General features: G+C 39.2%; 2 protein-coding genes across 2 annotated transcripts; both read left to right on the top strand.

Annotated features, from left to right (window-relative positions):
- The first annotated feature begins 53,134 nt into the window (after positions 1-53,134).
- On the top strand, positions 53,135-54,295 carry LOC126235367 (uncharacterized). Its single transcript, XM_049944090.1, has one exon. The coding sequence runs from the start codon at positions 53,135-53,137 to the stop codon at positions 54,293-54,295; it is 1,161 nt and encodes a 386-aa protein (XP_049800047.1).
- Positions 54,296-63,710: 9,415 nt separating this feature from the next.
- Positions 63,711-64,439, top strand: LOC126235366 (uncharacterized). The gene has a single exon (XM_049944089.1). The coding sequence runs from the start codon at positions 63,711-63,713 to the stop codon at positions 64,437-64,439; it is 729 nt and encodes a 242-aa protein (XP_049800046.1).
- The last annotated feature ends 7,650 nt before the right edge of the window (positions 64,440-72,089 follow it).

Below are 72,089 nucleotides of genomic sequence, written 5' to 3'. Positions count from 1 at the left end.
CGGAACCGTGCGACTGCTACGGTCGCAGGTTCGAATCCTGCCTCGGGCATGGATGTGTGTGATGTCCTTAGGTTAGTTAGGTTTAAGTAGTTCTAAGTTCTAGGGGACTAATGACCACAGCAGTTGAGTCCCATAGTGCTCAGAGCCATTTTTGAAATTTAGCAAGAAGCAAGGCTTCGCGGAAAAAGTAAGGTAAAATAATCGGAAAATTGTTAAATTCTAATTATATCACATAAAAAATATACTTTTATCACAAGCACATACATCACATCCATCACCATCAGAAGTATAAGCGACGAACATTACCACATGCAAACATAAAATGTTGTAGCCATGTTTTTGTAAGCAAATGAACACATGTCATTAAATCTTGTATATCTACATATATTAACCGAAGTTCCCTGTTCACTACTTTTTGTATATCCAGGCTAGTCTGAGGAGCTACTGCAGAGATATTGACAAGGTCTTGGAATTCCTGGCACCAATATATTGCCAGTATCTACAACGAAAACAGGCAAAAAACGTTGAGATTCTCGATTCCCAGGATGGATGAACTATATATAGACACATAATTAAGTTTCCACAGACCCCTAGGTGCACGGGTCACACTCACACTTTGCCATTTTGTAGGATGTGTTTAGTTACATTACTCCTGATGTGGGACTGTTGCTGATGCTGTGAACACCACCATTTCCTTGTCCATTAGTAGCTCTGCTGGTGTTGTAATAGCAACGAAAACTATAGACAGATGAATACTCACTGTAATTGCTGCCAGTTCTTGTGTGATGGGAGACTGGATATACATTTTAAGAAGGGTATACAACTCCAGCATATTCGGCGCAGGAGGGGCGCATCAGATTCTCAGAGGTATGTGCAAAAGCGCATTTCAGCCCATCAGGTAACACATTTGTGGGGCTACATTCCACTCTCCCTCCCACAAAAGCGTAAATGTAGGAACATTTGCAAACGAATGCTACATGTGCGAACTACAGCCGACTCTCGCTCCCAAAAAAGCGCGAATGCAACATCAGCTGTGCACTAGATACACACGAAAGTGCAAACTCAGCAGCTACCTAGCATGTCATTGGCTACACATGAGAACAGCAGCGCAGGGGTGGGTACAGAGGGCGGGCTGGAGACCTTGATGATGAGAAAGTGCTTATTATGATGTCAGCGAAATATAACAAACACAATTGCCTGAGAAAAGGATGAGATGAGGTCTGGATTCTGGAAATGATAAGAAAATGCTGATGCTGATGTCATGGCTGTCGTGCATATGGCGAATTGTGATGATGGTAGGGTGGGGACTAGGAGTGTGGGGGTACAGGGGCTCTTTCTCTTCCTGTCCATGGCCTCAGCAGATGTCATCAGAATTGCATGTCAGCAAAATATAACAAGCACAATCACCTCAGCCCCATGGTGCTGGGACTGCTGTTCCTAAACATGACATGTGTCTTGTTTATGACACGTGCACTCGCATCAGCTGTAACTTGACAGCAGAGGTAAGAAAGCACCAATGCTTTTGTCAGAACATGTTGTACTGTATTAGCAGTGACCTATTACTGTGATGTAACACTCTACAGAATGATGTATGTTTGTGGGAACTCGTAATGACGTTAGAGAAATTAACTTCAGTAAGGTTAGAGAGATATATAAACGTACCACCCAGGTACAATGTGAATTACATTTTAACAAACAAGTTGTTTAAAATATAGAAGGACTTTATTTAACAGGCGAATTGTATCTCTTCATCATCCATGCATGTACCTGATCAACGATTTTTTATTGGTACTCAGTGCCTCTTTATACAAGAATAATTGTTTAAAATTTACATGTTTCTCTACTTCACCTCTGCTGTTTGGCCTATTGTATTTAATGTCCAAACAACTGAATGAACTACATAAATGGGTAACTACGTGAATCTCATAAACGAAATAGTAATTCAAAATTAACGCCTTTTCTCTCCTAGTAATGAATGTTACAAAGTGCAACTGCATTTCTCGTATAGATAACATACCAAATACTTTATTAACAATGACTATGTGTTGATGACATTTGTAGGCACTGCATATTGTTTCAGCGAGAATAATTTCGCTGAAGCGCCACGTCCAGTGAAGCTAAATGGACAACAGGGATTACTGACAACCACTTCCAACAGTAATTTGTTTGGGAGCGTTCATTTAAAATTCATGTCGTTCACAAGCATATTGCCCATTAGCAAATTAAATTAGTGAATGGATGGAACTCCTTCCAGAAAACGAAGTTAACATTAATGGTGTAACTTCCTATAAACGTTCACTCCGTGCTAACAAAGTTTTAGTGCTGAGAAACTCGTTTGTGGATTAAAATTATCTTACTCAAGACGTGGGCAACACCACCTGACAGCTCAATGTTTAAATTATCATTTATTGATACTTACTGGCAAAGGTACTGAACGAGTTTCTTGTAAACACAAATACGTCTGTCATGTGCATATTCAGCAAGAAAAAAGTGGCAAATTTTCATTTTGCCTTAGGCTTAATACAAAAACTGTGGTTAATATTGGGATTAATATCAGTAGAAGATGACGAAACTGGAACAACCTGCTGCAAGGAAAATCGAAGGAGTTTATGGAAAATTATAATATCCCCATCTGCTTTTTGGTGTTTCGTAACTGTGTTAAGAGCAATGATTTTTTGGTACTTGGACGTAAAACGGTTTATTAGTATTCCTGGTTTAACATTAGCCATCTATTTTTTGTTACTATTGTTAACAGACTTGAAACTCCTTCTTACATTTTCGGTGTGCACTGTAACTAGACTTGGGAATTTACGATCGTTCGTAAAACAATTGATTATTGTCGACAAGAACATACAAGTCGTGGGAACAGAATGCAACAAATGGTTACCTAGTATTCTCCTCATCATTCACATTGCACTTTTAATTGCAGTCGGATTAGTTGTACTGGATGGACAACTACTAGGTTTCTTTCACGCTTTGTTCCACTGCTTCATAGATTCAGTGGTGGTTCTACAATTCGTTGCACTGGTGCTGGAGCTGTGGATAAGGTTCTGCAAGATCAACACATGCCTCCTGGAGGAGCTGTACCATCCTGAAGTTGGCGTTGTGCAGCTCTTGCCACAGTCGCCTGCACCAGCATGTAGACTGCGCCAGCTGAGGGAGTCCTACGTGTCACTAGGACGCGCCGCCGACCTGTTGGGGGAACACTTTGGGCTGCCTGTGGCTCTGGATGTCGGTCTCTGTGTGCTCGGCACAACCTGCAGTGCGTACGAGTTGCTCGTTATGTTGGAAAGGCCGCACCTGATGGACTTCCTCCCATTCAGCCAGTCAGTGAGTTTGTCGGTGCTGTGGCTGGCTTATCAGACTCTGAAGCTGGTGGCTTTGACACTGTCCTGCGCTGCAGCTCAGGACGTGGCGGAACGCACTGGTATCCTGCTGCGGAGGTCGCCCGTGCTCCCTCCTGGAATTTGCGCAGAAATGGACGCCTTCCTGCGTGTGACGTCGCGGGACCCTCCGCTGCGTTTTACAGCGTGGGGGTTCGTCAACATCGACCGCAATTTGTTGGTCTCAGCCTTCGGAGTAGTCATTACGTATCTGGTCGTTATCAGCCAATCTCTTGTTAACTAACGCTAATATACATGTTCCATATTAGCAACCAAAATGTCAAGCTGCCATAAAACAACAAACATAACTTATTTTATCTGTTTCTGTAACTATTGCAACAACACTCTGAAATGGATATTGTGATATCTGCAGCCATTCATGTTCTGTTTGTCTTGCAGCCACACATGTTCTATTCGTTTATCAGGGTGCGGTTTCATAAACTTCATGGGTTGCTGTTTCCCTCTTTTTCTTTCTTTGAGAGTGAATCCTGGCAATTTATAGTATGAATGTGAATTTTACTGTCCGAAGATTAATCATATCTAAACTTGATATTATTATCTATATACTTTGCTGCACAGTTTTCACATATTGAAGGTAGGACATCACAGCACTGGCAAAAGCTGTAACATTTGTTCACAGAGAACTATTTTCAGTCAAGCGATCACCTTAAGGAATCAGTCTTAAACATGATGCGCTGTTAATGAGAGTTGAAGGTGATCACTTGACCAAAACAAGTTGTGATTGAATGAACATTCATTATAAAAGCTTTTTGTAGTTCCATAATGGTGTCCTTTAAAGGCAAATTTGGTTAAATGTAATTATGCTTTTGTCAGAGCCTTTAACAAACTTCTAGAGAAACGTGACAATTTTAGTATTTTTAGACTACCTAGTTTTGAACCAGTGCATGTTCTCAGTTTTTTCGAATTACTTACTTTTTATGTCATACATGCAACAAGCGCCATTCTCCAAAATTACACAACTTTTTTGTGGATATTGAAAATAATGTTTTGTTGTTTGTGTAGTACATAACCTGCAAATAGTAAGAAAGAGATTTTTTCACACTATGTAATTCTGACTCTCTCTTATTTCTTGGTAATGTTCCCACTCAGGATCAAATCAGTTTTTTCATTTACCTTCTGCTTCATTTCTTCCTACCAACTGTTCCTCGTTGGTTCCATTCAACATTATGAAAAACAATAACTGAGACCAGTTTCTAAATTGTTACTAAGTCATTAATTTCTAGTTTCTGTTACTTATCAATGTAGTCAAGCTGAAGCAGGATTGCGGTCTGACATCCGACTGACGCAGGTCGTTAGGGCACAAGCCCAGTTTTTTCTAAAAGATTATAAAAGTGAATCAGAAAAATTCCTAAATATTACCTGTTGTAAAGTTCATTTTGAGTATTCCTGGTATACTTTTGAGGTAGCTAATACCAAATGGTACATGACAACAAAATTTATGTAGTGCAGTTCATTTAATATTAAAAAGTTTAACTAATTTCTTATGTTTATGGTGAAATCTGATTTTTCACAAATACTACCATAGAAAATAATCTCTCCCTTCACCAGAATGCTTTAGTTATTTGCAGCACAAGATATTCCCTTCATAAAAAATCTTTGCAGTCTTCATTTTCTTCACTCTTGCCTTGATAAACAGTAAATAACAATATGTAGTCTTTCCAATTAGCTACACTCCATAATGTGCAGTCATGTTTTATGGATTTCATCGCATTGTGATGTTAGTGTGCTTTTGCCTTTGTAAAACCTTGTTAATTGATATCCAGTAAATTTCATGTTCCATTGGACAGCTCTGCAAATCTCCTGTTTAGTTTATCGTTCATAAGATGTAATTTATACAACTGATTTATGTTTTTTTTTTTTTTGTGAAACTGCACTGTAGTTATGTACATGCAAAAATCTTAAAATTTATATATTTCTGGACATTGCATTTGACACTGCATTCACACCTAAATCTGCATTTGTGTTTCAGTAGTGCTTCAATGGTGAAAGACCTTTATAGCCCAAGAGAAAATTTATTCCCCTAAAGGAAAGTAAATCTTCTTTTAGGTTTAAGTTTTTTTTCTTTCTGTGCATTGTAAATTTTTAAGTGTAAAGTCATGACTTGCATTATATTTTTTATCAATATAATAAAAAGTATGTTGGAAATTTGTAACTTCCAAGCAACTCATGGGCAACACCTGTCATCACACAGAGAAGACAGTAATTAATTTCAGAGCTGACTCCTTCAATACAAATAGGCTATAAATGAAGTCCTTGATTAAGATTTTGAAGTGTTTCTGTCTGTGTAATGTGATGAAAAATCTTTATTTACTCGCTACCATACATTACTGGTAAAGTTGATACGAGAAACTATCATCAAGAAAGATTCAAAAATCATATTTAATAATAACGAATGAAAACAACACAATGTGGTATGTTATATTAACTGCAGTTTTCCACAAAATATACAGTGAGGAGCATCCAGTTAAATATTATTTGTAGGTATGGAAGACACTGTGAACATTATTTAAGAATATTAAGGTTCTATCATTGAGCTGACACACTGTCTACAGTAAGGTGTTGGGTATTTGTGTCTCTAAAAGTTGAAATTTACATTTCATAAACGTTTTTTTATTAATACTGCAAAGTAATGATCCTTCCATTTTCTACATGCACAATATTAATCCAAAGACAATGTAAGAAGTGTAACAACTAACTCTGCAGTTTCATTAGACATGAAATGCTCATGAATTAGATGATGATTGCCTGGATCCACCTGCTTCTTGTTGCTAAAGAAACTGACTCAGATATTTTCTTTTATGCATTTTATAGGCCTTCATACTGTTATGCTTTCTCTTATGTAGCTATCATTGTTGCAACACTAAAGTCAATTATGTACTGCCAGTACTGCCTTTCTGGAATAAGAGTGATGGTGATATCTTTTCATACCATGTTAAAATCTATTGTTCCTCTGTACATCAATCATAAAATTAATATGCTATGTAATCTGTGTAAAAATTTCAGAACATGTGTGACACTCTTCTTTTAATACCAGTTTTATTTCCATTTAAGTTTTTTAAGTGAATTATATTGCATGTTGACAACAAAACTCAAATCTCTACTGGTAATGCACATATACTGAAAGTACAAGATACCACACATTTTCTAGTTATATGTGTACATCTGAAAGGATAAATGGCGATTGATCAACAGAGTATTTTTAATATATTGTGTTGCGTCTTCAGCTGTACCATGCAATCCTGTTTTCTCCACTACATATAGAAAGTGTTTGTGTGGTAGAGTAATGATGCTGTATGCGTATATAGAGACAGTATTTGTGCAGAAATCGCCGAGCTAGTGTAACTGAGGCAGAATAAGGGGAACCAGCCCGCATGGAAGATGGAAAACCGCTTTAAAAACCATCCACAGGCTAGCTGGCACTCAAGACCTGAAAACTAATCCGCCGTGCGGATTCGTCCCGGGGACTGGCATGCCTTCCCACTTGCGAAGCAGCACATTAGACCAAACGGCTAGCCGGGCGGCCACTTCAGACATTACTCGAGTCCACACCACATCGTGTTGCAGCGGTTCTGCATGTTCGCAGGGGCCCTATGCGATATTAGGCAGGTGTACCAGTTTATTTGGCTCTTCAGCGTAATTTATACTTTTTCATCGGTTTGCCTTGTCTTGAGGACTTATTTATCGTATATAGAACATATCAACATTGGTTATAGTTCTGTATTTTACCTGATGGATACATGTTTCTTTTTTTGTTTCCCATTTGCCGAATCTTTGAACACAAGAGTGCTAAGTCCTGACCAGAGATACTGGCTTCGCTTTATAACAATGAAATTAGAAAAATCTTTATCATTTTAATGGTTATGTTGTAAGGACAGCAGTGTACATTCCCTAAACAAATAGCATGTGATCCCGAAACTGTATCAAAGTGAATGTTCTCAAATACGGAAAAGACAAAACTTCATCATGAAGTTGTGTGTATATATATATATATATATATATATATATATATATATATGTGTGTGTGTGTGTGTGTGTGTGTGTGTGTGTGTGTGTGTGTGTGTGTGTGTGGGGCATAAGCAAAACCTACATGATTAAAAAGTGAAATGCAGTGCAAAGTAGATATCCATTTATACTTTACATGAATTCTACATTTATCTTTGCTCGAGTGATTCGAACTTAATACACTTTAACTACTGCATACATAAGAAATTTTAAAAAATGAAATCCATTTGAAAATAGTAAGAAAAACATGTATTTTGCATAAATCTGTTCCAGTAGCTATTATATCATCTACGACTACAAAATTTCCATTTTAAGATATACCTTATTCTGATTACAGTAAGTCGTTTCTGAAATCACGAATACATATTTAATTACTCAGGGCAGATGGTTAATTAACACTTACATGGTAAGTATAAAAATGTTCATAAGAAATGGCTTTACAAAGAAATTTATTTATACTGTTTACAGTTTAAAAAACTATTTTGCACATTTCTTTAAATGTTTGTAGTGGTACAATCCCTTAGTTTTCACATCAGCTAGTAGGTAACTACTTCCATGAGGTATGGCAGTTATTTTGTGTGGTCCTTCATACAGCAATAGCCACTTTTTATTTTTCCTTGCCGTTGGTGGGGAGGCTTGCGTGCCTCAGCGATACAGATAGCCATACCATAGGTACAACCACAACGGAGGGGTATATGTTGAGAGGCCAGACAAACGTGTGGTTCCTGAAGAGGGGCAGCAGCCTTTTCAGTAGTTGCAGGGGCAACAGTCTGGATGATTGACTGATCTGGCCTTGTAACAGTAACCAAACGGCCTTGCCGTGCTGGTACTGCGAACGGCTGAAAGCAAGGGGAAACTACAGCCGTAATTTTTCCCGAGGGCATGCAGCTTTAGTGTATGGACTTGGAAGAGCAGTTGAATGGAATGGACACTGTCTTGAAAGGAGGATATAAGATGAACATCAACAAAAGCAAAACGAGGATAATGGAATGTAGTCGAATTAAGTCGGGTGATGCTGAGGGAATTAGATTAGGAAATGAGACCCTTAAATTAGTAAAGGAGTTTTGCTATTTGGGGAGCAAAATAACTGATGATGGTCGAAGTAGAGAGGGTATAAAATGTAGACTGGCAATGGCAAGGAAAGCGTTTCTGAAGAAGAGAAATTTGTTAACATCGAGTATAGATTTAAGTGTCAGGAAGTCATTTCTGAAAGTATTTGTATGGAGTGTAGCCATGTATGGAAGTGAAATATAGATGATAAATAGTTTGGACAAGAAGAGAATAGAAGCTTTCGAAATGTGGTGCTACAGAAGAATGCTGAAGATTAGATGGGTAATCACATAACTAATGAGGAAGTATTGAATAGGATTGGGGAAAAGAGAAGTTTGTGGCACAACTTGACCAGAAGAAGGGATCGGTTGGTAGGACATGTTCTGAGGCATCAAGGGATCACCAATTTGGTATTGGAGGGCAGCGTGGAGGGTAAAAATCGTAGAGGGAGACCAAGAGATGAATACACTAAGCAGATTCAGAAGGATGTAGGTTGCAGTAGGTACTGGGGGATGAAGAAGCTTGCACAGGATAGAGTAGCATGGAGAGCTGCATCAAACCAGTCTCAGGACTGAAGACCACAACAACAACAACAACAACAACAGCAAAAAAGTTTGGGTGAGTTCTTACATGCACTAGATCATTTACATTAAATGATACTAGACTATATCCTCCTTTGTCATAATTACTTTTTCTAATATTGGCAGGCTTAGTCGAGTTAGCCAAAATTTGTCTCTGTTTCTCTGATTTGTTTTGTCGCCTTTTGGTAAAAATGCAAGTGGTTTTAACCATTCACATTCATTCTCTTCCTCTTTGCCAACGAACACTTCAGCTGGAGTATACGCAGTCATGTTAGGTGGTAAATTATTGTGAATTCTTTCAAATAGCGGTATGTAATCTGCCTACTTTGTGTGCTGATTATGTATATACGTTTGTAAAAACCTGTTCATAAATTTTTTTAGTTCTTTCCACGGGGCTGGATTCTAACTCCTTCAGGCACTGCCTCAATTTGTATCCAGTAAAATAGGCAGCAGTGTCTGATACTATCACCTCAGGTTTTACAATCTTGGTTACATAGTCCTGTACTATTTTACGGATTATTGCTGTAGCTGTAGATGCCTTTAAGCTATACAGCTTTACATACTTTGGAGAAAGTGTCGTATATGGTCAAAATATACTTCAGTTGGGGATATTGGTACATCTACCAGTACAAGTTGCAACGGTTTGGTAGGCACTACTGTATACAAAACGTTTTATTTGACATGCTATGTGGCTTCCCTTTTTCACATATCTCGCACACTCGTACAATTCTTTGCACTTGCTGTTTTAGGTCATTGGCGTATCAGTGCCTCTTTGTAACAGCTGCACACTTATTTATCCCAGCATGCTCCCATGTCAAGTGTACATACCAGGCAAAGTTTGTTACACACCACACTTCTGTGTCTGCTTCCCTGCTACGATACAAGATCGACTGCCTGAGCTTCTTGCTATTTTATGGATTATTGCTGTAGCTGTGTATGTCTCTAAGCTATACAGCTTTATATACTTGGAGAAAGTGTCATATATGGTTCAAATATACTTCAATTGGGGACATTGGTACGTCTACCGGTACGAGTTGCAACGGTTTGGTAGGCACTACTGTATGCAAAACGTTCTTATTTGACATATTATGTGGCTTCACAATTTAATAGCAGATCTGATAAAAACCTTTGGAAGAACAACACCATGTAAGTGAAAGCTTTTAATTGTTTCTTTGTCTGAGGTCTTGGAAATTCCCCAATCGCTTTTAGCTTCTTAGTATAAGGTACTTTACCTGTAGGTGAAATTATGTGTCCTAGAAACTTCATCTGCTATCGGCGGAATTTTTTTTTTCAAGATTTGGCATTACAACTGCTTCTGCGAGCTTTCACAATGCCTCATCTGGGACCTCAAGGTGTTCTTACCATCTCGATGTTGCAATTAGCGGATCGTCCACATGAAGTGTAACTTTATCAAGTAGTTCCAGGCCAAGCTCTGTATCAAGTGTCGTGATTAAGATTCCAGCACTTATGTTCAGTCCAAATGGTGAAACTCGAAACTGATAACTTTGCCCACAAAAAATAAACATGGTATACTTTCTAGATCCTTTTGCCAATAATATTTACCAGTATGAGGAGTTTAAGTCTATTGAGGTGAAGGAAGTGACACCAAATAACTTCTGAATTTTTCTTATAGAATGTCTGGTATAGTACAGATAGGCATAATTATTTTATTTATCTTCTGTCATTCAGAACTAAACGTAACTTTTCACCAGTCTCTGCAATTGTAACTAAATGATTACTATATAGTGATGTTTAAAGTTCGATGGTACCCTACTTAACAACCTTTCGGATTTCTTTTGTAACCTTCTCTTTCTTGGTCCACAAAACTGAATAACTAGAATAACAATATGTATCGTGTGGCCCCACCTCAGTCTGATACTCATACCCTTTGATGGTGCCAGGTTTGTCCAAAAACACATCAACATATTAATGCAGAAGGTGTTTCAGAACATCTTCTTGGATGGTGGTTAGGTATTCTGATTTACAAGTCTTTGAATTGATAGCTTCCTCAATCTGTGGTGCCTTGCATTCCCCATCGTCTGAATAGTAGAAATTTCCCTAGTGTCGCAAATATGGAATACACTAGTCCCCCTACTTACAATCTTAAAATTTCGATAGTATTTGCGATACTTTTCTTTTGTCCTAACTAATGCCTATGATACTCTTTTGCCTCTGTTGATTATATTGATCTCTCCTCGACAAAGATCAATTTTTGCCTTAGTTTCTCTGAGAAATTCACAGCTCGGTATACAAGCGACTGAGAGTCCCCAGACTACGACAAAGGTACATTGAGTAGATTCTTCTCCCACCTTAATTATAACTTGTATCTGATATTTAAACAACTGTGATAGGGCACCGATAGCATGCGTTACACAGTAATTCTTAAGTGGCACTGTTGGTAACTTTTGAATCTGGGACAACGATTTGTAGAATTCCACACACATTACATTTTTGGAAGTACCTGAGTCTATGATAACATTAACAGGTATTTTGCAGATATTATCTTCCACTATGGCTTGAACTAATTATTTCTCTGTCTTTTAACAGGATCATTGTTCACCTAATAACACTTTTTGTGTGTCAAGGCCGTCATTACACCTTAACATATGAACATCTTTGCTAATTTCGTGAGGTGTTTTGTTTTCACTATTCTGCACGACTAACAACAGAGAGCAAATTGCGGCCGATTCTTGTTTATCTGAGCAGATGTAGTAGGTTGCTGTATATCTGAAAATTCCACAGTTCGTATACTTTGATTGTTGTTGTTGTTGTTCCACTGGGGGGCCTGCGGATTTAATACATTTGCACTAGCCTGACTATTGAAGTCTGAAACTTGAATATTACTCTGCATAAGTCCTGGGTTACTACTCCAAGGTGCAGAATAAAATCCTTGCTTCGAGTTTTTTCATCTTAAGACAAATGTTGATGGTGTTGAGACAGCAACCAGCCACAAATTTATTTTCAGTTACTTTATTCAAAGGGTACCATTACCGGTTTCGAATCGTTATGATTCATCTTCAGACGGCTCTGAGTACTTAAACCTAACTAACCTAAGGACAGCACACACATCCATGCCCGAGGCAGGATTCTAACCTGCGGCCGTAGAAGTCGCGCGGTTCCAGACTGAAGCGCTTAGAACCGCTCGGCCACCGCGGCCGGCGCCATCATCACACTGTTTTCATGCTTTCATTACAACGTTTTTTTTACAGCTTCATTGTCCTAAAATATAAATAGTACATAATTATAAGCACGCCACACAGATGGATGCGTTACAGATTTTCGTTGGATGTGACTTACGTGAAATGTCGGTTTGGAGTGTTTGTTTTCATTAAATTCGTCCAACAGATGTGAATACATTCCCAGTGCATTCTTATCGTTGCACACATAAATTTTTCTCGCTGAACGCTTAAGATTTGTCACAGAAAAGATTTCTAGCACACACCACAAGTTTTGATACAATACAAAGTGCTTACAAACTTATGAGTGACAAAGATGCTATGGTATATCGTAACGACATGAAGATGTCCCATCTTTGGCAAAAGATCAAAAATTCACTTATGCAACTGAAACGCCTTTTACACCAGTACAGAGAGACATACTTTTGTGAGCTTTAGAGTGAATACCGCTGCATTAATTACAAAGTTGATCCATTTTCTTTGAGTACTGTATATGTAAGACAGTACATTATTTATTTACATTTAGCATCATGAGAATTGTAGTAACATATAACTTTGCCACTTGATCTGCAGATAGGCTTAGGAATATTATTTGCTTTTGAGGGTGGAAAATAATTTTTGGAAATTTTTCAGGAAAGGGGTGTTAGCCAACTCAGTTTGTTCATTGAGGATATAGTCTGGGGTGCTGTTTTTGTGTGTGTGTGTGTACTTCAATTTCTTCTAATATATTCATAGTGGCTCCTTTTTCTGTTAGATGTAAAATTTTTAAGTTGTTCTCAATGTTTCTCATTGAATGGTTTTCTTCAGCAATATGAGCTGCAAATGCAGATTTGTTCAAGTTGCCAAGCCTTAAAGCATCAATCTGTTCTTTGTATCTAACTATCTAACTTCAAAACTTCTGCCTGTCTGTCTCATGTAGAATTTTGGGCATGTATAGCATTTGAGTTTGTATAGTCCTGATTTACCATAGAGGCTCTTGGAGGTATTTACATCATTGATTACTTTTTGTGGTAATTAATTATTTGTGGAAAAGCTGATTGTGATATTTTTCTTTTTAAATAAGTTTGCTATTTTGTATGATAGTGGACCTATGTATGGGAGAGTAGCATATTTAGGTTTGACTTCTGTGGCACACTGATTTGGCTTGGAGTGCATGTTGTGTAGATTACTGTGAAGTGGATCTATGGTTTTCATCTACATTTTGTTGTGGAGTTTTTCTATTATTATGGGTTTATATCCATTATTATGAGCAACTGTTTTAAATTATATTGATTTCATTTTGTTGGTCTGTGTCACTCATTGGTTCTTTTTTAATTTGGTGTACTGTCACTCTGAAATATGCCATTTTTTGTTGGTGAGGGTGGCAAGATGAGTTATCAATACTAACATCTGTGGTGGTAGGTTTTCTGTAAATACTAAATTGATGTTTATTTTACTATCGCAAATCTTCAGGTCAAGGGATCTAATGCTTTTGTAAGGTTCATGTTCAAATGTGATTTTAATATTTTTGTGCATTTTGCTTAGATCTACTGCTAATGTGTCAATTTCATTATTTGTACCATCAAAAAGCAAGACTTTATCATCAACATATCTTCTGTAGTAGATTATTTTGTTTGAGATGTTGGTTGAGAATAATTTTTGTTCTATATGGTTGATGTACATATCAGCCGATATCCCAGCTAAGCTACTTCCCATTGCAAACCATCATGTTGTTGGTACAGTTTTTTGTTGATGCTAAAGTAATTGTGCTCTGGAATAAATGAAAGTATTTCTATGAGTTCACAGATCTCTGCAACAGTAATTTTCTTATATGTAAGCAGATTGTTTCGTCTCTTTGGCAGGGATGTTCGTGTATAGGTTGACAATGTCTAGAGATGCTAATTTAGCTGTTGGTGGGATGTGGATGTCTTTAATTAAGCTTATGAGTTCATGGGTGTTATGTATGGTGTAGTTATTTGTAATGTATAGTATTTGGTACTGAGGTCTTTTAGTTTACAGCTTATGAAGTATGCAGGGCTGTTTCTTGAGTTAGCAATCAGGTGGATGGTACAATTTTCTTTACGAACCTTTGGCTGTGCACACAGTTTTGGTGCTGAGGGAATCATTGCTATGCAGTTAGGTATTTCATATTTGTTCAGTAAAAAGTTACAGTTTTGTAGTATCTTATGGAGTTTAGTTTGGAATTTTATTGTAGGATCTGACTTTATTTCAGTAATATTGTTGATATGGAAAAATTGCAAAGTTTTTCCTACGTATTCTCTTTCACGCATTATGATTAAAGAATTTCCTTTCTCAGCTTTTACTATGAGTGCTTTACATTCAGATAGTTTGCTGTTAATATTTTTCAAATCTTTAAGTTCAGTGTTTTTGCAAGTATTATTTGTTTGTAGTTGTTTCATTATCAGTTTATTTATCTTGTATGCAAGTGTACTTTTCTCACATGTGTCTAGTTTTGCTGTGTCACATGCAAGTTTTGTGCAGGCTATGAGTTTTTAACACTGTGAATATTGAGATTTGCTCCAAGATTATGTTTCAAATGGCTCTGAGAACTATGGGACTTAACTTCTGAGGTCATCCCCCTAGAACGTAGAACTACTTACTACCTAAGGACATCACACACATCCATGCCCGAGGCAGGATTCGAACCTATGACCGCAGCAGTAGCGCAGTTCCAGACTGTAGCGCCTAGAACCGCTCGGCCACACCGGCCGGCGATTATGTTTCAGACCTTTATTTAATAAAGTAAGTTCATTGTTGCAAAACTGGACATCAGTTGTATTAATAACTCTATCACAAAAATTATGTTGCCTTAGCTATTTATTTTTAACCCACTTGGAATTGTTCATAGATTTTAAGGCTTCTATTTTCTTTTTGTGCTTGGATAAGGTTATCTTTTGTTCTTTATCTACTTTATCGTCTATGTGCTGTAGGATGTGTGAGAATTGTAAGGGTGAGAGGCTGTGTCCTAGTTTAAGTTTTCTTTTTTCTTGTATTTCATTTTTATCTCTGTTTTTAGCCATATATTTTCACATTTTTGCTTAGCAAACCTGACAGCTTTAGTTTTGCAGTTAACTTTGACTTTGACATATTTCAGAACTGTTTTAAGTGACATACACTCTTTGTCGAATTTAATGTTAAGAGACGTTTTCATGAGGTTAATTTTATGTTTCTTGAATGCATGTATATTTCTCATTACCTGGAGAGGTAGTTCCGAAATGAGAAGTATCCAAATTTTAAAGTATCCAGAAAAACTGAAAGGCTAGCGATTTTATGTTAACCCTATACGACGCGTACTTGTTTGTTGTATTGTGTGTCAAAGTATATTTATGTGTCGAAGTACATAAATAACCTATAAAATCTTCATCGACCTATAGCATTTTACGTAAACAGCACACAATGACGGTGGGAGCTAAGGAGGGAGGATATACTGACGGTCAGTGAGAGACAATGGCAGTAAAAGAGAAAGAGGAATGGATGGAGATAGGAGCAGTGGCACCTAAACAGAGAGGAGACAGTGGAAATGAAAAACATAGTTGGTTGAAAACCATAGATAGACTTGGGCGGTCTGGAGCCTCTCAGATCGGCTAACTGTAACACTCAGGTATAGGGGAGGGCGCATTTTGCACCGAAATTTTAAACGCGTGGGTACAGGGGAAAAACTGTTGCCCGCCCCCCCCCCCCCCCCCCCCAACCAGAGTTTTTGAGCTGCCGGACGTTGCTCCGTAAAACCGACTGTCGATCAACCTGGGCATGAGCTCTCATTTCTCTGATTTGTTCGTCATCATAAATTCACGAGTCACATACAAATCACTCCATTTCCCATTGCGGTAGGAGCTCTCCCTCTCCAGCTATCTATATCTGAATGATCTCGAGGGTAAATATCGACGCCAATCCCAGTACACAATCAAACCTGCCCGCTGGGATCATAGCTGCGACTAATGACGTTATTTGTAAGACATCACGAAGATTGCTGGGTACAAAAAACAAAAGTAGTTACAGGAAAATTATCTGGGACATATATCCACACACTAAAAGCTTTCAGTAAAATGAGATGCTCTACACGATTACCCAACACATTGTTTCAAATATGAATTCCCTTTCACAGTACATTTTGCCAGGATTCGTGAAGACGGATATTCTTGACAATAATACGCATTGGACTCCAGATATTTTCAACAAATTACCCGTATGTGGTACCAGAAGACACAGCTGAAGCTGTTATTTACATGTTGTGGCAGTATCCACGTGTTCAGGTGAGCTGTTGATTGTCAAAACATTTTTTATGCATAAAAAACGAACTGTCCCTTTCTTGCAGTAAACTGCACATGTAGTTTTTGTTAGTAAAAAGTGAATATCAGTGTTCTTTGTAGACAGTTTTCGATGATGCTGAACCACAATCATACACCATTTTTTGAAGGAATACGCCGCTAAGTGACTGTTCATTTGTGCATATTTCCTGTGTACAGTCTAAATTTCGGCTTTCACCCCATTATCGAGTACAATGTTGCCCCTCTCCCCTTTCCTACACCCCTTTTTGCTTCACTTGCATTATTTCCTATCTTCTTTTTCTTTCCCCTCCTTACACTTCATCATACATGTTTACAATATCTCCCCCTCTCCCCAATTTCTATTCTCACCTGCCATCATTACTATACTAACCCAATCCAATGGGTTACTCTCTTCCTCCCCCCCCCCCCACTTTCTTCAACTTCTTGTTTATTGTGGTTCTGTCCGTTGCAGCTAACATTTTTAAATTTGTTTAAATTTTTTACTTTATGTCTTACTATTTGCATATTCTTACTTTTAGCATTGTTCTCGATAATGGTGTGAAAGCTGAAATCTAGATTATACACAGGAAGTAAACAGAAATGTATAGTTAAATTGCGGCGTAATCCTTGCGCAAATACTTTATACACCTCTATGGCAGAGCAAAATTACAGTTTAAAAACCAATAGTTGATATTCTGAGATGTTCAATGTCTTCCAGACAACGTCTTTTCGATTCAGAACTGTTTTATGTTACAGGTTCGCAATATTATCATTCGTCCAACATGTGACCCATTATACACTGAAACGCGTACGTTTCATAGGCAGCGATGGCGAGCCATGACAATCTCTGACCAGAGAGTAGTAGCGCGAGAGTACAGTTCAGTCGCGAGTTAGCTTTTAGAGAGCGTCCAGTTGCGAGCTAGTGGTTGCGAGTAGCGCGTCGGAGATGACGCAGTCGCGGTCTAGATGCGAGAGAGTTTAGTTGTGTGTGAGGAGTCGGCGGGCGTCAACTTCGCACTCTGGTCATGATTCAGGACGAGGTATATTTTATTAAATAACGTATTCAAGCAGCATTGCGCTCATTAGATAATCTAATGTATATTTATTGTAATTAACTTTCAAGAATCGCCCCAATAATAATTTTGATTTCAAAGCAATTTTTAACAAAAAAAAAATCATTTGATTCCCTTGCATTTCCTTCAAGAAAATTTTCAGTTAAATTAAAAAAAAAAAAAAGTACTTACAATGCATTTCCTCCAAGCTGCGGCCAACAATAAGAGCAGAACTTTGACATGCAGTTATACTGAGGTAAGAAATTAATTCTGATTTCGCACAGGGCCAAAGACTGATATTTCCGTCTATTAGCGTTTCCATTGTCACTGAGATTTTCATTATCATTGAATTGACTTTCATTTTGTGAGGAACTTATACTTGGGTCAGATAGCTAATTTTTTATTTAATTGTCTTTGTCATTAAATTATCTCTGGGGAGCTTACACTTAGCTCTAGCTCTAGGTCCATTTGCATTTGAGTAAGATTAGACTTTCATTTTTTGTGGGAAGGTTACACTTGGCGACACCCGGTCCAGGATCGTATTTCGTAGAGAATCTTTTGAAAAACAGTCAGATATCTGCTCTTATTTGCTTAAATGTAATTAGAATTTGGCGCAACGCTTTTACTAATTTGTGACTTTCTTTCCTCAGATCATCGGCAATTCGTTGCTCTGTTGTATTTGTTTGTTGCCTTTTGTATTTGTGCTTATTTGTTTTGTGAATAATTGTGACTATTGTAAAAATGCCGCAAAAGACTGTGAATAGTGTATCGCGAGGTATTTTGAACGAAATAACCGACTTAAACAACTTCACCGATAGTACTTGTGACACGCAGTATAATGATGACAATCCTGCGTTCACTGACAATCAATGCGTTCCAACCACTAATGACAATTTTTACCTTACTGATGAACAAACGAACTCAATTGTCTCCTCTGTTAATTTGACGACAATTGATGACGCGGGACGCTCTATTGTAATGAGCGCTGCCCAGCTTAACACACCCGGTTTGGTAAATTCACGTGACGAACACACAAATTTGTCTAATGAAAAAGAACAGGATACACAAAGTACGACGGATTTATTTAATTCCGAAATAATGTCTGACAGTGTACATCCGACTGATAAACCTTTTTGTAAAGTACAGAATGACCAAATGGTCACACAAAACGCGACAATTGCAAATACACTGTCAAACAGTACAGAGAATGGAGAAGATAATGTTACATTGGGTCAAATTATGGCAATATTGCTACGAAATAGTGAAGATTTTAAACAACAACTTAGTGAACAGGCCAGACAACAGAATGAAAAATTAGACAACCTTAAAGAAGACAACAAACAACTTAGAGAACAGAACAAACAAGATAACGAAAATCTCAAACAACACTTCAATGAAAAATTAGACAACAATTCCAGACAGTTAAATGAAAAATTAGACAACAATTCCTGGCAGCTTAGTGAACAAATTAGAGCCGTTGCCGCGCAGTGCCATGACACTAAGGAACAGTTACGCGAGGAGATTGAGGCTTGTTCAAGAAAAAGTAGCGAAGAAATTAAGTCTGTTGCTCAGGAATTAAGGGAATTTCAAACAGCTGCAGCAGAAACACTCAGAGACGAAATTAGCGGAGTCGCTAAACAATGCTCTGAAAAAGCTACACAATTACGGGACGAATTTAAAGCAATGACAGCAGAACTTTCGCGCACAATGGATGAAAAGATTGACGCGAAATTCGAACAACAGAACACTCAAATTAACGAACGTCTTAGTCTTCACATACAAAACAGTGATACGCGTTTCCGCAAATTTATTGTTGATCAAAATAAAGTAAAACGTCAAGTAATGGAAACAATCACTGCTCAGAGACAGGAAGACAAACGTAAAATGTTTGCGAAGGCAAAAACATATGTAGACAATAATATTGCCACAGTGTCCGACGAAATTAATACATTCAAACAGTCGAACACAGAATTACGTGACGAAATTTCGGATCTTAAACCAAAAACAGATACACACACAATAGATATTCAAACAGTGACCGACAGACTCGAACAATTAGAACTAACACAGGATTCCGATGTCGTCAAAGCTGACGTTAGAAAACTGAACGAACCTACACGTAAATTGCAAAACCAGATTAATGCCACTGACACTAAAACCGATGATCAGGTAAAAATACTGACTGAAAAATGTGATGAATTGGCCAGTCGTATTGATGTCATCGAAAGCACTAATGACAGTAAATCAGACGGTACTTCACCGGTTTCATTTAATCAAACACCGGAATTTCAAAATCTACAGCAGACTATTAATGAGATAGATTCATCTAATAACACATTGCGTCGAAAACTGTCAAGTTTACAGCAAGAAGTAACAGAGATGAAAAGTATTTCAGTTAATAACACATCACAGCAGACGCCACTTTTCGAACATTTGCCAGAGTCGCGCAACGCGTATAATTTGGGTAATCTACAGAGAGTACGGGACTTAGATTCCGAACAACCACAGTTCAATAGATTCTCTTACAATCCTGAACCTGTTCCATCACACAGAGACGATAATTTCGATTACAAACATTTTCTGTCAGTAAGAAAATTTAAAGTGTTTAAGAATGACAGAACACAGATTCACCCGCTAGATTGGATACAACAATTTAGCTTTGCCTTTCCACCGACTTGGCCCGTAACGCACAAACTTGAATTTATTTGCAGTTTTTTGGAAGGCGAGCCGGCAACTCGTATGAGACCGATCGCGAGACAATGCTATTCAGTAGAAGAGTTTCAGAATGCTTTTCTGTCAGCGTACTGGTCGAAGACGACACAGCGCGGAATTAAAGATCAGCTAATTAGTTTGCCGAATTATGAGAACTCGAATTTTCCCAGTGTGACGCAATTTTTTGAGCACATGGTGCAACAAAACCAGTACCTTAGTGAACCGTACAGTGAATCTGCACTCATTCAATTATGTATCTCTAAGTTACCACGGTTATTAAGAGTTTCACTTCTAACCGGTCAACAAAAAGAAAATATTTCGGCATTCAGGGATCTGTTGCAGCTTTTAGAAGTGCAGCAATCTGATTTTTCTTTTGTAAACAAAAACTTTTCGTATAATAACCAAGGTCAACAAACTTACAGTAATTACGATCAGGGACGTAATTTCAATAGGAAAAGTAACAGTCGCTTTAGAAACGACAACTACCAGAACTTTGGTAATAGACAAAATTCTAATTATCGGTATCGTCAAAATTATGAGCGACAGGAACCATATTTTAGTAATAATAGAAGTTTTTCACAACAACAGCAACAAAACCAGCCGGTTAGCATACCTAACCAACAATGTAATACACAAGGTCAACCCAACTTTAATGTTTCGCCGCGTGGACGTATAGTCCCAGATCCAACAAATAGTAACGCACGGGAGCAAGGAAATAACTACGTACAGAGAAGACAGTATTTCAATTCCTATCGCAATGCACCGTATAGGAATGACTATTACGACAGACGTAAAAACGATGAGCACAATTTTCAGCGTACATCTAACAACAGTCGGTCATACCAACGGCAAAATTATCCACAAGAACATATTCTCATGAATGAACCCGACAGTAGGTATCATCCAGAGCGTAATACGTCGGGAAGAAGAAATAGAACAGTTCAAATAGTAGAAATGCCACGGAATCCTCCTGATAATAGTAACACGTCAGATAGAATTTGACTAGATACTGTACAGGACGCATCTTCCAATAACACAAGCACTACTTTAGACACGCAGAAGCCGGCCGAAGGGGCCGCGTGGTTCTGGCGCTGCAGTCTGGAACCGCGAGACCGCTACGGTCGCAGGTTCGAATCCTGCCTCGGGCATGGATGTGTGTGATGTCCTTAGGTTAGTTAGGTTTAACTAGTTCTAAGTTCTAGGGGACTAATGACCTCAGCAGTTGAGTCCCATAGTGCTCAGAGCCATTTGAACCATTTGACACGCAGAATGTTGTTCACGAAAATGTAATTACTTTTGACGATATCAGAGACACACTCTTACAGGAAAGACCAGTTGTTCAGAAAACTATTTCACATCCTGTCATCGAAGTTAAAATAGGTTCATCGAAATTTTCAGCAGTGATTGATTCTGGCTCACCTATGTCAGTCATTAATGAGGAAACTTTTAACGAGTGCAACAAAGAGAATACTTATCCCACATTACCATTAGGCAAAACGAAAGTAAAAGGAGCAGTATCGAGTAAAGGAGTGGATGTAAAATTACAGACGCATTTATCATTTTGTATTGGAGGTCATACTTTTCACTCAAATTTTTGGATTGTTCCCTTATTGACAACAGACGTAATTTTAGGTACTAATTTTCTCGTACAACACGACGCAGTGGTTGATTTTCAAAATTCTTATTTAATGTTGAAGGACGAAAATGTACAATTAGCTTTAGAGTTTCAGCATTCTTTATCTGCGGAAGAACAAACAATTAACCGCACAGAGGTCATTTCCGCAACACGTAACATAGACTGTAATTCCGCATTGTTCACAGACACGTACGTATATAACTAGAACACTCCAGACGAAGCTGACTACGCCGTTATGCAGATGATTTCAGATAAAGTTAAACAAAGCAGTACAAATACAGACGACGAACGAACGCAATTACACAAAATTCTTTTACAGCAAGCTCCGGTTTTCGACAATATTCCTGGTACTATGTCCGGCTTTATGTATGAATTTCAAGTCAAACAGCACTACACATTTAAAGCTAAGCATTATCCCATTCCGTATATTCATAGAGAACAGGTTAAAAAAGAATTGCAGGATATGCTTGACCAAGGAAATATAGAACCAGCAGTTAGTCCGTACATAAACCCGCTACATATTGTTAAGAAAAAAGATGGCTCACTTCGCCTTGTACTTGATTCACGTCACATTAATGACATTATTATTAATGAAACAGATCGACCACAGACTTTAGAGGAACTGCTACAGAAATTTCATGGTACGGCTATTTATTCTACATTAGATTTGAAATCGGGATTTGGCTAAATACAACTTCATCCGAATTGCAGAAAATATACAGCTTTTCTCTGTTTTGGTGACTGTTATCAATTTTGCAAATTACCATTCGGCTTAACTATTTCTTCTGCTGCTTTTATTCGCGGTTTGAACACTATACTTCCGACAGAACTTAAAGACAGAATTACGACGTACGTAGATGACATTCTTATTGCAGAAGCTAACTGGTGTGAACACAATGTGATTTTAGAACGACTGTTACAAACTTTTCGTACACAAGGACTCACAGTTAACCTCAGTAAATCGCACTTTGGCAAAACTTCTATAAAATTTCTTGGACACGTAATTTCAGCAGAAGGCATTGCGCCTGATCCGGAAAAACGTCAAGCTTTACGTGACATTACTGTTCCTACGACAAAGAAACAACTACGCAGTTTTTTGGGCTTAATTAACTTTTTTCGTAAATTTATTCATCATTCTGCTTTAGACACACCTATATTATGTCAATTAACAGGTAAAAACACTATTTGGTCCTGGGATAAGCAGGCACATTCTGAATTCGTGAACCTGAAACATGCTTTGTTGAATGCTCCACTTTTATCACACCCAGATCTTACTAGAAATTTTTCTATTGCCACCGACAGTTCCAACACCGCTTTAGGCGTACACATTTTTCAGGAAATTGAAGAAGATGGCTCTATAGTAATTAAAAATATCGCATTTGCAAGCCGCATTTTGTCACCTGCTGAACGAAATTACTCCGTTACAGAACTTGAAACATTATGTGTTGTTTGGGCTTTCACGAGATTTAGACACTTTCTTTATGGCAGACATACCACCGTTTACACAGACCACAGAGCGATACAATTCTTACTTTCAGCTAAATTTACTCACGATAGATTAAGTAGATGGAAACTTTATTTGCAGGAATTTAATTTTACAATAGTTCACATTCCCGGCACACAAAATGTTATAGCAGACGCACTTTCGCGTTCTCTCAGCAACAATCAGCAAGACGTAGCAACCAACTTCTGCAAAGCAAATTTCAGTGTCATGTACATTCAGCAAGTTGCATTTGAAAATTTTATTTCATCGTCATTACAGGACATAGCACGAGAGCAAAGTAAAGACAATGTGTGGAAACAAATTAAACACCTTTGGCAAGATAAGAATAATGTTACGATTAGAAACCACTACACTGTACGCAATGACATTCTGTTTCGCCGCTCTCATCCAGACAGCAACAATTGGTTATTATGCATTCCTGACGAACTTGTTAACAAATTAATCTGGTACACTCATTTAAGTTATGCACATTACGGAGCAAGAAAATGTTTTCTTATACTAAGACAGAACTGTTATTTTACCAACATGGAAAAACGTATACGACGAGTTTTAGCGTCATGTAAAATTTGCCAGAAAGCTAAGTCAGACACAACTTCACATATTCCTCCATTATATCCCATTATACCTGTTAAATTAAGACATATGGCCGCAGTGGACATTTTTGGTCCAATTCCGAGAACTAATAGAGGTTTTTGCTACATCTTTGTCGCTGTTGAACTCACTTCAAAATTTGTTACTTTCACCCCGTTACGGAAAGCTACTGCTAAAACTGTCTCTAAAGCATTTGTAAAACAATTTCTATTTCATGTAGGGCATGTGTTGAAAGTAATTTCTGACAATGGATCACAATTTCGTTCTGCTATATGGATACGTATGTTACAAACTAGAAACATTTCTCCGATTTATATATCCAAGTACCATGCTTCTTCGAACCCTTGTGAACGATTAATGAAAGAAATTGGTAAACTGTGTAGAATATACTGCCACAAAAGACATGTTAATTGGGACACACACATACACTCATTCCAAGATGCAATTAATTCCATACCAAATGAATCCACTATGCTATCTCCGTATGTTATACTGAAAAACGTTGAACCACCAAACAAAATTAAAGAATTAGTAACATTTCCTACATCTCGTCGACTACGACACCATGAAATCATTGACATTGCGCTGAACAACATCAAACGTGCCGCAGAGCGCCGGAGAAGACAGCAAAAACAGGTTTGTACACGCCGAGACTTTCACATTGGACAAAAGATATTAGTACGTACACACTATTTATCCAGCAAATTAAAAGGTAAGTGCAGTAAATTTGAACTTCTATACGCAGGTCCATATCGGATTCGCAGTATTCCTCACCCCAATGTTGTACACGTCGAAACTCTGAGAACCAGAAAATCGAAAGGAAACCACCACATATCCAACATAAAACCCTTTATTGAGTGAACATACTTTACGATTTATCACGCTGTAATGCTATTTGGTAATTTTTATGAACATTTCTGCAATTATATTCACATGACTAATTACTGATGATGATTATCGTATTTTTTCTTGGCAAGTGCCCGGCAAGGTAAGGTTAGCAGGTCGCTTTTCTTGTCGTTACACATCAGGCCGTGCACATTTTCCATTTTTTTTGTATGTATGATTGTTTTTCTGTTTTGTTTGTATGCACTGTGAGACAGTTAAAGTATAACACACCAGTTGACTTTGACATTTTTTGCCCTATGATATCTCAACATCGTGACTATTTTACATTTTTCTTTTTTTTTCTGCTGCATTGTGATATTCTCTGTACATTTTGCCTTTGAACACTGTCTATGCTTTTGACATATTACGTTTTTCTGTCATATTATGCTGTATGCTTAATTGTGTCACCATTAACCAGTCATTATTTAATGGGTATATGATTTAAATGCAAGACATTAATCTTTGTTCATCAATTTCAGAAAGAAATGATGCGTAAAGGAAATAAATTAAACAGAAATGGGAATTTCACCTACGGAATAAACGAAAGAAGATGCAATAACTTTATGAGGAAGAGTAAATGGATTAGGATTAACAAGCATTAACAAGAATATACTATACTCATCGTAAAATAGCAGTCTTAACTAATTTTTTTCTTTCAGAATACAAGGCGATTGATGCAAGCTGTCAGACAGAACTACACATCTTAGTTTTAAGTGATGAAATATGCTAGAGATAAGGAATAGATGTGTAATGAATAATGAAGTGATTTTTGCAGATGATAATGAATGCTGATGAAGAGTAATGATGAAGAATATGCTACTATGAATAATGAAGTTTTCTTTACAGGTGATGATAATAATGACGTTATGATAATATGGATAATGAAGTTTTTCTTTACAGATGAGGATAATGTCGAAGTTATGTATTTATGCTATGTAGTTATTTAAGTATTTGTTGCAGTTTGCTTGACAGCAGGTGTTATATTACATAGTAGGATGACTGAAGATTTTGGAAAGGACAGCTATGGAACACATTTTTATACACATTTCACTACGTGTTAATTCGAAATTCACTACTTTTCAGCATAGTCTGCGTTTCTTCTTTCAGCTCAATAATCCATTTTGTATTTTTTCCAGGAGAAGCTTTTCATGATACTTACTAAACTTGTTACTTATTATACCTGTTCTAGTACTTGCAATTTTATTTTTTACCCATTTGTGTATATCATTTACAAATGTGATCACATATACTGCCTTGTGTCACAACCTTGCTACAGCTGACTCATGACAAATGACGTTACACGTTTTTCAGAACAACCTAGAAGCATTTTTTTTTTCTTTTTTCTTCTTGCTTTCCCTTATAATTACCCAAAGCAATGCATTGCTAGCACAAAAACAAAATGTATTAACAGTCCCACATAATGTCACTAGTTTATGATAATTCTGAATAATACTGATCAGCTCTGAATAGTATGTCACTTGGATAATGACTTCTTAATGATACAAATATATATATATATATATATATATATATATATATATATATATATATAAAATAATGCTTTGTAACTGAATGCTTTGTAACTGGCTAATTATTGCCACTGTTTATTGTAATGAGACTACTTATAATGCCCATGATTATTAATGCTATGATTGTAATTAGCTGATTTTTAATAATAACTTGTTAATGATCTGAATAATACTGAATGAGGAACAATGTTTTATACTATTCGATACTTGATGGCCACTGAGTGCCAATAATTAATATAACTAAATGATTTATGACCTTTCATGTTCTATAACTGGCCACTGAGTGCCAATAATTAATGTCACTACAGGCATTATGTTATTAATTATGTCATTAATTAGCTTTTGTTTTCAATTATGACCTTTTATCTTCTATAACTGTCCACTGAGTGCCAATAATTAATGTCACTACAGGCATTATGTTATTAATTATGTCATTAATTAGCTTTTGTTTTCAATTATGACTTTTCATGTTATAATAACTGGCCACTGAGTGCCAATAATTAGTGTCACTTAATGAATTATGTATTAATTATGTCATTAATTAACTCCTGTCTTCAATTATGACTTTTCATGTTATAATAATAACTGGCCACTGAATGCCACTAATTAGTGTCACTTAATGAACTACGTTAGTAATTATGACATTAATTAACTCCTGTTTTCAATTATGACCTTTCATGTTTTTAATAACTGGCCACTGAGGGCCGATAATTAATGTAACTAAACGAATTAGCTCTTGTTTTCAATTATGACATTTCATGTTTTGGTCACTGGGCAATGAGTGCCAATAATTTGTATAACTCAATGTATTATGCTAGGCCAATAATTGACTCTCCTTTTCAATGAAGAGTTCTGATGAACATTATTCTGTCATACTAAATATGCTTTGTAACTGGCCAAAGACTGCCGCTGTTTATTGTAATATGATTACCCATGAGACCAATAATTTAATTTTATGAACATTATTCTGTAATACTAAAATACATGGTACAGAAATGTTCAATAACTAGGCTATGGATGCCGCAAACTACTAATGTAATCACTAATCAAGACTTGTCTGTTAGTTAATGTCCTTCACTTTCTGACCTAACTACCTGAAATTACTGTAATATCCATTTGTCTTGTCCATCCTCATTATCATGGAACACTATATTTGGTTTTTGCACTAACTCTACGATGGTGTGCCTTTTAAGAGCGTGGTGTTGACACGACATGCTGTCCACCACCGTAAGCGATGAAGACGTTATTATGGTCCCACTGTTTGGTGTACCTGATGTACTGCCTAAATGATCACAGGAATATTACTACGACATTTCAGTGTCTTGGATACGCTGATAAATACTAATGGGAAAAGAACTGCAAATTGTGTCACTTGGTGTTGTACTTTTGTGGAAAGATATGGACTTTCAGAGCAGCTATGTGCAATCTAAAGTGCTACAACCATGATGCAATCCTTCCCTTTCCTATCCTAACAGTGAAAATTATTTTTTGCTAAAATCATTTATGTTCATAGCCTGTACATTTTTTTCGATTTGCTGAATTCTAGTGCAAGAACACTTATGTCTCTTGTTGACATGATTTTTTGCCATTATGTTTATTTGTTGTGTAAATGCTAAAGACATTTTTTTCGATTTGTTCAGAAGTGCAGTATATGTGCACTCTTGTCATCAATATTGTATATACCTTTTAGCATTCTTCAGTGCATGTGCACTTATGTCAAGTGTTAATATGTTTTGTGCTGAACATCAGTAAGTGTGCACTTTTGTCATTTTTCAATATGATCTGTATATACATTTTTCTGATTTGCTGCTATGCTCTGTACTCATTGTATACATTTTTTGTCTTTGTCTGAAATGTTTTGTACTCGGTGCAGGTGCACCACATTTAACTCATATACTACATCTGAATATTTTGTAATTTGTAAAAGTTAATTAAAGAAAAATTTTTGCCGCGCTTGGCAAGTCCAAATGACTCACCATCGCTGCCAAAATTTTGCCTCCCCCCCAGTGGAGGGTTATGAAACGCGTACGTTTCATAGGCAGCGATGGCGAGCCGTGACAATCTCTGACCAGAGACTAGTAGCGCGAGAGTACAGTTCAGTCGCGAGTTAGCTTTTAGAGAGCGTCCAGTTGCGAGCTAGTGGTTGCGAGTAGCGCGTCGGAGATGACGCAGTCGCGGTCTAGATGAGAGAGAGTTTAGTTGTGTGTGAGGAGTCGGCGGGCGTCGACTTCGCACTCTGGTCATGATTCAGGACGAGGTATATTTTATTAAATAACGTATTCAAGCAGCATTGCGCTCATTAGATAATCTAATGTATATTTATTGTAATTAACTTTCAAGAATCGCCCCAATAATAATTTTGATTTCAAAGCAATTTTTAACAAAAAAAAAATCATTTGATTCCCTTGCATTTCCTTCAAGAAAATTTTCAGTTAAATTAAAAAAAAAAAAGTACTTGCAATGCATTTCCTCCAAGCCGCGGCCAACAATAAGAGCAGAACTTTGACATGCAGTTATACTGAGGTAAGAAATTAATTCTGATTTCGCACAGGGCCAAAGACTGATATTTCCGTCTATTTGCGTTTCCATTGTCACTGAGATTTTCATTATCATTGAATTGACTTTCATTTTGTGAGGAACTTATACTTGGGTCAGATAGCTAATTTTTTATTTAATTGTCTTTGTCATTAAACTATCTCTGGGGAGCTTACACTTAGCTCTAGCTCTAGGTCCATTTCCATTTGAGTAAGATTAGACTTTCATTTTTTGTGGGAAGGTTACAACACTGATAACCGATATGCTGAATGAACCTCGGCTTACTGTACCACATGAATAGCAACTTCGACCAAGCACATCCAGACGAACAAAATTACAGTGAATTCATTTTCTGTTTAGTGATTCCTGTATTGTAAGACATTCAAAAATCTTTGTACAAAGAAAATTTTCTACATGTAATCGTAAAGCGTGTATCTATTAGTAAATGCCACATATACAGTGTGTAGGATTAGTTAATGGAATGTGATTTTAACATTTTGATTCAAAAGTTAGGTAAAGGCGCTGTAGCACAACATCTAAGATGTAGGCTGAAATTAGGACTACACTAAGAAACGATGTAGCTTACATTTCACTTTTAACTTTCTTGCTTTAACTGACGACTCAATTAGTCGAAGATAGTTTTAATTTGATTCAGACTTGCTTTTGAGTTCAAACATTTTAAAAGCAAGAATAAAATTAAATTAAATACTAATTTCAAACCCCAATAATAAATAATAATAATAAAAAGCAACCTTTAAAATGGCTCCCTTAGTACAGAACCTATTTATGTATGTACATATGTATGTATATGTAGCATTGTAATTTTGGTATCTAAAAAAATTGTATATTTCCGTTACATGAAAAATCACTGTAACGAGATACGAGACTATTTCAACAAGCTGGGTAATACGAGTCATTGAGTATGGTCCTTACGAGAAAAGAACACGACTCGAGACGTTGCTGAAGCGCAGTAAGAAAGGAGATAAGAACATTACTGTTTTCCTTTGCCTTGGTGTGCAAAAGTCAGTTATGGAGTGTTAAATTCCAAAAACCGTTGCTCACAATATCTTGTAAAGTTTTTGGTGAATTTTGCAAAACGAAATTCGGGAAGATGGCCGCTTTGTAGAACGACTGAGAACGGTCGCTAGATTGTTTTATCGTCGATTTCTATCCATTAATAGTAATTCCTATTAAATAAAATTTGCAGTGTGTAACATGAGAAGAATTAACGGTCAATTTTAATAAATTCAGTCAAGTGTATTTTCTTTTTTTAATTCATGGGCCAAGTTGGCAGGAACATGAAATCGCTATCCTGCCCGCAGTTGTGTCAGACAGAGACAGTGACAAGCAAGATATGGCGAGTCACGGAACTCAAAATGATGAATTATCGGCGGGTGAAAATACACCTGCGGCGGGACATAATGAACAACCTACCCACAATCCATCAGTACCTAACTAATTTCACGGAACTATTCACATGTTTCAGAGAACAGATGCAAGGTTTACATCGCGCTGTTCGTGAACAAAATGCACACTTTTAAAACTACAAAATGTAACAAACAGTTTAGATGTAAAACTACAAAATGTAACAGTCAGTTTAGACGCAAAACTACAAGATGTAACAGACAGTTTATATGTAAAACTACAAAATTGCACTGACAATTTAGATACAAAACTGCAAACTGCAACCAATGAAATTCAAAATAATATAACCACATTAGTAAACGAAAATTTGAACATCATAGCCCATCGGATGCAAGAAAATGTTGCCACACAAATTCGTGAAGCCCTTGATAGAAAATTCAGTAAAACTGAAACTAACTTCAAAAATATTATTGATGAATTTGAGGAAATGCGAAAAACATACAAGCACTTGCCCGAAGCTGTCAATGATGTAACCAAGCAGGTCGCGTAAGTTAATGCAGCAAAAGTACATTAGAAAATTCTGTGCAGTAAATAGCTACAGGTACAGACACTCGCTATCGAACAGGAGAAATTTGTAGAACCGAAGATTTCAGAGAAAATCAATCAGTTTACTCTTGACTTTGTAATGTGGTTGAACATGAAAGACAACCAATTTCAAGAATGTTTACCGAACGAACTGCCTGTAACTGTAAAGAAAGCGACAAACGAAGCTTTGTCTGCAGAAAATATGTTAGGTGAAAACACCGAACAGGTTTATGAATGGAAACAGACACTTACACAAGAAGTAGATACTTTAAAAAAGGAGCTTGCAGCGATAAAAAACGCAGCAGGTGAGTCTGATTTACGTGTCAATAAGTTGTCAGAGACGCAGTCTGTGGCATCTCGAGCATCGACATCAATCAGATGTTTGGCAACATTGCCCAGTCCGCAACCCATTCACATAACTTATGAAAAGGAGGCGGCCCGTTTTCTTTCTAACATACTTGTGGAAGAGAGTTTACTAAAATACACACAATTCCAAAGTTTTACACCGGATCGCAAAATACCGCACACTCTCATTTTTATAAAAGCTTCCGTGGTATACCATCAAAATCATGGAATGATAAAACAGAAAATACAGCTTGTCATTCATTACCCATATTCAAGGTGATGGACCTTATAGGCAAGTGAAATAATAGATTATTGCCATACTTATGAGGAATTCTAGAAAGCTTGTCTTAATAAGTATTGGTCAGCAAAAACACAGGAACGTTTAAGGCGTGAGGTGTATAATCCCAAGATGTACAATAATAAAGAAGGTACACTGCGTAAATAGAATGGGATGAGAAGTTCCACCTTATGCAAGACACCTTTTTTCTTTTGTTTCACCCATACATGTTTCAGCACTTTTGTGCTATCGTCAATGGGTTCTATTTTTATTTTGAACTTACATGATGTTATTTTCCACTTATTTTGGTAGCTGTTCTGCTACACAATATACAACTTGTCATCTGCAAACAGCAAAATGTAATTTATTTTCTGCTTGTTATGCATTTACGAACGGAAATAAGACTGTATCACGTTTTCTTTCTGTAACACACAGTTTTTAAGTTGTGGTACTTTTCCTGTGTTGTTGGCGAAGTAAATAGGCTTACTTCTTTGCCTGTGTTCGCGTGGCAATGCAGTTTTACTCAAAACATAGGCGGAGTTTTCGCTGCCATTACTAGTTGTAATGGCAGCGAAAACTCCATCTACATTTTGAGTAATCGGAAAAACTGCATTGCCACGCGAACACAGGAAAAGAAGTAAGCCTATTTACTTCGCCAACAACACAGGAAAACGTACCACAACTTCAAAACTGTATGTTACAGAAAGAAAACGTGATACAGTCTTATTTCCGTTCGTAAATGCATGTTGTTGTTGTTGTAGTCTTCAGTCCTGAGACTGGTTTGATGCACCTCTCCATGCTACTGTATCCTGTGCAAGCTTCTTCATCTCCCATTACCTACTGCAACCTACATCCTTCTGAATCTGCTTAGCGTTTTCATCTCTTGGTCTCCCTCTACAATTTTTACCCTCCACCCTGCCCTCCAATACTAAATTGGTGATCCCTTTATGCCTCAGAACACGTCCTACCAACCGATCCCTTCTTCTAGTCAAGTTGTGCCACAAAATTCTCTTCTCCCCAATCCTATTCAATACCTCCTCTAGTTATATGATCCACCCATCTAATTTCAGCATTCTTCTGTAGCACCACATTTCGAAAGCTTCTATTCTCTTCTTGTCCAAACTATTTATCGTCCATGTTTCACTTCCATACATGGCTACACTCCATACAAACACTTTCAGAAACGACTTCCTGACACTTAAATCTATACTCGATGTTAACAAATTTCTCTTCTTCAGAAACGTTTTCCTTGCCATTGCCAGTCTACATTTTATATCCTCTCTACTTCGACCATCAGCACTTATTTTGCTCCCCAAATAGCAAAACTACTTTACTGCTTTAAGTGTCTCATTTCCTAATCTGATTCCCTCAGCAACACCCGACTTAATTCGACTACATTCCATTATCCTCGTTTTGCTTTTGTTGATGTTCATCTTATATCCTCCTTTTAAGACACTATCCATTCCTTTCAACTGCTCTTCTAAGTCCTTTGCTGTCTCTGTAAATGCATAACAAACAGAAAATAAATTACGTTTTGCTGTTTGCAGATGACAAGTTGTATATTGTGTAGCAGAACAGCTACCAAAATAAGTGGACAATAACATCATGTAAGTTCAAAATAAAAATGGAACCCACTGACGATAGCAATAAAGTGCTGAAACATGTTTGGGTGAAACAAAAGAAAAAAGGTGTCTTGCATAAGGCGGAACTTCTCATCCCATCTTCTTAGCAAGCACGGAGACAACAAGAAGAACTGCACCACAAGATGATTACTGCGCAAATATTTTGAGAAGTGTATAAATAAGACGAAATATTGGGATGAACCAATGCCCAAACAAGAAAGCAAACGGCTTTTCTAAAAAAAAAAAAATTACCAGTCTCAATAATAGAACTACTACTTCATGTACCAGATTCAGACGTAGAACTTTTCAAGTCAACGCTTGATTCTATTGAGTTGTCGCATGAAGAAGCGAAATTGAGCGGGGGCAGTAATGCTCAAGTATCAAGCAGCAACAGTAATAACTATTACCAATATGAAATAAGAACGGTAATGATAACAAAAATGGGAATAGTTTGCCTCAATGCTACAATGGTAATAATAACCTAGGACAAAGGGATGGAAGAAATTTTCCTCCTTTTAATAAGAGGCGTAGGCAAGACAACAGATATCATCCAGGGTACAGTAATTACAGTAGTAATAACAATACTCATCCAAACCGCTGGCAACCACTTCCGCAACAGACAAACAGTAATTGGCATCCTAATACAATCAGCTGGCGCTTCTGCGTCATAGAACAGTGCCGCTGAACACAATAATTCTGGGCAAGACTGGAGGCAACAGCCACCTGTGAGAATTATAGATGTGGTGGGCAACACTACGCCCAGCATTTCAGAGGCGTTAAACTAAATGCGACCTCATACAGCTCGCATATGGCGGTCGCGGAAGGAACAGGGGCAAATGTCTTGAGAGACGTATTTAATAAGATATAATGAGGACAAAAATCTGTTGATAAACTTTGTGAAGAAAACCATTTGTGTAAACTAACAGAAAAGGAAATAATCCCAGCTGCGTTTTACGCAGTAGTAGGTGCAATGCCAACCACAGTTACTGTTCACAAGGCCGCGGCTACAAATTGTATGGCTTTCGACTTCTATAATAGGATTTGTGAACTTCAGACACCACATACGTTGCCGGTGCACAATTGTAGGATCATTGGTGCGTTTGGAAATAAGTCAAAGGGAGTACGTATGCAAACTCATGTATTAGCTGAGGCAGGTGTGGAGCTGTAGAGAGCAAATTCCTGGTTTGTGAAGGTTCATCAGTGAGCTGCGTATGGGGAGTAGATTTCTTACAAGAAAGAGATGCAGTAATTGACATTTCTTGTGGCAGATGTTTATTAAAAGTGAATGGGAAGGGGATAGACCTACCACTCATTAAAAGCAAGCCTGTACACAGTAAGTTATATCTAGGAGTCCGAATCAAATACACAAAACCAGAAGTAATTTTATGCGACAATCAATTTCCTAAGTTGCCAGATCGAACACAGCCCAGTCAACAGCAATTTGATGTAAAGTCTTGCAGACAAGAAATACAAAGCAAAGTTTCTGAATCAGTTTATTAAAACATTATATGTTTTGATGACAAGTCCGGTATAATTGAAGGATATGTGCATACAATGCAAGTAAAGCCTCACGAAATATTTAGCCACTCCACCTATTCTGTCCAGTCGGGCAACAGAGAAGCTGTACCGAATGAAATCCGTCGAATGTTAGAATGGGATGTTATATAAACATCCATGTCACCATACAGTAGTCCACTACTTGCAGTTGCTAAATCAGAAGAACGTGTACGTCTTGTGCTAGATGCAAGAAATATAAACAAAATTATCACACCCTTACAGACGAGGCCAGAGTATTTAGAGCACCAAATTCAAAGATTTTACAGTGTCAAGTATCTCACATCAGTTTAATATGAGATCTTCATACTGGCAGGTGGAGATTTCAGAATGTTGTAGGAAATATACAGCATTCACTTTTGCAGGTAGGAGTTATCATTTTAAAGTAGTACCGTTCTGTCTCAAGGTAAGTGCAGGTGTCTTTTTTTTCTGGATTACATGCTGTGCTCGGACCTGAACTGATTAACAGAATCACTAAGAACGCAGATGACCTATTGATCGCTCTCCCACAAGTGTAAAGCTAAACCCCCTCCAGCCACCCCTGAACTTACAGTCCCAGTTCGTCCCGTCGATCCCCCTGTCCATCCCACCAATTCCCTCCGTCCACCCCCCACAGCCGAGGACGTCATCCGGTTCATTACCGTTGTACTCCAAAACATTCACCCTTTTCAGCGCCCCCACACCTTCCAACAAATATCCCTTGCTGCTCGCTCTGTTTCCCACCTGAACACCTTCGCCACTTACTCCCACAACCAAGCCCACTTCACCTTCACCCGCCTCGACACCCTAGTTTAAGTCTCTTCCCTTCCCTCTCTTCCCCCCCTCCTTCCCGTCATGGCGCGGCACGAGTCTCGCATCCTCTTCCAGAACATTCGCTCCTTCCGCTCCAACAAATACCTCCTCATGCACACCCTCTCCCACCACTGGGTCGACACCTTCCTCTTGAACGAAACCTTTCTCCAGCCTCACCATTCTATCCGCACCTCCCCCTTTATCCTCCACCGCACTGACGCTCCTGGTCCTCGTGCGCAAGGTGGAGTCGTGATTGGCCACCTTATGCATATCCCCGTCCGGCCACAACCTCTCCTCAATGACCCCACTGAACACCTTATCCTTAGCGTCTTCTTCCCCTCCCTCACCATTACCTGTGCCACCATCTATGTCCGCTCCACTGCTCCTCTTCCTTATGACTTCATCTCACACATTGACTACACCTTCTCCACCTATGTGATTGCCGCCGACCCCAACATCCATAGCCGCACTCCTGCTGCCCTTAGGCAGCGGCATCAGTTCCTCTCCACAATCCAAGGTGACCTTGTTCCCCTTCCCCAGCACACCCGACCCAAAAGTAACACCACCCCTGATGTTGTCATTGCCTCCGCCAACCTCCTTGGGCGTATCACTGTCGCTGTCCTTGACCCCACAGGTAGCGATCACCTCCCTGTCCTTCTCACTATAACGTCTGCCCACCACCCCCCTCTGGCTCCGCACCCTGCACCCCGTCCCAAGGTCGTCCATGACTATCGCCATGCCAACTGGGATGCCTACCGGGATTCCATCTCCACCCAGGTCGAAAGCCACCCTCTTACCTATCGCCATCCTGACGACATCATCCAGGCCTCGTCCTTCCTTCAGCAGGTAATTACTGACGCCGTGGAGGCCCATGTTCCTACTAAAACCATCCACCCACACCGTCCCACTCTCCCTCCGTGAGCTGTCCTCCTCCTCCGTGAATCCCGCCGCCTCTATCGCTCCTTCCTGCGCACTCGTGACAGGGATACACTCCAACGCCACCGGCAAATACAGCGACACATACGGAACCTTATTACAGCAACGAAACGCCGAGACTGGCGCCAGACCTGCACACGACTCAACGCCACCCTCCCCATCAACTCCTCCAAGTACTGGTCCGCCTTCCATCGTCTTACTGGTTCCCTTTCTGCTCCCCACTACCCCCTTCTCCATAACGATCGCCCCCTTCCTGACAACCTCAGTAAGGCCAACCACGTCGCTTCCCACCTTTCTGAGGTCTTCTCCATCCCCGATGATCCCCACTTTGATTATTCTCTTTTCCCCACGGTCATGGAACGAGCCGATACCTCGGTCGCTCCACTTGCTCCTAGTCTCCAGTACTTGGGGCAGTTGCCCCCCTCCGACGTAAACACTCCAATCACAGCACAAGACATTAAACTTATCCTCTGGTCCAAACGCAACACGGCCCCTGGTCACGACCGTGTCACCTACCCTCACCTTCGTGAAAGCCCCTATTCCTTCCTGACTGTCCTCGCCCATCTCTATAATGTCGTCCTCTCTACTGGCTTCTAACCTGAACTGTGGAAGACCTCCCGCGTCCTCTTATTCCTCAAACCCAACAAACCCCCTTCTGCAGCCTCTTCCTATCGTCCCATCTGCCTCACCTCCGTCTTCAGTAAGGTCTTTGAATCCATCCTCTTCCACCGTATCCATCAGCACCTTGCTCAACACCACCTCCTCCCCCTTACCCAGTGTGGCGTCCGACCCTCCTTCTCTGCTGACGACCAACTCCTCAACCTTGTTCACCTTCTGTCCCTCCAGCTCAACTCCCGTCGCACCGCCATTTTTGTTTCCCTTGACCTCCAAAATGCCTATGACCGTGTATGGCATCCCGGTCTCCTCTTTAAACTCCAAACCTACGCCCTGCCTATCAATTTTGTCCGTCTGGTCGCTTCCTTCCTCTCGCACCATCCTTCCTATGTCACCCTCCACAACACCAACTCCCGTACCTTTTATCCCATGGCTGGCGTCCCCCAGGGTTCTGTCCTCTCCCCTCTCCTTTATCTCTTGTATACAGCTGATATGCCCAAGCCACCCCCACCAGTCCACCTTCTCCAGTATGCTGATGACACCGCCTTCCTGGCTCTCTATCCTACCCTTCAACGGTGTCAACGTACCCTCCAAACCCACCTTAACCAGTTCACCACTTGGTGTACCCAGTGGTTCCTCCGTCTCAACCCCTCCAAAACCCAGGCAATCATCATAGGCCGCACCACTCGCTCCTTTCGCCTCCATGATTTCTACCTATCCAACTCACCCCCACCCTGAAATACCTTGGCCTCACCCTTGACCGACACCTCACCTGGACCCCTCATCTCCTGACCATCCAGCAGAAAGCCCATTCCCGCCTCCGCCTTCTGAAACTCCTGTCTGGCCGGACATGGGGATTGCATCCTTCTACCATCCTCCACACCTACAAATCCCTCATCCGTCCTATCCTCTGTTATGCCAGCGTTGCCTGGATCTCCGCCCCCACCCGCTTTTACAAGGCCCTCCAAATCCTTGAACGCCATGCGCTCCGCCTTGCCTTCTGTATCCGCCTTCCTTCCCCCACACGGCTCCTGTATGAACTGATCCCCTTCCCCCATCTCCTCCTGTTCCTCCAACATCTCCGCATCCTTTACATTGTTCGCAGGCTTGATCCCCCCCACCCTCTGGTTTCCTCCTTCCTCTCCACCCCCCGCCCGTTGCCGCGCCTCTATCGCTGTATCCCTCCCTCTCTCCACCTCCACACCATCTCCTTCATCAGGGCAATTTCCAACGCCTCCCCCTCCTGGATGACGAACTTCGCCATGACATCTACCCTTCCTTCCAACTATAACCTGGCCTTGTTCCCCCCCTCCCCAGGGCCCCCTTTTCCTCTTTCCTCCTTCTCCCAGAGCGGATTTTCCTCCGTCCCCCCCTCCCCTGAGACCCTGCACCCCATACTTGCCTCTCTCCTTCCCACATCCCTCCCTACCTGGCCCTCTTCCGCGTGCCCCCCGCTCACCTCCTCCATCTCTTCCCCTCCCTCCCTTCTTCAGGTCTTCCTCATCTCCTAGCGCCTGGCAGATCCTCTGTCTTGATCATCATCAGTGTGCCACATCAGTGTTGTGTTTAGTGCTGTTTCTCGTGTGCATCAAGAGGTGTGTTTTTAATTGTGTCCTGCCTTGAGGTTCGCCGTCAGTGTTACGTTATGTGCTATGCCATCCGTTGTTACCTTTATGCTCCAGTCATACTGTGCCTTGTGTTCTTTTAACTGTCGCAGTGTGTGGCTTTTTGTGTGTGCTACTTTTAAACAGTTTTTTATCTCCATTTTACAGTCACCCCGTTTTTTGTCTATTGCCTTCATGATGTTTCCCCTTTTTTATATCTATGTTCACCTTATTCTCTCCTTTGCTGTTTTTAAATGTCTTCTATTGTTTTGTTCTATGTCTTTCGGCTGAAGAGCAGCGCCTATGCTGCTGCCAGCCCGCCCCGATGGGGAATTGAAATACAATAAAGGAAAAAAAAAATTGATCGCTAATGCAACTTGGGCAGAAGACACAGTAATATTACAACAGGTTTCAGAAAAATTCAGTAATGGGGGGGGGGGGGGTAACCACAAACTTGAAAAAATCAAAATTTGGTAGAGCCAAAATAATATTTCTGGGACACATAGTGATGCCAGAGGGAATAGTGCCTGACACTAACAAGGGAACCTCCCCATCGCACCCCCCCCCCAGATTTAGTTATAAGTTGGCACAGTGGATAGGCCTTGAAAAACTGAACACAGATCAATCGAGAAAATAGGAAGAAGTTGTATGGAACTATGAAAAAATAAGCAAAATATACCAACTGAGTAGTCCATACGTATGATAGGCAACATCAAGGCTTACGTCAGCTGAGGAGCGCTATGGTCCTGTGGTTAGCGTGAGTAGCTGCGGAAGGAGAGGTCCTTGGTTCAAACCTACCCTCGGGTGAAAAGTTTAACTTTTTATTTTCAGTTTATGTAACAAACGCTTATATTTTCATCAATTTTTGGGAGTGATTATCACATCCACAAGAAAATCTAAATCGGGCAAGGTAGAAGAATCTTTTTACCCATTCGCCAAGTGTACAAGTTAGGTTGGTAGACAACATATTCCTGTCATGTGACACACATGCCGTCACGTGTCGTATAGAATATATCAGACGTGTTTTCCTGTGGAGGAATCGGTTGACCTATAACCTTGCGATCAAATATTTTCGGTTCCCATTGGAGAGGCACGTCCTTTCGTCTACTAATCGCACGGTTTTGCGGTACGGTCGCAAAACACAGACACTAAAGTTATTACAGTGAACAGAGACGTCAATGAACGAACGGACAGATCATAACTTTGCGAAAATAAAGATACTAAAATTTTCAGTCGAGGGAAGAATTGAACCTAGGACCTCTCATTTCGCAGCTACTCACGCGACCCACGGCGCTCCTTGAGTCCTATAGTCATTGATGTTGCATATCTTCGCATGGACTACTCAGTTTGTATATTTTACTAATTTTTTTCATAGTTCCACACAACTTCTTCCTGTTTTCTCGATTGATCTGTGTTTGGTTTTTCAAGGCCTATCCACTGTGCCAACTTATAACTAAATCTGAGGGGGGTGCGATGGGGAGGTTCCCTTGTAAGAAAATGGACACGTTAAAAAACATGCCACCATCCAGCTCAAAAAAGCAATTGAAAGCATTTTTGGGCCTAGTGTCATTTTTAGGCGTTTCATCCCTGACAGTTGCTTAACAACCAAGTGTTGTTAAGCTAACTATAGAAAAATGCTTTATGGATGCGGACAGCAGGATGTCGAGAAGCTTTTCAGAACATAAAACAAGTGTTGTTAAATGCACAGTTATTACACCACCCAGACATGGCCAAAGAATTCTGTATTGCAACAAATGATTCCAGTCACGGTTTAGGATTTGCCAGTTCCAACTATTTGAAGTAGATGAGAAAACAGAAGTAAGAATCATTGGTTTCACCAGCTGTACATTGTCACAATGTAACTGAAATAGAGGCATTAGCAGTGGTATGGGCATTTAAAAAGTTCAACTATTATATATGGGCACCATGTTTAAGTATATTCTGATCACCAAGCTCTAAGCTGTTTCCTTGGGTGCAAGTTAATACATAAACACTTGGCGCGGTGGTCATTAGCTCTACAGGAATATTCCTTCGAAATTATACACATAAGTGGAAAAGATAACATAACTGCAGATGCAGTTTCTCGACTACCACAAGGGTTGAAGGAAACTTCAGATGCTATTGAAAAAATACCAGAACTCAAAATATTACTAGTAAAAGACCCCACTTATAGAAAATATTATCTTGACATGTGCAAAAGTGTGGAGACACTGCAAACATAGACCTTAGGTGGACTAAAGTAAAACAGTTATTGCAACAAAACACCCTTGGTAAAATAGAAACATATTATAAAATGTACAAGGGAGTACCGTTTTACAGGAGACACCAAAAGTCTGACATTTGGTGTGTTTGTATACCAGAAGCCAACCTAAAGACACTTATTTGGCACACACACTTAGTTTGGGGACACTTTGGTATAACAAAATGTTATGAAAAGATTAACTAGTACTGCTATTTCCCTAACTGAAGGATACATGTACACAAAACATTAAGAACATGTTTACTATGTCAGGAGGCTAAACCCATGATTATTGGATGTCACCAACCATTACATTCGATTATTCCTATGCAACTACACGACCTAGCATCCATTGATGTAGCGGACACCTCCCCATAGTATGAGGAGGAGTAAAGTACATATTAGCAGTTCTAGATGTTCTCTCTAAGCATGCAAAACTGTATGCCATGAAGTCAATAACATCAGGACCAATCATTAACAGAATCACTAAAGAATATATTACACAAGTCGGAAAGCCTAAAGCCATAGTAACAGATAATGATTCGAGTTTTACAAGCAGAAAGTGGGAACCATTTTGAGTGAAAATGGTATAAAACGAGTTTTCAATCCACTGTTCATCCCAAATCAAGTCCAATACAGAGAACTGTTCGCGAGTTTAACCCTTTCGTAAGATCTTATCCCTCAAAACAACAAACTAAATGGGTAGATTTAATCAAAACTTTTGAGGAAGTAGTAAACAACCTATCCCCTATGTCAACAAAATATAAGCCACATGAGCTTACGTTTGATGCTAAAGAAAATAATGAATGGCTATCACCCTTACCCTGTATACCAAGAGAAGAATTAAGTGGTAATGAGAAAATAAGATAAGCTGTCATTTTTCTAACACATCAGGTAAAACTGAGGAAATGTCGATATGACAAAAAGCTATCCAAAGTACAGACTTTTAACATAGGGGAAAGGTGATGCTTAGGACTCATGTGAACCCTCACTACTAAAAAAAAGCAACAAGAAGTGGCAGATGTTATTTTCTGTACTATTTAAAGAAATAGCAAAACCATATTGTTGCAGCTATCTGCTATCATATCCAGAATCAAACAAGATCAAATGTTTGTATCCATACCAGGATGTAAAGAAATATTTTGCTGAGTAAACATTTCCTAGAGGGGATGTACCTATGTAAATATTATGAGAATTTGTAAATGTACCAGTGTTTAAGACATTTCACAGCGTACATAGTAGTGTTAAGACAAATTTATTTTCTTCATGTGCATAAGTAGATCTTAAGTAAACCTTCTGCTGAACAACAAACTTTCACATTAATAGTAGAAGTTCTGGAATAATCTTTTAAGCAAAGTCATTTTATTAATATTATCCATAGAATAGTAAGCAAGAAACATGTTTTGATGTAATAGTAGTAACATTTTTTATGGATGCAATTATTCTATTTCTTCTGCTATGCAATTCTAAGTAAAGAAAGTAAGGCAGAAGCCATACATATGATAAAGTTTTTCTATCAGTAGATTTTAAGTTCTCTACAGATGCAATAATTTGTAGTGTAAACTAATTTTTCTGTTTACTCCTAACATGTATTTTGTAAACATAAACAGAAAGCTACTGTGGGTTGTGTTTCTAAAGTAATAAAAAGTAGTAGAGTAGTGGGCTTATGAGCACAGTTTTGGTATCAAATTGATATGCAAATTAATTACATTGATCATTTAATCACATCCACTCCTGCCCCTAACCACTCCCACCCCCCACTCCTGGACGACGTCACGTGTTTTTCTCAGCTGCACATGTGCCCCAGGGCCCTCATCCCTCACCCCTCCTCCCCCCAACCTACCCTGTTGGCGAGAATTTCGAATTGTGGTGGGAATTTCGAATTTTTGAGTGAATTTCTTTGTCCCAGGGCTGTGCTCATGTGCCCACCCCACCCCACCCCCCGTCCCCAACCTTGGGATCGTCGGGAAATACAAATTTGGGAGGGAATTTTTTTCCTCCATTAACGTGACCAGAGACTTCGTGGGACACTTTCAGCCTTTGCTGAGCTGTCGTTGTGGAACCATCGTGATGTGTTCAATCATCAAGATGACTGTGAAGGATAGAACAGCTTTCATATAGGTATGAGAAGGGCGTCGCTACACTTTTAACTTCAACTTTTCAATGTCATCCAACCACCCACTTCCACATCCAAAATACATACACATAGATTGTTGTATACAGGAATTTTCGGTAGGTTAGCAAATAAGACAGATATATATTCTCATACAAAATATTTATTAACTTTTTCATATACATTTACACACAGAAAACAACTCTATCTTTATTTTTGTTAGGTGTACTTTTAATAATGTCCAATTTAATTTTTAACTTACATCATCTACTTCTTTCTCCACTCCTGCCCCTAACCACTCCCACCCCCCACTCCTGGACGACGTCACGTGTTTTTCTCAGCTGCACATGTGCCCCAGGGCCCTCATCCCTCACCCCTCCTCCCCCCAACCTACCCTGTTGGCGAGAATTTCGAATTGTGGCGGGAATTTCGAATTTTTGAGTGAATTTCTTTGTCCCAGGGCTGTGCTCATGTGCCCACCCCACCCCACCCCCCATCCCCCACCTTGGAATCGTCGGGAAATACAAATTTGGGAGGGAATTTTTTTCCTCCATTAACGTGACCAGACTTCGTGGGACACTTTCAGCCTTTGCTGAGCTGTCGTTGTGGAACCATCGTGATGTGTTCAATCATCAATATGACTGTGAAGGATAGAACAGCTTTCATATAGGTATGAGAAGGGCGTCGCTACACTTTTAACTTCAACTTTTCAATGTCATCCAACCACCCACTTCCACATCCAAAATACATACACATAGATTGTTGTATACAGGAATTTTCGGTAGGTTAGCAAATAAGACAGATATATATTCTCATACAAAATATTTATTAACTTTTCCATATACATTTACACACAGAAAACAACTCTATCTTTATTTTTGTTAGGTGTAGTTTTAATAATGTCCAATTTAATTTTTAACTTACATCATCTACTTCTTTCTCCAACCAGTAGTTTTACAAATACAGAGAAGGCATATTCTCGAATTCTAATACGTATCTAATTTTCTTCCTGTAAAGTAATTGTTTTATGGCTTTAACTATTAGCTCAGTTCCTTCTTGCAGCTCTTCTAGGCGAGAGCATTCAGGGATTTTAATTTTTCCTGGTATCTCCTCCATGGCGATACTGTTAAAGCGTTCCACGTCGTCCTGTATGCATGTCAGCAACTCTTCTGCTCCACATTCTTGAGGGATTTCTGTTAGAACTTTAGATTTAAAACTTTTGCAAACGAGTGTCTATTAAATGTAGTTATTCCATCAGTTTTAAAATCGGCAAATGGCTGTTTTGTTGCTAGGTGGACAACTTCCAGCTCACCACACTTAAGTAGAATATAACCATCCTTTTAAGCAGATCCAAATGGGAACAGAACTTAATAAACACATTTTTCCTGTGTTCCTTAATATAGTAAACGTTCTAGATTCCATTGATTTCGGCCAGTCCTCCAACATGTGAGCAGTTTCCATTGTTGTTTAATGTAAATGCCAATATTTTTGATTCACCCTTCGTAGACATTTTTTTCCATACACTGTGTTTAAAGCCATATGTAAACCTGGCCTGCACATCCGCAATAGCCTCTTCCTTTTCCATTTGCGGTTTATAATCTTGCTTTATGGCAGTTGTCTTCTCTGTATACTCTAGTTTTCTTTTCTTTAGATCGATGTCTTCCATTTCCAGTTTCCTTTTTCGTGCACATAAACATTAACTGTACTTAAAGGTGCAATTTCTTTAGTGGGTTGGTTGGTTTGGGGGAGGGGACCAAACAGCGAGGTCATCCGTCCCATGGGTTTAGGGGTTTAGGGAAGAATCAGGAAGGAAAGCGGCTGTGCGCTTTCAAAGGAACCATCCCACCATTTGCCTAAATTGGCTTAGGAAAATCATGGAAAACCTACATCAGGATGGCCGGACGCGGGTTTGAACCGTCGTCGTCCCGAATGCGAGTCCAGTGTGCTAACCATTGCGCCGCCTCACAGGGTTTTTAATGGGAAATGGTTTAAGCCTGTGTGATACATTTACTCTTTTTCTTAGGACTTGTGGAATGACGTTGTTCGTGGAAACATAGAGCCATAAGCAGATTTGTGTTTTACATTAATTCTCGAGACTAATTTCAACTACACACACCAGTTTGTGCAAGGTAAAAACAGTCAGTGATGCCCTTAGCTCCAGTAATAATGACTAAACTCGCATAGAAAACACTGCACTACCGTAAACAGCCACACAACAAAATTAATGTCACGAAGAAGTGTAAGAGGAAAAAGTTCGAAAGTTATAGAACATAAATGCTGTGAAAATCATACAGTTAGCACCTACAACAGAGTACATAAGCTGTGGGATTTTTCTTTGAGGATATTTGTAAGTAACATGACATGTACCGACAAATGCTGAGTAATAAGTTGTCAATAGCAAACAGAACTGTCAGTGGTGAAGTAGTCCACATAGATTTGCATTTCATGGGAGGACTCTTTATACAAGAGCAAAGAGAAGTATGTGTTATCAAGAGACGTTATACGCGTGATAATACAATTTCCCTGGTGAAATAAATACATACACTTCGCACTAAGGTCGAATATGGACGGCACTCTTAGTGGCAAGTGAACTTAATTTTTGTACCAACCGAGACGACAACACTGAAGTGATGCGATGCTACGCTGAAGTGAAACACAGTGAAGTGTTGTTGCTTTAAAATGAAACACAGATAATGTGTATCGCGCAGTAAACTGTGAAACAGACTGTAGCGCTGGAACTTTGTGAATATGACCTCATGTGTAATTATTACAAGCCGGTGCGAAGCTAAACGCTTAAGAAACGAAAACTTCGATGAACACTTTGCGAACATTTGTAATGTACGGTATTCTGAGGACACTAATGAAGATGCGGAAAGCGAAACAAACACGAACGTGTTTTTGCAGTAGTGGTGTCGATGTCAACTGACAGTAAAGTGCAAGAACAGAAAGCATATGTTGACCTTTGTATCGCAACGCAAACATGTATACTATGTAACCCACAGCTATCACCGAACAAACTGATGTAAATTAGTGTTGCAAGTGATTACAACTACGTACTAATCAAAATTCTTAATCCCTGTATCCTGAGCTGACTGGATCTCGTCGAGCACAACCGATCCAGAACTCCGCAATCTACTTGTTCCATCGCAAACAGCGCAAATCGTCGTGGCTCACACGTATGTAGATATTGTCAACATCACAGCACGCCGCCGTGACCGCCCTGCACAACAGCAACGGTGAATGCTGCAGCACGACTGACTTCGCCTACAATGCATCGCCTTTACAACAGTCAAGCAAGAATAAATAATGTTCCACTGAGTGATTATTGTAAACTGTTTCAAAAACCAGACGTATTTCTATAACAAAAACCCATAAAACGATTCCTAAGTATTTATTATTAACATTTCAAAACTCAAACTCAAATCACAAGGACAAATAACTGTCAACAATGCAAGTTCTCTACCTTGATGTTTCCTTTCATAACGATTTAATTTGTTCTTCTGATTAATGTACTAAATAATCTGATTTTGTCAGTGTATAATGTTTCTAAATCTTGGGAGAATAATTTTCTTGCAAAAAAAGAAACTGGATGCCAATGCCTCTTCCGTTGTTTCGCCAGGTTCCGGAAGGATCGCACCCAAATAGAAGGCAAATTACGTTCCTAGCAAAGCTAAAACAGGTTCCAGCTTAAAACAAATAAAGTGACATCACTAACTGTCACATTAATGAACAGAGAAATATGTAATATTATTGTGTAATCAATGTATTATAAACTGATGAAGTGCTACGGAAACGAAATACGACATAGGGTGAATTGGTGCAAAAAAGAACAATCTAAAGACTAAATGTTAATAAAGCTATGTAAATTTTTAAAACATTTTACAAGGACTTGACATACTTTTAAAAATTTGGGGGGCTGTGTAATGTTTCCCCAAGTGTTAGCGAATTTCGTGACTGTGTGTTTTCGCACAATAGCGCTGAGACGATTTTATCGTTGACTATAAACACTGTGATTACAACGAAATTAATATCTCTGTAATTGGATTATCTATGTAATGTAAGCGAACAAGGACTCGCAACTTTTTTGTTCTCTCTCCTCCTTTTCAGCCATTGTCTCTGCAGTTATAAAATATTTTCCTTGTCTATGCTACATAGAGATTGTGTTATTTGTGCTCATTTTGCATAATAATAACTATTTAATTTCATTGTGTTTGTTATTACGATTAATCATACCTTTTTGCCTCAGCTTTTTTTCATGAATTTGATAATTAAATGTGGCTTATTTTGTGTGAGGATGTCTGTTAGTGAATGATCACGTGTTAGCGGCACCAATCGATGTAATACGTATGGTTTGCTTTCAGAATAGAACCTCTATCTAAAATTTCACGTTTCACAAAACGAAGTCTGATAACTTATAGGCTTAAATCACGTCCCAGAAATACAGACAATCCCGGTAGAGGTAAAAAATATCAATCATTAATATTGGGCGAATTGCGTTCAGATTTAAATATTTAAAAATATTCTTGCATAATTTTTCAAGTACGTAATTTTCTTGCTTCACTTGACGGCTCATTTAGCCAAAGATAATTTTAATTTGGTTCAGACTCGCATTTGAGTTCAAACATTTTAAAAGCCAGAATAACATAAAATTAAATACTAATTTCAAAACCCAATAAAAAATTATAATAATAAAAAGCCACTATTAAAGTCCATACCATTCATAACATTTTATATTTGTATTTTATATTTCCTTCCTTGTGATGAGCCCTTTTAAGGCACACCTGATGCTGTTGATTAATAGCGACTAAGATATTTCTCATGTTATGTTATAAACAACACATTTTATCACATACTTTTGGTTTACTCAATAAGAGCGTTTAATATAGATTCTTTCGTAGAAATCCTTACGTCATTTTGCAAAGAAAGTAATCTTATTATATTTACTCGTTACTACGTGTTGTCTTTGGTTAATGCTTACGCCATCTGTCAATGTAGTTTACTTCTTTGACATTTTAACACAAAAAAATAGTTCAAATGGCTCTGAGCACTATGGGACTTAACATCTGAGGTCATCAGTCCCCTAGACTTAGAACTACTTAAACCTAACTAATCTAAGGACATCACACATATCCATGCCCGAGGCAGGATTCTAACCTGCGACCGTAGCAGCAGCGCGGTTCCGGACTGGAGCGCATAGAACCGCTCGGTCACAACGGCCGGCTTTTAAAACCCTACAGCTACTTTGACACCTGCATTCACTGAATTGACAACTGTTCTACGTAGTGCAGTCTTTGTAAGACGAGAATTGTATTTTATATACAGTTCATGTGCTCTGTTTGTCGAGCCTAAAACTAGATCTGCATATGTCTACTGAAATAATTGCGCATTCAGTGTTTGTCATGATCATGCATTATACTGCTACGTGTAAGTTATTTTTCATAATTTCTGTACATTGTCCCATAGCTTATGTCTGACGAAGATTTTTCGAAATTCATAACAGTTAATAAGGAACTGTGCTAGAAAGACTTTTCCATAACCGTAGTTTGTGTCCAGTGTTCTCACTTATATTGCTACTATAAATTACACAGAAAATGGTACGCTCCTCAGCAAGAAGAATTTAAATGTGATTACATCCTATACAGAATTGTTTTGCCGTAACTTTATGGTTGTTAAAATTTGTGATCAAGTGGATTGTCAGGAGGAATTAGAGAAGGGACAGTCTGTAATGTTAAAAAAGGAGACGTGTGGCTCGTTTAACTATTATCTACATAGGAAATTCTCCGAGAAATGACGTCAAACCGAAGCTACCTTTTCACATGCTTGGGAACGGCATTGTGGCAGCAAGAGGAATACTGGAAAAAATCGGCAAGGAAGCACTGGAAACCATTTCGTTGAAAGATAAGCATCCTGTGGCTAGCTCCTATAAAGTGGAATTAGCCAGTGTTAAATTCGACGTTCTAGTGGAAGAGCCACTTGGAATAATTCAGCAGGTACATGTAGATGACTATTACCTTTGGATTTGAACATAAAATAAGACTTTAATAAAATTTCAATAAAAAGTAGATGTGCGACTTCTTAATGTCAAACCACGACTTCTGCATGGAAGGTGATTTCCAGGGAAACAGTAATGTAATTATGTACAATGATGAGACAGTTTGGACTGACTTTTTAACGGGGATGACCTCCAATTGCAGAGTAACGATATTTGCTAAAAATCAAAAGCCGAGTCATGAACAAAGTTATCGGTAACCATCTCATAGATTTTTAACTTGTTCAAGTAGGTAACTACTACAAGCTTTTACGTCATCCTTGGCTAAACAACAAGGTATTACGAGGATGGAGCCTACAATATACAACTACAGAATGGATCGTGTGTCTGACCCTGTAAAATACTGTTTAAGTGTTGTATGCTCTAACAAACAGTATTTATATTGTGTCCACTGTACATCCATGTGGTGTCAGCTAATAGGCTTACAAATTATGCTCTGTGTGCGTCCAGTTTCAATTATCTACTTGTAAACCATATGGGGATTCTTAACACTGACTCCAACAAAGACGATATAAGTATCACACAGTAGCAAGAGAAACAGATACCATCAGATATAGATAACGCCGAATTAGGATTGCTACCCATAAACAATGTTATTTCACAAGTGCTAAGAAAAAGGGTAAATTCCCTATTAAAGAAATTATGCTTTTGAAGGCGTTTAATGTGGCGCGTGTACGAAAAAGAAAACTGTAAGTAGACGAGATCGAAGGGAAAAAAAAGAAAGAAACGAACGAGAACTAGAGTATATGGAGTATATGGGAAGACAGTTGTCACTTAACCTGGAATTGTAAAAAGAGGAAGCTATTGCAGATGAGCAAGCAAGGCTTGCATATTACGTTAAATACAGGTGTTCGTTCTTTCCGAGCGCTATACGAGATTGGAATAATAGATAATTGTGAAGGTGGTTCGATGAACCCTCTGCCAGGCACTTAAACGTGATCTGCAGAGTATTCATGTAGATGTAGATGGTACAGTGTGTGGCGAAATTTGGTTACAATTGGGGAATATAATACATTCTGAATTTACTGTTAACAGCTATGATAACAAGCCATGTGTTGTATTCCTGGCCGAAACTGGTGGATCGCAGCATGTTTAATACATTTAAGGACAAAAAAATGTGTTTATAAAGCTCCCTTCCCACCAGGATCTGCTTAAAAAGCATGGTTACATTGTATCTAAATAAGCTAGACTTAATGTTGTGTACCTAACAACAGAACAACCATCTCTGTAGCTTAAAACCATAGAATAACAAGGAAAGCTGTAAACTTCAAATTCTATATGGAAATTCCAGAAGCATGTGTGGCAGAAGAGTTGATAGTGTACACCCAGAAAGACGTGCAGCGTTGTAACAATAGTGTTCGGCAGGAAATAAAAAGTAAAATTATGCTCCCCATGTGCTCCTGGGTTGAAGATTTCCAGGAAGGAACGGAACTAACTGTTAAAACCATAGAACAGATATTTTACAGGAAAAAATTAAATACATATTGAAATTAGAGAACATACCTTCATTTGTACCAGCCAATTTACTGAACGGAGACTGAAGTAGAAAACTCCAATGAAGATTTAAATTAGAAGTAAAAAGCTGGATGCTATTAAAATTACACCATGGAAACATAAAGAAAGGGTAGTTTGTTGCATGTAAATGTATATGTAGAAATTAATAAAGATTTTGTACAAGACTATTTGCTTGTCTCATTCGCCAATCTACTAAAAATCCTAATCATTTCCCCATTGACAATTATCTGCGTGCTTGTATCTCTAATGGGAGAATCGAGCAGAGTAGCACACTGGACTCGCATTCGGGAGGACGCCGGTTCAGACCTGCGTCCGGTCATCCTGATTTAGATTTTATCTGATTTCCCTAAATCGCTTTAGGCAAATGCCACGATGGTTCCTTCGAAAGGGCACAGCCGCTTTCCTTCTCCATCCTTCCCTAATCTGAGCTTGTGCTCAGTCCCTAATGACCTCGTTGTCGACGGAACGTTAAACGCTAATCTCCTCCTCCGCCGTCGGCACACTAGACGAGATAGCTAACGCTGACGTGGCGTTCTACTAGTTTTGTGACGTCACTTCCTGCTGTTTCACGTTGAGGAGCCATTTCGGCGCATGAAACATAAAATAAGTTCTGCGATATTTCGGCGACGTGTCACGTGAAGTAGACCCAGGAGAAGCAAGAACGATCCCCACGTCACAAGCAGAAAGTTTAGGGCCCACAGAGTCACGTACGTCTTTCTTAATGGCTCCAAAAATGTGGAAATCGCATGGGGAGAGTTCCGGACTGCATGGAGGATGAAACTTCCTGGCAGACTAAAAGCAGGAGAGCTTCTGAGAAGATTTGGAGACGAGGTACTGGCGGAATTAAGGCTCTGAGGACGGGTCGTGAGTCGTGCTTGGGTAGCTCAGACGGTAGAGCACTTGCCCGGGAAAGGCAAAGGCCCCGACTCCATGTCTCGGTCCGACACACGGTTTTAATCTGCCAAGAAATTTCATATCAATGCAAACTCCGCTGGAGAGTAAAAATTTCATTCTGTATCAAGAGTGTGTAAGGGCTTCCCAGCGAAACTTCTACAGCGTGGTGGAAACAACTTTGACAACATATCTTGTTTCAAATTGGGATAAATGTATTAACATGTCACGGCGATTTCTTTTGAAAAGATAATTTACTAACTTTTTTTTCCATCTGCCCCATTTTCAGTTGACTGCCCCTTATAAGTGGATGGGTGCCATTACAAACCCAAATGTACAGGGTTCAGGCTTCAGTCTGTTCTACGCTATTTTCTGTCACTTAACTGTTTTATCTCATCTCTGACAATAATTTGTTGATGTGGAACTCTCCAAGTCTCTCCGTTGTTTACAGCCCTCGTTAAAACAAATATAACTCGCTCCATCCCCTCCCTTTCCCCCTCCATGTAATTTTCTAGGTACGTCAGTTCAAGAAGACACCTGCGATAGGTTAATGGTTAGTAAAGACTGCAATGTTCAACTCAGTCTTTGGATTAATGACAACGCTATGCGTGTTAATACCACTAACACCGACAGCGGTGGCAATAATCTGTAAAACATTTCATCTAACGACTTGCGAAAATTCCCTAACAGAGAATCTCCTGTTGGTAAAGACATGAAGACGTAACTGACGCCAATTTTTTCAACTTGGGTGACAGCAAGAAACCTTAGCTAACATGTTAATGGGAATTACGGATCTGTTCCTTTAGCAGCAATGAAACAGAAAAGCTAACGTTTCTGGGTAACGTTATTTAAAAGTGCTAAGTATATTACTAAATGGCTGAAACAGCTACATGGTCACCCAATGGTAATTGCAGCCTACGTATCTAACGACTTCCAGGGGCAACAAATATTTGATTTTCAGTATTTCATATAATTATTTGTCGAATTAAAAATTTGAAATCCTGTCATAATCTATGCATTAAGAGCTATAATCTTTCGTTAAAAGTTTAACACAATAAGGGAAGTTTCAGAGTTAGGAACTGTGTATGTGTCTCTAGACTGCATAACTCACGGGGCACAAACTGCCAAGACTCTCTTCATCCATTATGCGAGAATGAGAACACTTAGTGACTTCCAACACACTTTGCACATAAACTGAAACCTCTGCGGGAATTATTCCTCCTAATATCGGACGTTTTATTTTATTTCTTCTTTACCACCTACTCCAATCGCAACACATTTTGCAGACAGTTTCCAGTTCCTCCACTGAATCGTTTTGCAAAATAATTTTATGTCAGATTGTTCAGGGATATGACGTCATGATCATTGAGGTACGTGAAAAACTGGCTTTTATTAAAATGGAGAGCTGTTTTATGTATGAGTGATCGATTCTTTAAGGAATCGGTGGTAGGATGGGAGGGAGGTCGGTATTCTCGTTACTCAGTTTCAATTGAATTGTCTGTACGAGTGGGAAATAAAGTTAATTTTCTTAATGTAGGCATCCATAAAAGCGAAGAACCGTGGCAACCACCGCGCAGTGTGCAGAGCCAAGTTGGTGAAGAATAACTGCTCCACTAACGCTATAGCGGTTAGTGGCATTGCTTTACCATTGATATTCTTCACCAGGATAACAGAATAAGAAATTATAAAAATAAAACAGCCACAAAGATGATACCAGGACAAAAGTCTATAGTAAAGTTTCATTTCATCTTGACACCGCTGTATAAAGTGTGGCTTATACTGGGGCTAGCTCCAATTGAACAGAGGGCGAATCCAGTCTTTGGCTGCAAGAAAAGTCGAAGAAATTTGTGTAGTGTGGCATGGCCTTCTGTTTTCTGGCTTTTTGTAACTGCGCTAGTGTCAGTTATTTACTGGTACTATATGATACAAATATTCAGAAGCTTACCCAACTTGTCTTCAGCCATATATTGCCTCTTTGTAGCTATAACAGATGGAAAGCAGCTGTTGATCTTTTTGATATGTGCTGCAACGAGGCTTGATCGTTTACGATTATTCATAAAGGAGCTCCAGTTCGTAGATGATGGTATTCCGTTAAAGGAGACACGTTGCAGCACACTATTCAGCAGTTCGCTACTCTTCATTAACGTTGCTCTGATGAGTGGTGTGATCGGACTGCACTCAAGCTCTGGTGGGATGATTCTGCTGATACACCTTATTTTTCGTTGGTTCCTGGACTCAGTGGTGCTCCTCCAGTTCGTATTGCTGGTCCTGAAGCTGTGGAAGAGGTTCTGCAGACTCAACGCGTCCCTCGAAGAGGAGGTGTGCCACTCTGACTTCCCTGTCCTGCGAGTATCGCCACAGTCGGCTGTATTTAAAAGAAAACTGCATAAACTGCAGATGGCGTTTGTAGCCTTGGGGCGCGCGGCCGAGCAACTGGAGGAACACTTTGGGCTGCCGGTCGCTTTCGATATTGCACAGTGTATGTTTGGTGCCACTTGCAGCACATACGAAGTGATTACAGTGTTGTTCCTTTCACAAGACACGGAGCTTCCACAACTCAGTAAGTCCGCGAGCGCTTCTACTCTGTGGCTCGCCTACCACTGCCTCAAGCTAGTGGCTTTGTCGCTGTCCTGCGCAGCAGCTCAAAACGAGTCGGTGCGCACCGGTGTGCTCCTCCAGAGATTTCCAGTGCTGCCATCTGGGCAGTCTGTCGAAATGGACGCATTCCTGCGCGTGGCGTTGTTGGGTCTACCACTGCGTTTCACTGCCTCAGGATTCGTCGAGATAGATCGCCGTCTGCTGGTTTCCGCAGTTGCTGTCACCGTTACATACCTCGTCATCATTATTCAGTCCACAACTAACCAATAATAATCGAGTGTACAGATTCATACAACAAAGTGTCTTTTTACTACAACTTATTTCCTACCTTTCACACATTACATTTGAATTTATGTCTGTTGTTCTATATCATGGCTTCCCAACTTGTGGTCCGCGGACCCCTTAGGGGTCCGCCAGCCCTTTCTAGGGGGTCCGCGGCCACCTTTCACCAAATCGTGTAAAATAATGAGTAAAATTATTGAATAAAAATGTGAAAATCAAATTCATCACCTTTTTTCCGTGTGAAAAACGTGTACTTTTACATCAGGTCGTATCCCCAAGCAGCCTTTGCGGTTCCTAAGTGAGAACGTATACACAGTTTAGTACCGGAGAATGCGGCTTCTCTGATCGACTGTTTAGCAACAATACGGGGGTCGTTTGTGCGCCGGTTCACGACGCTAATTGCGCTGAAACGTTTTACGCATGCGCGGAGCGAGCTTTGTCGACCAATCACAGCGCTCGCTGGCACATACGCGGCCCCAGGCATAATTAAATGTTAAACTTGCCTTGTCAGTGCAACCTGTTTCATAAGTCGATTTTTGACCAGTTTATTACTTCTGACATGGATCGGTGGCTGAAGTCAGGATCATTGAAGAAGACTGCAGTTTCTCCATCGCCTTCACAACAAGGGAAGTTTCCAGTTGAAATGAATGAGGAGGGAGGACGACCAAAGGAACACTTTACATACATTTGAACATTTTTCTTCGGATTTCACGAAAAACCACAAACACACACACACACACACACACACACACACACACAAACAAGACTGTTACGAAATATGCATGCTCCTTACACAACAGTAGCCAAATAGTGGAAGTGAACGGACCATAAGCGACAGCTTGTCAACAGCGAACAGTTTGGACGTGACGTTGATTGCTCTTGGAGGAAGAAAGCTCCATCGTGTGAAATTTCAATTACCAAGTAATTTTATTCAGGCTATAGTGTGTCGAACAAAGGGAGTAAATCCACTAGTAAGTGTCTGGATACAGTGGGAATTCAAATGGGATCGATAATTTCAAGTTGTTTTCATTCATCTCTAAACCAAAGACTATTGATACTGGAGGGGGGGGGTGGGAGGGGGGGGGCCATTGGGAACATGGCACCTGCATTAAGAAGCTTTCAGTTCCCATGGGTTTCGCTCTGAAATTTGAAGTTACTGTGCTCTTGACTGACTAGGGGTCCGCCATGGATTTTCGACTGAAGAAGGGGTCCGCCAGCTGAAAAGGTTGGGAAGCCCTGGCCTATATGTTCTCTTGTTCATACATGGCTATCAGGGAGCACGTATTTTAATTTTTTTTAAAATAAAATACTACTCACACTGCAAATACACATCTTATATCACTATCACTAGTAATACAATCTGAAAGTGACTTCCTTCTAAGGTGGTTGTGTTAACCAAACTTACACTACTACTCCACTGTGTTACTGGAACTGTTGAAGTTGCAATTTGAATGTCCATTAGTGGAGGGATGGGAAGCTACTACTCTGTTGGCCAGGACGTCTTGTTCGTTCCCTGACCAGACATTTCATGCTCTGATGGTGGTCATGGAGGTCAGGCTCCAGTCATCAAGATGGTCGTAACTATATCGAACACTTTTATTAACAACACATGCTTCATTACGTTGCTGGATATTAACAGGCCTTCACATCCTGCTGCAACTCCCAGACCAAACAGAGAGAAGTGATGGTGGTATGTCAGAGCACCGTTACCGAGACTTCAGCTGCTGCTGTCTCAGCTGTAGCTGACTTTCATGGCCACATTGCACGGAAGAGTTCAGCATTGCAGTATGTGATTTTACTTTTGGGATGATGGTGATTCGGGGTAGAGTCCGCACAGGATACGGTGACTGATGCACAGTGACCAATTTTCGTCCAAAGCGTTGGCCATCTCATTCGTTAGTTCAGAAGGGGAGGTCGACTATGTCTACCACCTTTCAGCCAGTCGCCGATGACACAATCGACGCGCACTCCCCAAAATCTTTCTCAAACGATTTCACGACAACTATTCAGTGAAAAAATTTCTTTTTTCCTTTACTTGTATCTTTATATGTCAAATTCATTATGATGTGCCCATTATTTCGTTAATCGTCGTAGTTATTATGATATTTACATGTAAGTAAGACACTGCGTGAAATTCGAAAAAGTTTGCGTTGAAGAATAGGGGTCGCTATGATTTTTCAACTGGTGCATATTACATAATATGTTGCTGCGTATGGAATATATAAAATTTTGAATTTTTCTTTAGACTTGGGTGGAGTACCTGTCACTAATCACGAGAAAATTAATCCGACATAACACACTCATTTGCGATTGCGCCGCTCCAGCAGTAAAGCCAGAGTGAAATATCCACAACATATCTCATACTTCATAAACGGTTTTAAATACCAAAATGAGATTTTGGTGAATTATGGCATGCAAAGAGGAGAGTGTTTTGTCGTATGGTTACAATGCGAAACTTCATTATCTACCGTGTTACTCCACTAGCTACAGACTTTTACGATGAAAGAATGTAACTTTTGCTGAAGTGCTATCGATACCCGGTGAAACAAGAAACGTTATGGGTTTTGAAACAATGTAAGTGAAGACATTACACGCTTATGTTGTACCGAGGATATGCTTTTTCATAAGATACTGACCTTATTTTTCCTCAGTTCCTCACTTAATAAACATAATAAACCACTGTTTCAGAACTCTCTTGCAATTGCATCTGCACATGCTGGTGAGCTGAGACTATGTAAACTCCGCTGTGCGTTGGCAAAATAAGTAAATTTTATCATGGAAACAAGAGAGATATGTAGGTTTTACTCAAAGTTCGCCACTCATGACACTTCTCTGAAATTTACAAATGGTTAGCAAGCCAGGAGAAAATAAATCGCTGGGTTTTCGGTGGAATTCCTTCTAGACAGTAACTAAAGCAGAGGTGACAGATACTTTTGAATGGTCACCAAACCCTGCTTAATATTTACGAAAAATGTGAGTGTAGGCTTGAGTTTAGAATGGTTCTTCCCCTCCAGTGTTCGGCATTTCCCCTACAGCTTCTGTCTATAGTCCCACCATTACCGCTCTCCCCATGCGTGCCCTGCCATCTGCGCATCTACCAGCCATGGTATTTTGTGTGGTCTCTAGTATGATAGCATCAGACTCCGGGCCTCAACGAACGTGTGGCATTAACGAACGACAACTGACCAGCGCGTGCTCAGCTAATGTATAATCCAGCTGCATGGTGGCTGAATGGACAGAGTGTATGATGGATCCCATACCAGCTCGATCGACGCGTATAAATGGTGTCTTGGCGACTTTTTTGCTGCTACTTGTTGCAGAGTCACTTAACAATGGTTTTGGCCACAGTGATTTGGCGTCATGCGTGATGGCTTACTGCAGCCCGCCATTGCAACCCTAGTAATGGTCAGCATTCTAGTGATGTCGTCAGCTGTGAAGAAATTCCAGTAGCAAGCGCACAAAGTCGTATCTTTCAATTTTCATAGATTCGGTTTTCTGGAGGAATTCTGTAATAGACTTCGACCTTCAGTACGACAATATCCTTCAAACATCGTGGTTTCTCTCCATGGGAGACAATTCAATTCAGTTTCCGATACCAATCATTTATTTATTCATATTATCTGCAACCTAGTGGTCAACACAAGTTGTATTTCACAAGAAATTCTTCTAATACAATTTCAACTTTCATCTTTCTGTCCTTATGTAGATTACCATTTACACGTATTTCGATTGTTAATATATCTAAATCTTGCTAGTATATCTAAAAGAAATGCATTTTTGAGAAAGAGAAACAAAGACAGAGGAGAGACAATTCTCTCTACAGTCATGCATAATGCACTTTAGGTATCTGCCTGCATTTATTCCTATGACAATTGTTTGGTACCTAAAACAAATATATGTTTGAGAGGAGAGATAATATTGTCACTATTAAAACTATAGTGAACTTGTCATGGTATCTGAAAGCATTGATAATATTGAACTAATATTTCGTTCTTTATATACATCATATCCAAAAAAGCTATGGTTCTAGTAAGACGTTTGCTGTGTTTCTGTGAAGTTTTATTGGACCTTTTATATAAAGGCAGCTAAATAAACTAATCCTTATGTGCGATACCTGACTAGATGAACAACGCAAATAAGGATCTGCCATAAGTTGGAAACCAACACTGTATTCTGGACAGAGTCATCCACAGATACCATCTTCATTAACATCAACAACACCAGTATTGGAATCAAGAACTATATTTTTCTGACTTCTTTTCCATTAACATATTTGTGAACACCTCTTCTTAAATAATCCACCCTTGCACCATCCACGTTCGGTTTGTATCCCCAGGTCCATCTATCTTTCCTGCCACATACTCCCTTTTTCCTGGTGTTATCCTCTCTTATTTCAGGTCAAATGTTCGTAGTTCGGTTTGATATTTTCCTGTTTCTAATATTTATCCCACCTTTCATTAGCCACATGTAAGATTAATGATCGTTTCGGTTTTATCGGTACGAAAGAGTCACACCCATAAAGCTGTATTGGCAATGCAGTTACATTGTGTAACGTCAGCAGTGTCTTCCACACACTGCTTCTGAAGTTCAAATTGACTAAATTTTTTTAATTGTTTTACTATTGTTATTCATAAACATTTGTAATAAATTGTGAGACATTCATTTAACAAAAGAATATGTCAAACAGCCATACGGAACTTACAGTAGGCAATACCCTGACAAGTTCATTAATGTCTTTGTAATTATTTACTTTCGTATATATACTCTGTTCCAGGTTTAAATTATAGCTTTAAATGCAGCAAGGTGCAGTTGTATCACTATACACTCCTCTCATAATCAAAACATATATCCTGTATAGATTTATGGTAATTTTATTATGTTTTTATTCACTGTGCATGTACATGTACTCAGTGTTAACATAGTCTTAAACACAACTATCGCAATGCACTTGAATGTGACTAATTAGGCTTTCAAAGAGATATGAAATTTTTGTATTTAATTCTTATGATGCAACTATTGTTTCTGACTTATTGGCTTACAATACATTGTTTTTCCTATAAGAGAATCTATACAGTCAGTGAGACTAAAGTACAAATGGTCATTTCTTTTGGCTTTTTCTATTCTGTCATGTCACACTGAATGTCCTTAGCCAGGGAAAAAGATACAGGCCAGGCAATTATGCAACACTTCTGCCAAACCTCTGTCAGAAAAATGAAGTGCATTTACATAAACTTTCTTAAGGATTATGTAGTAAGACATACTGTATTATCCACATTCATTTTCTAGCAATACTGAATGATGTGGATCACAACTTGCAGACTTCCAAATCTTTGTTGAAAAGCTTTTGTGTGGCCCATTTATTGTACTGTGTAGAGGACTGCCTCACAGTAGTTTAGGTATTTTTCTATTTTCTTACTTTCAGTTGCCCCATTCTCATATATTGATTTTTTTTTAAAGTAGCTGTTCTGCAAGTTTGTAGTGACTGGTTCCAAACCAACCACAAATGACCTCACTATGCTGGGAAAGTAAGTAAATAAGTGTCAGTCGCATACATAAAAAGTCTGCATTCATTGGAATATAGTTTTAAGATTTCAGTGTCTTTGGTATTCCATGGTACCATTTTAATATGATCATGACAATATTGCAGGTATTATCAAAATGAGTTAAACATACAATTCTGGAAAGTAAAAATTTAGAAGCTTTCTGACTTTCATACTACTTTTGCATTTATGAACACTTGGTTATCTTTGTTAATGGTCAGACATTAAATATTTGAAATTTTAAAAAATTTGTTTCCAACTAGATCAGTATTTGATTTTAGAATTAGTTATTAAATGGATTTATGTCCAAAAATTTTAATTATGTTGAACTAATAATAGTATCAAAGTCTAAAGCACATTTTTGGTCAAATCTATGAACCCATATTTCATACTGGCTGCAAGTGCTAAACGAAGATACCTAATTCTATAAATTAGATAAAACTTTTAGAAATGTTACCTGCAAAGAAATTTTAAAAAACAGCTGTTATTATATCTATAGTAATGAATCCAATATGAACCAGAATGATTTGATATATTTATATCAACTGTACCTGAATGAGTTGTAATAGATCTCCATATGGATCTGAAATATTTTGTATGTAAGTCTTTACTTGTTATTTCTACAATTAATGTGGGGCCTATTATATTTTGCTGCTAGTGTTTTGCCTATTTCATCCATTTAAGACATGTTCCTTTTTCTTATTCTTCAAATTATGTCTTTTACAGTCAACTAATTGTACACTTACATTACATTTATATGAATTATACATCATATTTCTTAGTTTAAATGTATTACTAATTTTATAGAAAAATGCCTGTGCAGAAGTCGGAGTTTAGAAGCTTGTAAATTGTTCCCTAATTCATGTCAAAAACGTTTGCTTCGTTCTGTGTGTCCCATTTGCTGTTTAAAGGCAGAATTTGAAATATTTCACCAGTTTTACGGAATACATTTGTAGCATGAATATGTTCAAGTCATATTGGAAGAGATATTGTAAGTTTATGAGGAGCACAGTGCTCTATCTTAAAAATTTTGCATTTGTGCAAGTAGTTTATTTCAGTTACTGAGAAAGCCAATCTGATTTTGGTAAAAGTAGCACTAAAATAAATAACAGAAGACTGTAGTTCCATCTAAACAGGAAATATTCTTTAATGTTAACTAAAGACTATGTGTGCTAATGACAGATACAGCAAGGAGTCGCAGTAGTATTTTGTCAACTGACAACTGAAAACAAAGAAGATAAGGAGTGTAAAAGAAATTGACTGGTTATATTTCAAAACATAATCCTAAAATATGCCTTAAACGACCTAGATAAATAACATTCAGCACTGAATTGAGAGTAGCTGAGCTCAAAAACAGTGTCATGATGAAAAAGATAAACAACAAATGCTAAAATTGTTTTTCTTCTTTCTGAACTTACCTTCGAAATAATGCTTCATTCTTTACCAGATGCCACAGCAAGTATATTTCTTCATACACAGAACTCCACTTGCAAACGATTTCTGTGGCTGTGAGTACAAATAATCGCTGTACAGGTTATTCTTTTCTACAAGGACATATAAAGAAGTGAGAAAATGCAAAAGTATTATGTAGATTAGTTCTAACAAGAAAACTCTAATTATATAAAAATTCAAACTCCCACATGTAAAACAGCTTCAACAGTTAATTAGTTTACAAATGAATTAATGTGTTATCTATTTCCATTAAAGTATGTAAGTGCAAAAAGATTACGAAAAAATTGAAATTACGCTTAAAGTCGCTAAGTACTCTCACTCTCAAACACTGGATGAATGAAGTTGATGTGCTTGTGTGCCATTAGTTACTCTGGACTAAGAACACACAGTTTCTAAAAGTAACACTTGTTGTATTGTGTTAAACTTACAACATAAGATTAGATAACCTAATAAGATTGATGCTTGGCTTGGAAGAAGCCATTCTGTTCGAGACATCGGTTTATGCTTGAGCTCTAAACATGTTCTAACATTCCTTAACAGATTGATACCGGCAATACTGGATGACAGTGTTGTCGATCACTTTGCAGATATGCTACTCTCCTAGACAAATGTAACCTGTGCTTTCCTTCTAACTTATTAATACAGTTTTTTGTTCGAGTAATGTGCGATTACAAGAGGAGCGAAGTCACAGTTTCTGTGTAGAACGTGATAGGGACTCCATCGAGACCAGTCTCTTGTTCAGTTTTAGTGATTTCGGCTGTTTCTCAACACCACTGACAATAATTACTATGACTCGTCTATGCAGTAGACACCTTTTGGAACATTATTCTTAAATGATGGCTGCAAAGACACGGAAGGTTTGGCAAAATAGCTCAGCCTATCATTAGAAAAGTACGCTGAGGCCTCACGAAAAGAAGGAGGTGTAAACATAATATTATAATCCTGAAAGAGGCGCTAGAGAAACACAATGAGTATTACATTTACTTCCTGACAATGTAATAGGAATCAACCGTGAAGAGGATCTTTTCAACACACGGAGAGATAACAAATTCTCCTATACCATTGTCCACCAAATATATCTCTCAGCAACATCATCGCTGTAAAAAGATCCATGGTACTTTGATTATTATAAAATGTCTGCTTCTGTGGGGGATATTCAATGCAAAGCGAAAGAGTTCACTATTGTCTGCATAGGAAGTTATCAATTATCTCTATTCCGCATAATCAGAAACGGAATTGTGCCGTAATGAGAATATCCAATTTAACACGTTCTCTTTTTCTCTTTGACGACATTTGAAACTCCAAGTCTGTATTTGGGTGGCAGTGCGAACGTGTAACAGAAATAGAATCGAACGCAATTGTATGTACTCTGACGTGAGTCTCTGAGATACGTTATATTGATTTGTTTATTGACAAAGTTCGCTGCTTATTGAATTCAGGAGTTACTTCAAGTAACGATGCCCTCGACCAGTTTTGAGTACAGTACTAGAAAGGATTATCATCTTTTAGCGATTATATGTCATCTGTGTGCCATTTACCTTTACTTCTGAGAAGCAATCCTGAACAAAAGGAACAAAAGCAAGTAGTAGTCAATATAATGGAATCGTTTCGTCATTGTGTTGAGATTAGATGCTCCTGTTTAACTTTTAGAAAGTGTTAATGAAAGTGCTGCTCGCCCGTCTTACAAGTGTTCAGGAGTAACACTAAGCGATGAGTATACTAAGGCTGAAGAGCTTCATCTTGTATTCTCTTCAGTCACAATGTGTGTAGCCCATTCAGCAAATGAAACCGTCTGCATAAAGCGCCTCAGTTGTGTCTAATGCTAACACCCTGAACCTGCCTTAAAAACAGGGTCATATAAAGACAAAACAACAGACGTCAGCAGCATATTGTACAACAAGAATTCCACTGACCGGGATATTGGAATTTCGTCGGTGGGAAGTCGCTTTTCAGCCACAAAGAGGAGAATGTCATTTGAAAAAGAGGTAGTCGATTTTTGGTTCGTCACCAGACCAGTGTTTACAATATGGCAAGCATTTGGACTGGCGCCACTGCGATGGGAAACGTATGCAAAAGCTCACTGCCTGGAGCAGAAGAAGATATGCAGAAAGCAGTTTCGGCCTGTTGCTACTCTCTGGTTCATCGTTACAGCGATCATAGCTTCATCACTTTCGTACAATCGTATTCGCTTGTACCTGCGTGTCTCAGTATTCGCCCCAGTTACGTATCTTGCACTGGAATTTACGGGAAGAATAAAACTGTTGTTGATGTTCGCCGTATGTGCTTCTGGCAGACTAAGAGGGCTTTTGTCGTTCATTGAAGCACTGAAGGTCGCAGATCGGCGACTCGTGAGAGTTAAATCAAAAATAGTAAAAATGTTGATAGATGTCCTCTTCGTCATGCACTGTGCGATGGTAGTCGCCGTCTGGGTGACGATGAATCAAGGCTACCAGGAGCCATATATTTGGATGTTGTTCGCGATCGAAGAATTCTGCAAGTCGTTGGTGACGATGCAGTTCGTGATTATGGTGCTGGAGCTGCGACAAAGGTTCTGCAGTCTCAACGCCGATCTCCGTTTATCACTGCCGCTGCCGTGCAACTCAGAAATGCGTGGGCTGCTGTGTGGAACCTCGAGACGATTGGCGCCAGCAAGAAAACTGCGGCAGCTGCGAGAAGCCCATGTGGCCCTGGCGCGCGCCGCCGAGTTTCTCCAGAGCCACTTCGGATGGTCGATGGCCTTCGACGTCACCTACTGCGTGTGCGGCGCTACGTGCAGCGCTTACGAGGTCCTCATGATGACCGTGAAGCCCCGCTCGATCGTCGAGTTCTCCTACAGCCAGCAGCCGGCCGTCTCAGCACTGTGGTTCGCCTTCCACACGCTGAAACTGCTGTCGGTGGTGCTGAGTTGTGCTGCGACCGCCGACGAGGCGGCAGCCACCGGCGTGTTCCTGCTGAGGGCCGTGGTAACGTCAGATCTCAGATGTGCCGATGTGGAAGCCTTTCTGCAGCTCACACTCCACAGCCCGCCACTCCGCTTCACCGCCGCTGGATTTGTCACACTGGACCGCCGACTGCTGGTCTCTGCGTTCGCTGCAATGGTCACGTATCTCGTTATCTTAGGAGAACTATCTTCTCAGTAACAACAATGTACAGAGTACCCCTTACTAAGAGCATTATTTGTAATCGTACCCCTTACTAACAAAGGAACCTCCCCATCGCACCCCCCCTCAGATTTAGTTATAAGTTGGCACAGTGGATAGGCCTTGAAAAACTGAACACAGATCAATCGAGAAAACCGGAAGAAGTTGTCTGGAACTATGAAAAAAATAAACAAAATATACAAACTGAGTAGTCCATGCGCAAGATGGGCAACATCAAGGATAACGTGAACTCCAGAACGCCGTGGTCCCGTGGTTAGCGTGAGCAGCTGCGGAATGATAGGTCCTTGTTTCATGCCTCCCCTCGAGTGAAAAGTTTAATTTTTTATTTTCAGACAATTATCAAAGGTCAGGCACTCACACATAATCAACTTCGCTCTCCAAAATTCCAGGACATGTTCAGATTTGCTTGGACATATGCAGGATTTGACGATCTACACACGGAAAAATCTGAAAACGTTAAAAACATATGTTTTGACAGAGCACAGGAAAAACTGTGCGACTGTGAAACTGTTGTATGCATTTGTTGCAGTTTATGTGACAAACTCTTATGTTTTCATCACTTTTTTGGGAGTGATTATCACATCCACAAGGATGACTGTATATTATCATCCTAACTCGGGCAAGGTAGAAGAATCTTTTTACCCATTCGCCAAGTGTACAAGTTAGGTGGGTCGACAACATATTCCTGTCATGTGACGCACATGCCGTCACCAGTGTCGTATAGAATATATCAGACGTGTTTTCCTGTGGAGGAATCGGTTGACCTATGACCTTGCGATCAAATGTTTTCGGTTCCCATTGGAGAGGCACGTCCTTTCGTCAACTAATCGCACGGTTTTGCGGTCGCAAAACACAGACACTAAACTTATTACACTGAACAGAGACGTAAGTGAACCAACGGACAGATCATAACTTTGCGAAAATAAAGAAAATAAACTTTTCATTCGCGGGACGACTTGAACCAAGGACCTCTCGTTCCGCAGCTACTCACGCTAACCACGGGACCACGGCGCTCCTGAGCTGAAATCAACCTTGATGTTGTCTATCTTGCGCATGGACTACTCAGTTTGTATATTTTGCCTATTTTTTTCATAGTTCCACACAACTTCCACCTGTTTTCTCGATTGATCTGTGTTCAGTTTTTCAAGGCCTATGTCCTTTTTAATTCAGGTGTTTTACTTTTTTCCCTTATTCCTGCATCCTGTAGGTTATCTTTGATTCCATTTAAAAATATGGCCCAATATTCTTTAATTTATTTGTCTAAGTTTGAAATTAATGTCCTCTGACAGCTTCTTAGACTCTTTCTTCTATCTTTCTCGTTCTGACCCATTTTCTAAAAACCTAGTTTTTATTTATATCAACTCTCCCGTTAACCGATAGAAAATTTTAAACTTTCTTCGTCTTTGACTTGTTTTGCGACAACTAGGGAGGTCGAGAACTTTATGTCTTTTCTTGATATGCCGTATTTCAGTTCACTCTTTCTAATACACGATTAATCTACTTTGACTTAACTTCTTCTTTGAATACTATTTCAGCAGATAGATCTTTGACTGTAGTATTTTCAGTTATTCTCTACGATAGTCTTGTCCATTACATTCATTTTCGTCTGTACCAGAAATTTGTCGAATTCATATCAGTACTGTTATATCTTGACAAATACTGTACTTTCTGCAGAACATTCAGTAGGAATCCTTAGTCAAAGGACAGTTATGTTTAACTTAGCATGGTCCTTTTTAAATCAGTGGTTTTCCGTTTTTTCGCACATTATTACTTGTGCGTAGTTCTCACTTTACTCTGGCCATCAAACTGAGATTACAGCCATTTGTAGCGAAATCTGGAGTTTATTGAGAAATGCAAATCGAGATGGAACTCGACACCTTTTATACAAACACATCGTTGCCAGAATTGAAAAAAGAGAAAAGTAACAGGTAACATTTCGTTGGGCTCGCTGAGTCTTGAACGTCAGAAGTTATAGTAAGACACTCATGGCCAAGCCATACTCAATTACAGAGTGAAGTATTGTTGTTATAGTCTAATGTATTTTTTTGTGTTTATTATTCTCAAGATACTGGAACAAGCCAATATTATGAGGCGCTCTGCATTTTTCATTTATTTCAAGTAATGATTTCTAATGACAATTTTCAGTTCTTTAGTTTAAATCATAAGTTGTTAAAGCGTTTTTCTATTCATTTGGTTGAAAGCATTATGCGAATAAGATACTAATGGATCATCTTGCCATCGTCTTTTTTATTCATTTCTACAAATTTCCTTCAGATCACAGACGTCACACCGCAAGAAAGACTATCTGACGTGGGAGAGAAAATGAAGATGTCACAAAGTAACAGTACACGTCGGAATGAATTCAAGGATCCGACTTAGGGTCTGAATGTGTTGACAATAAGCTGATAAGCCTCCAGAAGGTAAAGTCAGAACGCTTTGTGGGAAACAACACGCAAATCACTTAAGCATGACGCTCGATTGAGACATCAGTCGGGAAATACACCACTGAGCCGTCATTGCTCTCTGATTACTCATTGATCGACTGATACTCCATGATCTACAGCAGACTGCTCTGATACTCACTGAACTCCATCTGACTGCTCTCACTGGTACATTTTGATAACCCACCTGCTGCCCCTGCTTGCAGATTTGTTCATTTTTCTCCACTCTGTCTTTCAGGGCACTGAGTTTCCCATCTTACCGTCTTTATCATCTGTGAGTCCAATTTGCAATCTCATCCAACGAACAATCGACACTCGATAACGACACTTACAAGTCTTCATATAACGCCCAAAAATTTTCGACCTTGCGGCAGCTGGCAAGTAACTTGTGAATTCTCACACTTTCCTCATGCCGTGAAGTATCATTTCTCACCTTCGGTTGCAGGTTCCTTGCGGCTTGCACGCTGAGTGTTCTTATGAAAACAGGTGAGAATTCCTTCAAGTGCCTTTCTGCGCTCCTGAGTCGTCAAGGAGACTGCAGTCGAACAACAAGCCCGCTTGCTTGCAACGCGAATGTCTGCAACAGTTCACTCGAGTGAAATTTCCCAGCAGATTAAAACTTTTCCCAGACCGAGACTCGATCTCGGGACCTTTGCCTTTCGCGGGCAAGTGCTCTAGCGACTGAGCTATCCAAGCATAAGCCACGGCCCTGTCAGCCTCAATTCTGCCAGTACCTCGTCTCCTACCTTCCTAACTTCACAGAAGTTCTCCTGCGAAGCTTCATATAAGCGCACACTCCGCTGCAGGATGAAAATTTCATTCGGGAAACATCCCCAGGCTGTGGCTAAGCCATGTCTCCGAAATACCCTTTCTTCCAGGAGTGCTAGTTCTGCAAGTTTCGCTGGAGAGTTTCTGTGAAGTTTGGAAGGTAGAAGACGAGACACTGGCAGAATTAAGGTTGCGAAGACGGGGGTAACTCAGTCGGTAGAGCACACAATTTTAATCTGCCAGTAAGTTTCATATCAGCGTACACTCCGCTGTAGAGTGAAAATTTCATTCCAGCTCTCTCGAGTGCTTAAGGTGCTCCGGATCCGGCGGCGTGCTTGTGCTGTTAGATTTTAAATGGGACAGCCCTTTTAGAACAAAGCGACCACTTCAGTTATACTGCACCCGTCCGCCTTCTGAGCGTTTCTGGAAATTCTCACATTGTCCAGGTGTGGCTTACGTGGAGCGCTTTTGTCCTGAGCGTCTGACAGCTAAGTATTACTATACTGAAACATTTGGGTAAGTAGAGCAGGACTTGTTGCGTGGTCAACATAGTTGCCGGACTTAACAGACAAGTGATTTTTTTTCTCTGTGGTGGCATTTCAACACAGTGGTGTACATGACGTCAGATACTACAAGAGCCGAGCTGACGGCTTTCACGAACAGGATTCTGATTTTAATAAACACTGTTTCTTTTGCAGCATTATAGTTGTAAGAGTTACTATATTTCATAAATCAAAGAATTGTATACCGGTTCTCTGAAAATGAGGTATCTATAAATTTTTAGAAAACATGCTATATTCAAGTATGAAAACAAATAGCCATAACAACTGAGTCAGTAAATATGGAAGAATGCTCGGAATTTTATGGTATGTGTATTGAACTGGAATTCTCAAACAATTAATTTCAGCTACTTTTTCTCTTTGTATAACTGCCAGTCTTGAAAACAAACGAATCAACTTGCTGACTTACTTTGCATATTTCCATGTCTTCTGGAATAATTTTCTGGGTTAACTGACGACTCAGAAAGAAACTATAGACTGCAAAAACAATAGTAGTGAGAATAATATGTGCTGTTCACCCGCTGTTGTCATGTAGGTACCTCTTCAAGGAATTCGGCATTTCAACTGCACCATCAAAAATATATATATTTGCTAATGAAACTCATAATAAATAATCTATCATAATTTGAGAAGAATAGCGATAGCAGAACGTATAGCACTAGACGAAAAAATGACCTTTATTACCCATTAGTAAATCTGACAGTGGTACTGAAAGAAGTTCAATACGCAGCAACGGAAGTTTTTCATCATTTGCCCAATATCGTAAAATGTCTGACTGTAGCAAAGTAAGTTTTAAATATAACTTAAAATCATTTCCCCTCGACACCTCCATCAATTATATGTACGAAATTCTATTTAAAAATTGGTAGCCTGAAAAAACCACTTGTTTTTGATTGCCCTCATGTCTCAAATCTGCCGCTGGTTGTAAGTCAGAAGGCAAGTGCGTAACGCGCCATCTACCATGAACTGGTGTTATCCTCCGGCTTGTGATATTCGCTATTTTTGACATCATTAAGACAGCAAATACGAGTAATTAATACTTTCAGCCAGAAGGCAAATACTTGTTTATAAATAATGATTAATGTATAATGAGGCGTCGCATGGCGACGGTGGAATTTTCTAAATAATGTAATTCGTCGTCTTTGGGCGGCAATATAAACAGAAAAATACGGATAGATATGCGATCCTTCACTATTTTGTTCGCTGGAGAACAAATGAAGCCTTGAGCGCTAAAGACTTCTACTGTTTTTCTTGAGTAATACGGACGCAGATTTGTGGCAGTCTGATCTAATTTTTTGCTAAATGTATATAAACGTGTTATGTCTAAGTTTGAGTGAAGTGTAAAGAACTGTTATAACTTACCGTGACGACGCACGAGCGACTCAAAGAAGACAATGGCCATATAAAAGAGCGCTCAATGGACATGATATGGACATAAAAATCTACCGTCATTGTAGTACTAAGCTTAAGGTACGATATATGTTTTAGTTTATAATAAATATTTGTTCTGGGAATACTGAATCATTTAGCAGTGCTCATTCCTATCATCTCCTCAGTATTATTTTCATTTTAATTATGCATTTTGCTAATATTACAGACACCAAGATCAGCAGTCCAATGTGCGTGTTACATTGATAAAAAGGAAACTGTTTTATCGTCTTCTTGCATCATCTTTAATATTGAATTTCCCTTTTGTGTGATGTTACAGTTGTTTTTGCGCCCTTAAGAACTTTCTGGTCCCTTAGGAAATTGTTTTGTCATAACAATAACTTCACAACCGGGTATGATCGTATCTACGATCATGAAGTAATTAGAAAGACGATAATGCGATTTCTTAATCAATAGCACGCTAGTTGTGACTGCCTCAAGCCACGCGAAACTGCAAGTAAAAACTATTCACATCTCATAATGCAATATTTTATGACAATGGTCAATCCATGATTCTTACGCCAATTGTGATTGATAAAACAGTAAGCTAAATCTCAATTTCCAACTTTCCATTGAATAACATCACTTTTATTTTGTAACATCACACTTGGCGCCCGAACAGGGACTTGACCAAAAATTAGTTCATAAAATTGGAAAATTTTCTATGTGCTTGTGTTAATAAATGTTCTGTCGTTTCATGTACACATCACCTCTCTGTGAGAAAGACAGAAAATACGCTGGTCGATAACGCAGTTTAATTATCGAGAGAAAGGAAAAGAAAAGAGACGCGAATTTGCTGAGACAACATAGTGCAAACCAAGCCATCAAAAAGTAAGTCAGAATTTTGCATACGCAGTGTAGTGCTTCAGTAGCAACGTTGCTTTTCCAAGTCGATCCACATCCTTTCTATCTCCTTCCCGCTATAGAAAATCTGCTTTATTTTATCTTTCAAAGTAAAATTCTTCGTAGTCTGATAATAGATATTATTTCTCCCCATAGTTAGTATAGCTGTATTACATTTTCAACATGGTGGATAGTGTGTGCAATTTGCAGTGAAGATCATCTTCATTCATTTGTCTGAAACGTTTAGGTTCCATCTTGTCTTCTCGCCAGATAGAATTTCATTTGTTGCTCACGCGAGAGCGGTGCTCTTAGCGGACTCACCACGTCACTGACAAACGACGAAAGCCTTGCGTAGCACGTGGTTTACTGACGAAAATGGCAGATAGTAAACAGAGACAGGTGACAACAGGAGACGGGAGTGAAGACGTTAATAGTATTCCATACCCTTTACGATCGCGAACGGTAGGTTCCCGTGTGGAAACTGAACTAACCATGTCTGTAACAGGGGAAAGTGACCCTAAAGTCCAAATTCTTCCCGCTGCAGCTACAAATGACCTCGGTGCGTTAATGGAAATGCTGAAATAACAGTTTGACGCAGTAAATGAGACTATAAAAACACAAAATGAGACTGTTAACGCCCGATTAGATGCTGTAAGCGAATCAGTAAAAACACTAAATGAGACTATAAAAACACAAAATGAGACTGTTAACGCCCGATTCGATGCTGTAAGCGAATCAGTAAAAACACAAATTGAGGCTGTTAACGTCCGATTAGATGCTGTAAGCGAATCATTAAAAACACAGCTAGGCACAATCAAAACAGATCTGCATAAAGAAATTACGGCTGAATTAAATACCCATTTGGGTGAGGTGCAAACTAAGATCAGTGATCAAATTCAGAAAATGCAGAAACAGGTGAAAAGTGAAATAGCTGAAGTATCTGGAACATTAAACACAAAAATTCAGGCAGCTACCAAAGAAATAAACTCAGTTAGAAATGCAGTATCTGACATTGAAGGTGTAGTGGAGGATCTGTCGAGGCAGATAGACTCAATCAATATTGAAGAACAGGTTAAGAGCACCGTGAAAGCACACGCGGAGGCATTGTCGGAACACTACGGTGAATGGATAAAGGGTAAAGATATTTTTATCGAAAAGAAGGTCAGGGAGGAGCTTAGGGAGACTGTCAAGGATGTAACTTATGAAATCTTAGCTGCTCCTGGTAAGTCGGGAGACACAGTGGTTTCTGAATTGGGACAGATTCGGAGGACACTTACACGGGATCTTCCCGAGTGGAAGCAGCAAGTAGTGGACGAAGTCAGAATGCTGAGAAACTGGGTAGAAAATCCGCACACGCATACGCAAACTATAGGGAACAACTCTTTAGACGGTGACGAATGTCAGTCAACTCCTTATCGTTCACCGCCTGATTACATGCAAAACAACAGTCCTGTTGAGTCCCGAGTAGGGAAAATAAATGATCCGCCCACAATCGTGAGTTTAATGCAAGAGGAAAGTGTGATTAAGCATCGCACGTTTCCTGTTTTTCATCCGCAGAAGCGAGAAATACACCCCATCGTGTTCAATGG

Source organism: Schistocerca nitens, chromosome 2 (assembly GCF_023898315.1).
Source record: "Schistocerca nitens isolate TAMUIC-IGC-003100 chromosome 2, iqSchNite1.1, whole genome shotgun sequence".
Classification (NCBI taxonomy): domain Eukaryota; kingdom Metazoa; phylum Arthropoda; class Insecta; order Orthoptera; family Acrididae; genus Schistocerca; species Schistocerca nitens.
This window is presented reverse-complemented; position numbering and strand designations above follow the sequence as displayed.

Bases quoted from the DNA above. Each gene is read 5' to 3' on its own strand.
- LOC126235367 (XM_049944090.1), top strand. From the start codon at position 53,135: ATGATACCAGGACAAAAGTCTATAGTAAAGTTTCATTTCATCTTGACA.
- LOC126235366 (XM_049944089.1), top strand. From the start codon at position 63,711: ATGGTAGTCGCCGTCTGGGTGACGATGAATCAAGGCTACCAGGAGCCA.